Raw genomic sequence first — 72,089 nt, 5'->3', positions numbered from 1 at the left:
GTGATACAAATTTCCTTATAAAAACAGTAATCCCCCCCCCCACAGTTCACCATGAATTTCCCCTTTTCCAGAGGCAACCTCTTTTAACACCTTCATCTGATTATTTTGGTGTTCATCTCCATATATCCAAAAATAAAGCTTGTATTCTTCATTTCTCAGTTTTAGGCATTATATAGCTAAATCACATTTTTAGTGAGATCAGTCTTGGTTGTTTATGTATTGTGTCTTTGTAACACTGCTCATGGGTAAGTTATGCAGTAAGCTAAGGTTGCATTTGTTTTCTTGTACAGTTTTTCTTTTCCCTTGAGTTCATATTTTCTCTCTCTAATTTGTCTAATTTTCTATTAACATCTCATTAATCCCACCCAGAAAGCATCATTAGTGGTGTAATCTCTCAGGACATCTAGACACATTGGGACTGTTATCAGTTGAAACTTCCTGATGAAGCCTCTCCCAGAGCCCTCTGACTTGCTTTAATCTGGAACAGCTGCCCTTAAGGCTTGGGCACATCTGTCCCCTGGATCTCTCTTCCCTGTCCCTCTCAGGACTCCCTTCCTTTACCTTTTGTCTCTATCACTGCTCTTTTGCCCTGTGCTCCACTTCCTTGATCCATCCTCTTTTCTAGTGTGAAGCACATCCTGCTTTAGCGTCCTGAGAAAGAACTTACAAGAAGCACATTTCTGAGACTGACTTCTCTCAAAATATCTGTATTTCACCCTCACATATTATTGACATATCAGTTAGGTATAGAATTCTCTGTAGGAAACCATTTTCTTCAGAATTATAAAAATTGCATTCCTTTGACTTTCAGCTATTTGGTAGTGGCATTGAGAAGTCGGAAGGCATTCTGATTCTGGATCCTTTACATGGGACCTTTTTTTATTTCTCTCTTTCATTAGATTGTAGGATATTTTTTTTTTGTCCTGAACGTTCTGAAATTTCATAATGTGTGCCTCGGTGAAGTCTAGTTACACCTATTATGTTGCATGTTTGCTGTAATTTTTCAAACTAGGAACTGTGTCCTTCAGTTATGGGAAAATTTCTGGAATTATTTCGTTGGTCATTTCTTTATCTTTGTTCTTCCTTTTGGGGACTGCCATTATGTAAATATTGAACCTACTGGAGTGGTCATCTAATTCTGCTCTCCTATGTCAAAGTTCCTCATCATTTGGTTCTGCCTTCTCAAATTCTTTCTTGACTTGTATTCAGAACTTTCCATTGACTTGTGATCTCTACTGCTGTGGTTTTCATTCCTGGTAATTTGTTGTGCTGCTGTTGTGCCCTGAATGTTCCTTTCCATGACATCCTGCTCTTGGTTTATGGTTTCATTATAGTCTCTTACAGTTTGGTTGTTGTTTTGGCTTGCTTTGATTTTTGGTATTGTTTTCTCTTCCTGTAGAGTTCTACTTCCTCCAAGTTGTTCTTTCTTATTTGTAAGTATTGGTATCTCCCATGCTCAAATTTTCCCTCAGATGTATCTTAGCCTTTGGTTGTCTGCTCCTACTAAGTAGAGGGCACTGCAGAGCTAACTGGAAGCTCTAATCACGTAGGCAAAAGTTGTCTTCTGTGAGCTCCACCACTGGGTGAACTGGCTGCTTGGGTGGGAAATGTCCAATGCTAATATCTTTATGCCTTTCCTTCTGGATGGCCAAATAACCAAAGGAAGGATCTCCTAGTCTCCTGAGTGGAGGTGAGGCTCTTCCTTGTAGTTTCTGATGAGAACAGAGGGTTGAGCGAGGCTCTCAGCATCCAGGACGTCCACATGTACCTGACTGCTAAGCTCTCAGTAGGTACCCCTGTATTCAATGATGTTTGGTTTCTCCAATTCAGAGATCCTCTTTTTTATCCTTGTCAAAGAATAAATTTCCGGTCTTGGACCATGGAGGAGGCAGGTGAGAGGTGGTCACCTAAAATGGGAGAGGGGATCTTGATCTGGAGGTCTTATAGCTTCTTGAAGAAATTTCTAAATACCCTCCTTATTTTAGTCACTTCACTTTAACTTACTTCCAGAGATAGCCAGTGCCACAAATTATTAGGCCTTTTGAGGATTATGTGGTGTAAGTCAACTGAATTCTAAAATTTTCCCACTGCCAGATTAAAATTAAGTTTTCTAAGGTCTGCTAGGTCATTTTTCCTTTTCTGTGTTCTTTCCAACTTTCCACATTTGGTTGCTATTGTTTCCTCTCTCATTCTCTTTAGCCTGTGGGTTTATGCCTATTTTAAAAATCCCTTTGTTGTGATTTCAGTGCAGTTGCTGGAAGATATAAATACAGTTACATGTGTTCCATCTTCCATGTTTAACTGGAAGGCCAACCAACATTTCTGTGGTAAAGATTTTAGAAATCAATGTCATCAGAAATCACTTTCTTATGTCTACCTCAAATATCTCATGCTAATGTCTAACTCATTTTCTCTTGTCCCATTTTCCATGAAGATAAAAGGCAGCTAATCAATGTCTTCCTCACTTACATTGTCAAGTACTCTATTAAGCCACTATCAAACATAATCTGTTCCTTTCAATTAAGAATCATCTTAATCTTGGGGGCACCTGGGTGGTTCCGTTGGTTAAGCATCTGATTCTTGATTTTGACTCAGGTCATGGTCTCATGGTTCATGAGATCAAGATCATGAGAAAGAGCATCAGGCTGACAGTGCACAGAATCTCTTTGGGATTCTCTCTCTCTCTCACCCTCTCTCTCTACCTACCCCTCCCCAGCACTCTCTCTCACCCTCTAAATAAATAAATAAATAAATAAACATTAAAAAAGAATCAACTTAATTTTTAATTTGCACTTAAGTGCAGTTTATGATCCGTTGTGATGCTGTAGGTAGTTTTTGTTGTTCTTTTTATTACCTATATTTATTTTAGCTAGTCATTTCTTGAAAATAAAGCAAGGTATAAGTGAGTAAATAATTTACTCATTTATTCAGCAAGTGGAGTGGTTATTATTTTCCAGTCACTGTGTTAATTTTGGGATTGCAACAGAAAATAAGAAAAAGATACCTTGTCCCCAGGGACTTCACATCCCATTGCATAAATTCTAGTGGTCATTTTCTAAACCAATCACTGAAATTTTACATCCTAGTGTTCTCCTGACTGGCTATTTCTCAAATGTGTTTGTCATAACTTTGAATTCTCTTCTGAGGTTTTCTTCTTCAGTGTGACCATCCCAGTAACATCTCAAAAAATTCACAAAAAAAAAACTAAATAATCATTTTGTATGACATTTTGCAGGGGAGATGGGATCAGATTTCAGTTCCCTTCAACTTACAGTGGGGACCTCTCTGGTCTTCTTGGCAAGTTAGTTATCTGTTACGTGTAACATGGAAATGCCACCTCACAAATCATATTTTTTCCCCAGATCCTAATGGGGATGTAATGGAAAAATAACAGCTCTATTTCCTTCTATTCTTTTATGATACGTAACTTCAATTCTTTAACTTGAACATTTATATGTTAATATACTTAGATTTGCTTGCCATTACAATTATGCTAAAGTATTTATGTATTTATAAGAACCATGTTTGGGACATGGTTATTATTAAGGACATAAAATAAAAATTGAGAATATAGTGTATGAAACAAATCAATTGCAACTGCTATATTTTTGTATCAGGCTGGAAAACTGGCATAAAACTTACACCTAGTAAGAAAAAAGAGAACCATATTGAAACTTAGACGTACGCCTATGCAGGCTCTGTAGGTATATTTGGTTAAAAAATTACCTGAGCATTTCCTAGACACTCTCTGTACTCACTGTTGTACATGGCCAGGAATCCAAAAAAAAAGGTAATATTCTCTGAGGCAAGCAACACTGGGTACTCTCTTTTCTGCCTGAAACACTCTGAGTTCTTCAGAGAAACAAAACCAATAGGATATATATTGATGTATATAAGAGGGGATTTATTATAGGAATTGGCTCATACAGTTATGGAGGCTAAAAAGTCCCACCATCTGCCGTCTGCAAGCTGGGGAACCAGGAAAGCCAGTAGTATGATTCAGTGTGAGTCAAAAGAGCTCCTGAGAACCAGGAGCTCTAACGTCTGAGGCCAGGAAATATGGACATCCTAGTTCAGGAACAGAGAATTCACCCCTCTATCACTTGCTTTTCTATTTAGGCCATCAACAGATTGGATGATGCCTGCTATATTGATGAGGGCAGATTCTTTTACTCAGTCTACTGATTCAAATGCTAATTTCTTCCAGAAATACCCTAACAGACACACCCAGAAATAATGTTTTACCAGCTATCTGTGTATTCCTGAGCCAGTCAAGATAACAAAATTAACAATCACACATCCTTTTTCCAGTGAAGAATAGACTGTGCCCAAGGAAGGGCTAAAACAGAAGGCAGATGGCCCTGGGGGAATTGTGGAGGTGACATTGTCATGTCACATCACTCAGGTCACCTCTCCTATTCCAAAAAGCTGAGGGGAGGTGCTTATATATTAAAAATGACCAATCCTGATGACCAAGTTCAGTCTACGTGATATCAAAGCAACTGCTTGGCTTAATTTTTTTTTTCCCTACTGATTTATCCTGACATTTTCATGTTTGGTAGACCCTATGGAAGACTCAGAGAAACACAGTCTTAGAATGAAAGACCAATCAACAGTCCACCTTCTAGCACACTCCCAGGGGATTGTCTTCCCTAAATGGCTCCCTTTTAAGAATGACCTTCCACACCATTGTTTCATGGTTGTCACTCATAAATGAGGTTCATGTGTACATGTATGTGGCCATACGTGAGGCTCAACATAATATCACGGGCCATGTTTTCATACAAAGGGGTTTTAGCTCTTGGTCACAGTCAATTGATCTAGGGGAGGACACCACCTCTCACTGAAGGGCTGAAACTATTAGATGAGCTCAAGGTAGCCCCACATCCAACTCTGTGAGGGAAGTATATCTACAGAGTGAGGGAAGATTGAAACCAACATAGAGAATGAGGAGGGCTGCCCAGAGAGCCTAGCTGAGGCTCTGGCCACATTCCTTACTCAATATCCTTGTGACACACCCCTTTATTCCTGTAGCTCATATGGGTCAGGTGCTGGTTCAGAAAGGCCTCGTAACCAATACTCCCACAGCCCCGCAAGTGTCATTTGGTTTTCTTCAGAAGCAGGTGTTCCTCATTTCCTGTGGTTCTTCCTGCCTCTGGCACATGAAGCCAAAAATCTCGAGACACCCGTGTGCCTTTTCCATTGGTGTTGCTCCTTCCTCAAGCTCACTTAAAGCAGTGTTTCAAATTAAAGTGAAAAACGAGAGAAGAAAAGGAAATGAGAGTTTGCTGGGATCAAAGTGGCTTTGAAATGCACGGAGCACATCTCTCTGAGCAAGTAACGATGAGGAAATCCAACTGCCATGAGGGGTCACTCCACCATCAGAGGGGAAACTTCTTCCTCTGCTTGTAAGAAAATTTCTTTTTGAAGTATGGAGCCAATTGAGGGTGATTTGTCAAATTTCTTTCTTCACTGGTGTACTTGCTTACTTACTTGGCTACTGCAATATTTCAATAAGCCTCCTACTTAATGGCAGCTGCTTGGAGACAGGGAATGCCTCTTCTCCTTCTCCTCCTCCCCTCCTTCTTTAATTCCTAAGACATGTAGTAGAAGAGGTACACAGCAGACCCTTGTACACTAACAGATGATCAAGTATCTTCCTTCACCAAGGGTCTGATTGCCATGCAATAAGCCAAATGTTTTTCCTGATGCCCTGTAATATGAAAAATTTCTCATATGATTGTGTCTATGTCCCAAGAAACCAGAATTATTAGGTTTCAGTGTTTCGTATTAGTGGTTTCTCCTGCATCAAATCCCAAAACCAATTATATTACAACCGAAAACACACACACACACACACAAACACCTAACACACAGCTCAGAGGGCTGTGCCTGCAGTTTCACAAGGGTTAGGATTTTGGATTTTAGATTCACAAAGAAATGCTGTAAGTGTCAACAGGAGTGGGGTTAATAACAGTGAAATATATGCTTAGTTTTCTTTGTGTAAATATTTTCTCAAACTTGAGTGCCATCCTAAAATTAAATGTGGAAAACGAAACTTATGCACATAACTTAAGCAAAGAAAATTTAGCTGAAAGTAAATAGACATCCCACACAACCACTCTACCATAAGAATTCAAAACCCTTATGATTTCTTACAATATGTCGTCTAAATCTTATAATTACTTTTCTTCTTTTCAGAAACTAAATACTTTACTATGGAGGAGAGGAAGGGGGAACAAAATGAACTTTTTAAACCCATTTTTCTTAATTTTTGGTATATTTTGTGCCATCTATATATTTTGTGCCTTATTTCACCAGGCAGGAAGATTTTCTTTTATTTCATTAAGCCAAATTGTATTTTGGAGACTCAAAAGCTGTTAGCAATACTTTTCAGCATAGTAAACATAGGCAGATTAAGGGGTTTCCTAACAGTGAATAATTTTCCAAGCTATAGCTTTAAATATAAATATAAATATAAATATAAATATAAATATAAATATAAATATAAAGATATATATTAGGCTATTACAAGGTGGCATTAATCAACAGGACCATGGCAAACAAAATCTTATGATTTTTAGACCTAGAAGTAGTTCCAAGTAATATACACCCCTTTGACGTGCCAAGTCCTAATGTGGAACCCTGAATTTCCTCTTGGGCTGTGCAGCAATGGAGGCCTATGGGAAGCAGAGAGAGGGGAAAAGATAGCAAGGGAGGGTGGTTGCAAGGCAGTTAGCATTGTGGCCATACCACAGACCCGCGTGACTCTAATATGTTAGTGCAATATTTATAGAGTGACTGAGCCAGTTGGCTTGAATGACATGACACAATGCGAGTGTAAAAAATCATATCTCTTGTCATATTTTATCCTGACCTTTGTGTGTGATGCTTGAGGTGTGATATGCAGAGCACATCTCTCCAACATGAGCAGAGAGGCAAGGTCATGGACCCTGGTGTCAGGACATTAAATTGCGGTATATCACAGGAAGATGGACAGTTAGATTCCCCAAAAGAGAAACCTAACTTAATTTTGATGATGACAGTGACAACAGTGATGACGTTGATGGCGGTGGTGGTGACAAGCTGAGTATTATGCTGGAAGTAATAGTGGCATTTGCTGAAGACTTTTTGAACATCAGGCCTAGTACTGGACTTTTATAGGTATCACCTCAATTAATCTTTATAAAACCCTGTAAAATAGTTACTGTTATATCAAAGATGTTTTTCAGACTAGGGAACTAAATCCTAGGGAAAGAAACAACATGGCAGGCTGCCAGCTAGTCAATGGCAAGCTGGGATTGCCAACTGCGGTCTATGATGCAGAGCCCATGACCCTGGCCGAGACTGGATGGAATCCAGTACATTCCAACCCCACCTGATTGTGCTCATTGATTTGAGGCCAGGAGCTCAGGGAGAGCCGCCTGCCCACGCTCGATTTGCGATGACATAGCTGTGTCTGTTCCATAACTGACATATAGCACACTTCAACTGTCATCTTGCAAACGTCTGTCCCTCCTTCCAGATACCAAGTGCTGCTCCTGAAATGGTCACATTCAAGACATTAAAAATTAAATAATGATTTAACCTTCAAAAGTTCTTCTAATATATTGGATGTACCTTTAAAATTAATTAGTTTTAGAAGTTATTAACGAAAGTATAACATCAACTGGATTACTGGCCTATCACAAAGTCCTTGTATGAATTGGAAACGTTCAGGATACTTGGCCAACACGTTCCATGTGCTTAGTGGTAAGTTCGTGTTTACTCCTCCCAAAATCTAACACACTAATATCCTCTGTAAATCAAGAAACAGACAGTGCTTATCATGAGAGCCGCAGAGTTAGACTACTCAAAAATTATAGATTGACAATTAGCTATTTGTCCCTGGCTTACTCCTTCCTATGGGTCTCAGTGTCATCAACTGCGAAATGGGAATTGCAGTATCCTTTCCACTGTGTCAACTGATGTGAACTCTCCAAAAAAGAAAAAGAAAAAGAAACAGAAAAAGAAAAAGAAAAAGAAAAAGAAAAAGAAAAAGAAAAAGAAAAAAAAGCCTTATCCATAAAGAAGTCATTGGGTTTTATGGTTCTATTCACAAAATAAAACCAAAGAAATTTTAAAATCTCTTTCTCCTCTTCCTGTTGCTCTGTTATATCACCCTTTTTCATGCTCATTGGCCAGTTTATAACAGAAGATGCCACTGTGTTTATTATTCCCCACCGCTCCCAATTTACACACAGCAAACAGTTAGTGCACATTTGAGACGGAGGGTAATCCAGAGCTTTCTCATACCCACTCTGGCCCTGGGAGTGTATTAGCTTTCACTCCGAAGCTGAGGAAAGGAAGTCTCCCACTTAAGAAGGGGATGATTTTATATTAATGTTGCTTGTTGAAAGCTTTATGTAATACTTCTAGTGAAATAACACCCTGAGGCAGGTTCCTTGGGCAAATGACATGCTATGACCAAGTTATTAAAGAACATCAAAGTTATTTAGTAGAAACCAAGACCTTGGAGGAAGGGCTGACATCTGATTTCAGCAGAAATGAAGAACGATGATGCTCCTGCTCAGGCACCCAAGCCACAGAGGTGCTCACGGTGGGATAGAAGCTCTTGTTGGTGAGCTGCAGAACATTCAGCTCAGTGCTGTTTAAGTAAAAGGAGATTTTACTGGTTCAAGGGAACCAATAAGGGAAGGGCTGGGGTGGATATGTCATCAGGCATGAGAGACTCCAGCGTCCCAGCCCTTGCCTTCAGAGCCTGGTCTCTCGCCATGTCCCAGTATCAACTCAGCACCATGTAAAGTCTTCCGCCACCATGGAAAGATGGCTGCCAGAGGCACCAGTCCTCTTAGCTCCAAGGCCATGGAAGAAAGAGAATTTTCCCTCCAGACATGTTCCACAAAGTTCTGGGCTTCGTGTGCTGATTCCTATAACCATTCCCGTGGAGGGGAACTAAGTGACCTGACTGGTCACCTCTGGAACTGGAGCCTAGCCCCACTGGGACCACAGTGAGGTCCCAAGAGACTGGGGATCCCCAAAGTACAGTCTTCCATTACTGTTACCAGAAGAAAGGGCAATGGATACTCAGTGGTAACAAACAGCCAACGTTCACTACACATACCTGGAGAAAGAATAAGGACCTCGTGACCATGTCACTTCATGCCACCCCCTTGATTTCTGGAAATGAAGTCCAAATACTGCACTTTGTGGTTAAAACTCAGGCACCTTCCTGTCCCTAGGGAAGAGCCCATCTTATCAGCTCTGTCCTATCCATATTCCTAGTGTCCTCAAATGCCATCTCTTGAAAGCTGAAGGAAACTGCCAGTAAAAAGAACTTAAAAAAAATTTTTTTTTAGCTGTGAAGAGTATGTTTCCTCCACAGGATAGCATTTATATTATCATGACCCTGGTCTGAAGGGTTTGGATGGGAATTTGCATTAAGCCAGGGCCTGGAGCTACACTAAGTATTCGACCTGAACATGGTGGTCAAGTAGGCTTCCAGAAGTGACCCTTCTGAGAACAAAGAAAAAGCCTATACCACAGATTTGTTCCAACTTTTGAGTTCTGAGAAACAAAATTCTAGTTCTTTTCCTGATTCCAGTAATCAGTGGTCCATTGCACTTTGCTACCCAATCAAGAAAATGTGGCAGGGAGAATGCCTGGCATTTGTGTCTGGTTTTTAAAACTTCCTTTTAGTAGATGAGTGGCTAAAATTGAGGCCTCACTGCTTCAGTCTTCGACAAATGGTAACCCAAAGTCTGGGTTAGGTCTCTAAAATGAGGGCAGTGCTAAGAAAAAAAGAAAATAGAGCCAAGACACTCAGAGCTAGAAAGCATACAATCTAAACCATGTCACAGATGGGGAAACTGAGCATGAGTAGTGCAATTGCCTGGTCAAGGATCTGCAGCTAATTTGAGGAATCAACAAGATGCAGAAGGCAATCCGTGGCCTATCTGGGAAGGCACTGGGAGCACTCATATGTAGAAAGCACTCAGTCAGTGGAAACAGGGCTTGGAGTCAGGCACAACTGGCTTAAGTCTTGGCTCCTCTATATTCTAGCTGGTGACCTTGAGGAATGTAATTAATTGCTCTATGCCTCATTGAGATAATACTACCGATGTCATTGTTTTGCTGTGAGGATTAGGAGATAAATTATGCTAAATGCTTAACAGAATATTTGCCATCATTAGCACTCAAAATGTGTGAGTATTCCGTGATTTTATTTTTTAAAAAGGAAAAAGAGAAAGAGAGAGGGAATAAATATCCAGAAGCAGTCATTTTTGGAGATCAAGTAAACCGGGGAATTTTCTTCACATTCTTAGAGAGTAAGAAGAACAAAAGATAAAAGGTGGAGGAAGATAGCAAAATGAGATTAAAACAGACCTGGTAGGCCTAAATAAAAACTAAAGAGAAAAACACTAGTATTGCCGAAATTAAAAATGTTTTAGAAGCTGCGATGATCAGAATCAATCCTGTAGAAACCAACTTAACATTCACGACAGGAATGCAAAGTCACAGATAGCATCAAGGCAAGAGACAAAGCAACAAGAGAATGACAGAGAAAATGATTGCCCTGGACCCAACATAGGAGCCTCCCAGGTTCTGGGCTGCATGCATCAGGGCCACTTGAGAAGCCTCAGCTAGAGATGCTGCCCTCACCCAGAGCAGAGGGGCTGGATTAGGGACTGTAGCAACATTGGCAGCTCACCAGCCAACATGTACACTTGCTCCCAGGCCCAACTTCAGCCACTGCTCCCAAAACCACTGGGTCTGCATCTGCACGCAACCCCACAGGACCAGAGGCTCTGTGCCTCCCACTACTTCTAGGCTCAGGTCAAGCCTCACATGATGGGACAAAGCATACAGTTTCCCTGGCAGCTGCCTGGGGTCCTGGGGCCGCACAAACCAGGAGTATGGAGGCATGAGTGCCCTACTGGGCAAAATTAAATGAAAAGCAACAAGCAGACAAATTTGGTCAAAGTCTTGGTAGACAAATGATTTGCACCTCCACCTCCTCTCTGATGACCTGTTCCAAGACCCGGTGGCTCATGTCACCACAGATACCAGCCGTGTTTTCTCATGACTATATGGCCAGCTCATAGTACACAAACTTGCATTTGCTTTTCCTCCTTCTTTGCCTCACTTCCAGTTTGCTTTCGTCCTTGCTGTCCTGGGATTGCTCTCCAAACAAGGGGTCGCCCTGAAGTTTTGCCCATATTCTATGTCCTGGGGAATTCAGGCTAAGACAGTGATTGAAATGTGCTTGGGATTGGAGACGAGGTAGATATCAGGTTCTACAAGCCAGAGAATAAGCCAGTAGAATTAAACAGTATAAAAATGTAATAAAAGAGAGAGAGAGAGAGAGAGAGAGAGAGAGGACTTTCAAAGGAGCACCACAATCCAGAAAATTAATAGGGTAATAGATTAATAAATCTATTTATCCTGGTAACACTTCTGAACTTCGAAGAAACTAAAAGAATCTTACCAATATTCAGTAAGACGAAACAGATAACTTACCAGCAAAAAAAACCTAAAGACTGACTAGGACTTACCAACAACATAGGATTCGAGGAGAAAATGGAACAATAAATTTTCTGCAAAATCTTGACAGAAAAAAAAATGCTAACTTCAAAACGATATACCCAACAAACTGTTATTTACACAAGAAGTCAGCAGAAGGACATTCTCAATATGCAAAGAGGATTGAAATACCTTTATGAAAATACACTTGAGGATATAATCTAACTCAGCAAGAAACGAGGTCCTGTATCAAAGATTTAAATAACCCTTAAAACCTTTTATTATCTTGGAATGGGAACATTTTCTTTCCTGTGACCCAGTGGCCAAAAACTATGAAGGAGAAAAATGAAAGATATCTGCAAGCTAAAAAGAGAGAAAACAAAAATGTAATTACGAAATATGACAAAAATGCTTAATATCCTGTTACCTAAGGAAGTTTTAACACCAGGAAGAAGCAAAGTCCAACTGAAAATGGGCCAAGTACATGAAAAGGCAATTCATAAAAGAATCCCAAAGGCATGTGCCTCTGTTTAGTGTAGAGACAGACAGACAGACAGACAGAAGGATACATAAACGTATCCTCACCAGTAATGGAAACTGAAAAGTGTAAGTCTAATTAATGTAACGTTGCTCTTTGCCTGCCTTATTGGCAAAATTGAAGAACGACAATGTCCAGTGTTCCTACAAAGATGTAAGTGTGCTGAAGGGCAATTTATCAATACATGTGGAAATTTCAAACGTGTGTATATCTCTTGACCAGCTTTCCTGATTCTAGCAATTTATCATTCTGAAGCAATTGGCCAAATGTATACAAGTATATAGTGTAGCATTTTTCCCCATTAGCACAATATTGAATGATCTAAATATCCTTTAATAGGAGATGAGGTGGTTTAGCTAATTGTGATATATGCACACAATTGAATACTATAGAGACATTAAACATAATGGTAAATTTTATCATTCACAGACATGGAAAGCTCTCCATGCGCACTACGGAATTGGAAACACAGATGTCAGAATGGGAATTGTGTGACCACGTTTATAGAAAAATGTGTGTGTGCGTGTGTGTGTGTGTGTGTGTGCACGCGCACGTGTGGGTGTGTTCCCATCCACATCACAGAGGCATCTGAATATGTTGAGTGGTTACCTATGGTGGTGAGATTAGGATTATATTTTTAGCTTCTTTGTCCTTTTTTCTAAATTCTCTAAGTGTCTGATTTTTTTAATTTATAGTAAGACAAATTAAAATGTCTTTACTTAAAAGAAACGTTTTTAAAAGCTTATGCCAACAGATTTTCACTTTTAACTAATGATGCAGAATTCCTATGAGGCTTTTCTTGATGCTTTCCACCTTGACTGCGTCAGCGTTGTAGAAAGGAATAGACCGCCCAAATGAGAACAAACAGCCTATGCCTTCAGGGCTTGTTATACAGCAAGGGAGTCAGCCACCATCATTTGCATTTGGCAGAGACTCAGGGGGAGGCCCAGGAGCAGGGAAGCTTTAGAGTGGGGACAGGGAAGGCTTAGCAGTGCCCTAATTGGAAGCTGTTGGCCTGGGGTGACTGGAAGTGGACTGACTAAAAGTGGGGCATCCTATGTGATTGGTTTGGGAGCGTATTTGGCTTTCTCTGTTGGCTTTGATTTGGAAGTGTGGAGAACATTTTTAAAAACTGGAGGTTGTTGACCAAGTCCTGATTGTTCTGGGCCAGCTGCTGCAGAGGTTGGCTTCCTGGGCTGGTTGCTTCAAAGTTTGCATTGTCATACATGGTCTGGCCATTGTTGTCTACATAGTCAGTTGTCTGCCTAACCAACTGAAACACCCAGGTGCCCCTTGGCCACACCATTTCTGAAGCACATAGAAAACTTTCCTTGGACTCAGTCATACCAGCATCCATATTAGCTTCGCAATATATTTGGACAATATCCAATCTACATTTCCATCATCAAAAAACAATAGTTGCTTTCAATTCTTTACCAACTTCATTTGTAAGGTGTGTTATACACCCAATTTTCTATGCAGTGTTAAACTAGGGTGTTCATCCTGCTGCAGATGGCCGCCATTTATGGACCATTCACAAGACTGAGCAATGTTTTAGGTGTATAACATGCATTATTTCACTTATCTTTTACTACAACTCTATTGTGATATCACTACGGGTTCCAATTTACAGATGAGGAAGCTGAGGTTTGAAGAAGTCCAGGATCCTGTCCGCAGTCACAGAGATTATTAAGTGCAATGCTGTCTGAGCTCACATATGCCTAAATCCGAAGTTTGTGCTTATAAATCTTGAGCAGCATCAGACCCCTTGAAGCTGACTTGGCCACACACTTGTGGGTTACCAAAGCCCAGAGGAGCATGGAGAGAGTACACAATGCACCAATTCTGAGCTGCAGCCCTTGTTTATTAAAGGCTATATAAAAAACAACCCATAATTCTTTTACGTACCTGGAGTGTTTTCATCATAGAGGTAGTAAGCAGGATTCCAGCTAAAGTCATCCTTTGGCAGTGACTATAATTCAGTTTGATAATTACTATCCTGTTTGCCCAAGGATGTGAGAAGTCCCATCACGAACAGAAGGACAAGAGCTACAAACCTCCTGTAAGCTCTCTTCTCCAGTAAAATTTATAACATTCCTACTGTTGTGGATGGAAATACACTGTCTCTCAGTCATTTATAGAAAGGTTACTTTATATTGTTGTGTCCGTGTTTACCAAGTACACAGGCAGCTCTTTTGTAATTTCAGAAGTTTCTACTTGAACTGGGTCCAGCCATTTTCTAATTGCTTCTTGGTTCTCTCCCGTGGGAACACATTTCCCCAGGGGAAACATATCTTAGAAATTTCAGATATATCTTCATTTTCATTCACTGGGTCCTTTTTCCTTTGTTATTTACTTACTCTCCTCAGTGCCCTTCCTGTACTCCAACTGAAGCCAGTTTTTCTTAACCAGTCTGTGCCATTCAAAAATGCCTGAAATCTCCTAAGACATTACGTCTTTCTTCAGTCTAATGGTCAGATGCGGAGGTAGGCAAGTATTCCATCTTTGGAGGAAGGCCATGTAGGTTTGCAACTTGGCTCTACTCCCACAAGTTGTGTGACCTTGGGCAAATTACTTAGCCTTGCTGCACTTAATGCCTTGTCTGTATAGTGGGGTTAATAAAAGCACCTACATTAGAGGTATTTTGCTGTATTTTTGAGATTGTTATGGAAATTGAATGGGTTCATACATACAAACTCTTCAGCCAATGTTTGGCATGCAGAAAGACTCCAATAATGTAATTCTTGCTATGTGTTTAAGACTTAAATGAATCTAAGTCTTTGCTCCAAGGTCATTCCAGAGGACACAGGAGTGTAGGTCAGCTACATGAAGGGAGAAGAAGCTTGGCTGAAGTGCATAAACTTGTGAATAAAGCACCTCACAGACTCTTTCTTCCAGACATCACCTACATACAGTCGGTCACATTTAATATGACTCCTATTCCTTCTTAGGGCTCGAGTCTAGAGACAGGTGGTTATTTCCCATAGCCAGAGTAGTCACCCATAACTTGTGTGGTGGACATACTCTAGAGTGGTCTCATGATCCCCACCTCATGGTGTTCACACTTTTGTGTAAACCCATCCCCATGAATGTAGACAAGACCTGTGGCTTACTTTTATCCAGTAGAATACAGCAAAGGTGACAGGATGTCAATTTCTTGATGCTGTTACATAAAATTGCAATGTGAATTTTCTGGAAGATTCACCCCCTGTCTGGCTTTGATGAAACTGGAAGCCATGGTGGGCAGCCTACATGGCAAAGAATTGATGGCAATTTCTAAGAACTGAGGGTGGTCTTTCTCCAACAGCCAGCAAGAGTCTGAGGTACTCAGGCCTTTAGCCAAAAAGAAGTGAATTCTGCCAACCATTATAGAAGCATAGAAGTGAACCTTGAGACTTGACAATAACTCTGGGTGGCACTTGGATTGCAGTCTTGTAAGGCCCTGAATAGGGGATCCAGTTAAGGTGTATCTGCACTCCTGACCCCCCTCAGAACATAACAAATGTGTGTTGTGTTCAGTAACTAGGTTTCTGGTAATTTGTTATGTAGCAGTAGAAAACTAATACGCTTTATTAGTCAGTGTTCTCCAGGGAAACATAACCTAGTAGGGTGCATACAGAGAATGAAAGAGAGAGACAGAGACAGAGACAGAGAATGATTATAAGAGATTATTATAAGCAACTGGTTCATTCAATTATGAAGACTGAAAAGTCTGGACTCAGGAGAGGCAATGGTAAAGTCCCAGACTGAGTCTAAATGTCTGAGAAGCAGGAGAGCCCATGGTATAAGTTCTAGTCTCATCTGAGTCCGAGAGCAGAAGACTTGACGTCCCAGCTCAAAGACAGTGAGGCAAAGAGAGAGAATTGTTTCTTACTCAGTTTTATAATCTTTCAGGGTCTCAACGGTGTAGATGAAACCCACCTACCTTGGGGAGGGCAATCTGTTTTACTTAGTCTGGGGATTCAAATGCTAATGTCATCCAGAAACAAGCTCACAGACACTCCCAGAAATAAAGTATAGCCAAGTTAAGAGGCACCCCATAGCCCAGTCAAGTTGACACATAAAATAATAATGACATATACCTTCTCTGATTTCTTTTTTCTTTTCATTCCATTCTTCGCCTGACATTATACTCTGGGCAATGCAAACCTGCCATAATTACCAGATATTTGACCTTGATCCTCCATGAAAAAGAAAACTGGATTAGTCTAAGCTTCAGTTTTCTTGTCTATATATGGGAATAACGACATCCCAGTGTCTTCCCACAGGGCCATGGAGAGTGTAAATGGGACAGTATGTGGAAAGCACTTGGCACAAAGCCTCAAACCTGGTGAGTGGGAGTTTGTTTATTACTGTGGAGGAATCTGTTTGTAACCACACATTGAGTCCAACTTAGTAAAGATGTCTTTAGGTTTGATTCTTTGCAAGTTTACTTCAGCTAGAGCTTTAACAGTTGATAGGCAGAGGTCAGCCAGGAAGGTGTCAGCCAAAAGGCCCACACTCAGTTTCAACACCACACCATGGAAAGTGGAGCTCAGGAACAGAAGGCCCAGCAGCAGGACAATGCCTGCAGGACCTGGTGTGGGTCTTTGTTATCCCATGGAGAGGCGTCTTGCACCTGTGTGGCTGGATCCACCACAGTTTGTGCTCCAGGAGAGAGATCCTGCCAGCTGTCTCACTTTTTATAGGGCAAGCAGGAGAATGGATTTGTTATCCAGGGAGAAACAGACTGACCCAGAGTGTCAGCTGTTCAGGAAAGCTTCAGACCCCAGATGGGGAGAGTTGAAAGTGTGCACAGCACTCATGAAAAGGAGGAGACACAAACCACACAGTTAATCCCAGGCAGCTCAGAGTTGCTGCCAGGCCACCCAGAAGACAATCTTTCTTCCACAGAGAGGAAGTAAGGTGAGAATTTTCCATTGACAATGAAACCCACCTTTACTCTTAACATGTGAGTCCACATGAATATTAGCAGAGAGAAATGAGTCCAGAGGGAAGGAACAGAAAGGAGCCACCTGGAGGTTTCTTTTTTGCCTGTTATTGTCTGACAGGCCCAAAAGAGTTGAGAACATTGAGTGTAGAAATGTGACTTTGAGGGATGCCTGGGTGGCTCAGACGGTTAAGCATCCAACTCTTGATTTTGGCTGAAATCACAATCTCATGGTTGGTGAGATCGAGTCCCAAGTCAGGCTCTGCACTGACAGTGCAGAGCTTTCTTGGGCTTCACTCTTTCCCTCTCTCTCTGCCCTCCCGAGCTCATGCACTCTCTCTGTCTCTCTCCCTCTCTGTGTCTCTCCCTCTCTGTGTCTCTCCCTCTCTCTCAAAATAAATAAATAAACATGAAAAAAATGTGACGTTGAGTCAAGTTGCTGTGTTCTGGGTCTTACTCTATGTGAGAACTGAAATCCAATTGTTTTTGTATTTCCGTTCCCTAAAATATTGCTTCTTCCTGGGAATGCTCAAAAGTGAATGAGGCTAAGTGTTTGGAGTGGAAATTTTGTAGCAGACATCATTGTTTGGTTTTTAATGTTTCTGCATTAGAAATAAATTGCCAGGAGAAAGGGAATGAGATGAGCATCCTAAAATTCATGTGTGTGAGTTGCAATCTTAATTCTTGTATTTCTTTGCATGGGTTTTCTACCCACAGATTCACATACTCATGCATCCTTCTTCCAAAATTCGGGGTGCTTCTATGGAAATCTCAATAAACGTTTTTAAGAACAAGATGATCCTCATCCTTGCAAGAGGAATCCAGTGGAGTTTCACCTTCAAGACAAGTTTTAGTTGCTGGATGAGAATCTGATCTCTCATCCAGATTCTTTCAGTACCTTGGAGAGTGACAGCTCTCCCTTCCCAGGGTCCTTACCCAACCACAGGCTCCAACTGACAGCGTAATTATTTCCCAGGGTAGAATTGTGAAACAGGCAGGGAAAGAAGGGAATCCTAGTTCCCAAGGTCAATCACAGAAAGAATTGCGGCTGCTAGTATGGAGACCTACTAGGTATGTATTTGTTTCTGACTCTTACAAATTAATGAAGGCTAAAAGATATATTTGATAATGTCATTTCTCTGCTCAAAACTCTTGAGGGGCTTCCCATGTCATTCAGAGGAAAAGCAAAAGTTCTGACAAGACCCTGCATAAATCCCCTACTTAGCTGGTTCCATCCTTTTCACCCTCGCCCTGATCACTCCACTGGAGAAATCTTGGAATTCTTACTAATCATTCTCAGCAACTTCTCTGACAGCAGTATCTGAAATTACATCCACATTCCTACCCCTCCACACTCCTTCTCCCTGTTTCTTGTTGTTTCTCCTTATCATTTATCACCATCTAACATCTATAATCTTGTTTTTTTCCAACTCCCCTCTAACCCCAATGAAATATCAATAAGAGCAGGAATTTGGTCTGTTTTCTTAATGATTTCATTCCCGTTGCCTAGAATACTCTCTCTGGATATACTAGGTGCTCAAAAAATATTTGTCAAGTGAATGAATCGGCAAATTAATGAGCAAATGAACAATCCCACAAGGTCAGTCATACTAACCCTATTTCATAGCTGATGAAACTTGGGCTCAGAAAGATTCTAGAAGCTTGAGCAAGGTCATGAAACTGAGCAAAGAGTGACACTGAGATCCAAGCAGGTCCATGTGGCCCAGGGGTCTGTGGCCTCCTGCTTGCCCAGTCCTGCTCTGTATGCACTTTCTCCACCCCAGAATTCTCCCCTCAGGTGCCCATGGCCCTCATGGTTTCTTTTCCTTCTCTTTTAGAAAAATCTCTCCAGATAAGACATGAAACTTAACAGGTTGAGGTATGGTTGATCAAAATTAACTCCTCACATTATTCCTCCCTTGGGATATTTGCATTCTGAGGGCTTCCAAAGCCTTGCCTAAGGCAGCTGGCTCTAAAGGTGAAATTCAGTCCTCCTCCAACAATCCCCTCCCCCACCAGGACGTGGGAAAGGGCAAAGGGTCATTAGCATCTGGTAATCAGCTCCTCACCACCTATCACCCCAGGCCTTTCTCCATGCTGCAGCCTTGAGAGCAAGTGGGCTCAGGGCTCTGCAGAAACTGATACCAGTTACTGAATACAGTCCACTTGGCCACTTGGCTCCTACACTGGCTTCGGGTTCACTTTCCCAAAGGTTTACATGGTTAGCCTTTGGTCACCTCTCTAATGACACTATCCAAATACGACTTGGAGGTATTTTTCATCTTAAACACTTTATTCCTAACATCTTACCAAAAGGTACAATTTCTTCTTAGAAGGTAAATTTCCCTGCTGCCAGCTTTTCCTCTGCTATAGTTTTTAGAGTGCAAATACTTTTTCATAGGCCTTTTTCCCCCTGAGGTTACAATGATATTTTAGATCCAGAAGTGGGAAAAGAATTTTTCCAATTATGTTTTTAGTGTTTTATTACTCCAACCAATCCATATAAATGCAAATAGGAAATAAGGAAGGTTCCTTGCAACAACAATGTCTTCCCTACATAAGATGCCCAATCGACACCACCAGTGCCATGAGCATATTAGCGCAGGAACCATTTTTCAACTTCGAAGCAGTAAATAACACCTATTGAGTTAGTTAATTAGCCTCCCTGCCAATAATGCTAGGCAGATTTAAAAAAAAATACTAGTGTCTTTGACAATCTGCTGCCAGATTTTCCAGTTTATTGGAAGTACTCTGCATCTCACCCATTAGGCCTTATGGTGCCGCAGTGCTTGTGAGCAGACAGGACATTACTAATAGATAAATTCTTTTGCTGCATTCCAGATGCCCTGAAAGAAGTTTGGTCATGGAGTGCAGGGAGGGCTGAGCCGTTGCTAGCCAGCAGGTTAGATTTCTAAAGCTGTCCCCATGGGAACAAAGGCCAGGACCACAGGGATAGGAAGCAAAAGGATATGAGGGTCCCTAGTCCATTTTAAAGTGCATGAGGACTTTTTCACCTCATCTGTGTCTATACACATAGAGTGAGGTGGAAAACATAATGATTTTCTTGGTCAGAATGCCCTTAGTGTACTGCAGAATCAAATAGGCATGTACACATTTATTAAAGTTGGGCCTCTGAAGAAATAACACGCAAACCAATGTTACATTATCCTTTTAAAACGAGTAATGTCGGGAGTTACAGTGGAAGGAGGGTCCAGGTCTTTCCTGGAAAGGAAAGGAGTGGGGTGTTAATCGGCACAATTTGGAGGAACCGATTCACAAAGGACCCCCTCCCCCCACACACCACAGGGCAACTAGCAGTTCCTGTATTGTCATTATTGTTACTGGCACTATTTCTGTGTTTTAAGATAAAGGGAAACGACAAACTTCCAAGACAAAACAACAATCCACGTCCAAGTATATTTGATGGAAAGAACAGCAAGGGTTACACCCAGAGGGCACAGCTGACGTTTATTTCTGGTATCAGTGAATTGATGGAAGAAAACACAGTGGTAGCATGAATCTCAACTTTGGGTGATCTCACAAGACTCTCTGAGAAACTGAAATCACACATCCCAGAAGAATTGGTTCTTCTGAGTCATTTCAGAAAGCCGTATTTAAAAGAAAAAAAAATCAGTATTCTGATATACAGTATTACAGGCAGGAAAAAAATCATTACCATTGTCATTACAGTAAAACTGCTCGTACTTTCTGGCCAATTTAAGATCAAAGCAAATGTGCCCATCCTTAGTCAGGGAAGTTGCTAACTGATCACATAAATAGTTTATTCTCTTGCTGTGGAAGTTTGGGGCAGGTTTACCTGTTTTTCAAACTCAATTTACTCTGTACCAGCTCAGAGAAAAATGATATTTAAGAATTGAGAGCACACCAACACTTAATGATAAAGATATAACTGACTTTTAGCACATCAGTCACACTCTACAAAGTTTGAAATTAATTCCCAGAGTCCTTTGCACACTTATTCATGATTTTGCTCTTTGAAAGGAAGTTTTTTTCATCCCTGTTCCAACTCCATTGCGAAAGGACCTTTTCATGAATGTCTTCTCCAAAATTGGCTTTAGAAAATCTAGTCCCTCACTCCTGTCCATCCTGGTTGGGCAGCTGTTCAGCAGGATGAGAAAGTAATCAGATTTTCCAGGCACCTGGCAATTCAGATGGGGGAGGAGGGAGAGAACACAGCTTTAGGGTTAAAAGTTTATTTCAATAGTAAGAATTTTCAAAACATGAAGGCAGTAAATCCAATGACTCCAACATTTCTGAGGGAAATTTTGCCAGAACACAATAGACAATTTATCTAGATACAAAATATTATTCAGAGCTCTTGTCTAATTTTTATACCCTTATGTAATTGCTGTTACCCAGTCCTTGCATCATACACCATATGTAGTTATCTGGTTGCTATTACTTTATAAAGAATCTTTCACTTGGCACTAATGAGTCCTGGGAAGTTTTTTAAATTCACTAAGAAAAACGACACATGATAACCAAACTTCGGGGTTCAGTGGGAAACACTTCCTTTCTGTGCTTTGTCCTGGGCCATTTGCCAAGATTCTCCATCAGGATATCTTGCTACTTGAACAATGGGATCTTCATCTTTTGACTTTGGCTCAGCTCCTCATAAGTGGCTCAAAGACCTGGATAGTGTAAGGGGCACTTTGTCTCAAAAGAAATATACACGTGGAATCTTAGAGCTCACATTGGCCATTGAGAATCTGCAGTTCAACCTCACACTTTCTAGATGAAGAAACCAAGTAAAGAGCAAAGGGCACGTCCCAAGAAACAGGGCTGGGCAGTTCCAGGAAGTGGGCCTGACCCAGGGATCGAGTAAGAATTTTCAACACTTGTCAATCACAAAAGAGGGATTTCAGAGGACGTACAATGTTGATGAGGCACCACTGCAAATCCCATCAATAAATGGAGCAAAGATTCATTCGTGATCTTCTTTGTGGTAAATGTTTTATGTGCTTCATTTCATTTTATCCCCTCAGAAAGCTCTATGTGTGAAGTAGGTATTATTATTGCTAAGTTTTACATGAGGAGATTAAATGCCTCGTAGGTGAAGCAGGGATTTGAGTGGAAGCATCTGACTCCAAGTCCATGTTTCTCAACCACACGAGAACAATAAGAGGAAAAGGGGCTGGGCCACCTGGGTGGCTCAGTCAGTTGAGCATCTGACTCTTGATACTGACTCAGGTCATGATCTCATGGTTCGTGGGATCAAGCCCTACATCAGGCTGTGTGCTAGCACATAGCTTGCTTGGGATTCTCTTTCTCTCCCTCTCTTTCTGTCCTTCCCCTGCTTGCTCTCTCTCTCTCTCTCTCTCTCTCTCTGCCCCTCTCCCAATTGTGCTCTTTCTCTCTCTCTCTCTCTGTAAAAATAAACATTTTTTTTAAAAGAGGAAAGAGTGGCTGAATGGTCTTATTATAAAGAAAGAAACATACTACAAAGTGAAAATTACACATTATCCTTTTCTGGTGCAGTAAACCAAGTGTGGTTTCAGGTAACTTTAGAAGTTGAAATGGGGACAGAGTGGGGGAAAAGAATGCTCTCTGGGATCTTCATCTATGACTTGGTGGTTTACTGAAAGTTCCAGCAGTCTGCTCCCAGGCAAACCATTCCCATTGGCTTCTGAAAAAAAGACTTTTTTTTTCTTTTTTGGACCCAGCGATAGTCTGACAGGGTTTCAGAAATATTGGTCATGAGAAAACCAATCGAAAACTCTTATTTGAATGCTCACTATGTGTTTTCCCCTGTGTTAATGGAAGAAATCTAAGCACAATATAATGTCATCTATTTTAAATCCCCAGCAAGGAGGGGCCTATGAATCATTTCAGAAAAGGAAGCATTCCAGTTCTTTACAGAAATATTCATGATGCCACCTTTATATTGAAAAAGAAATGCATCTGTTCTGGTTATGGGATCCTGAAAACATCCCTTAAAAAGATACCGATATACTTTGCTGATCATTGAAGGGAGTCCTTGCCAGAGCTGACTTATTAACAGAATAATATGGTATACTTGCTTAGTTGATGGACTCTATGAAGTTCACAACAAATATTACAAAAGCCTATATATCATTTCTCTGCATGATTACTCACTTTAAACAGTCAAATTGGTACCATTGCTACACGATGGAGTTATAATGAGAACAGAATTGTCACATGCAAAAACAGAAATATGGAAAATACTGAAAGAAGAAACATTTCATTTATGGACAAGCAGATTTGTAAGTACATTAGAAGAAAGTACATTCTTAATTTAAAAAAAAAAATCCACACACAAATGCCTCTTGTTCAACAGAAATGTCATGAACAAACCTTGGGGAAAAGAATAAAAAGTAATTAGGAAGACACTTGAGAAAATATACCAATTTATGGGTTGTGACTCATCAACCTGATCAATATGGTTGGTGTCTTATAGAATCAATGACTCAATTAGTGTTGAATGCTCATAGGACTAAATCAGGAAAAAAGAAGCTGGCTTAAGTAAACAAGAAATAGAAAAATGACAGATGCAAAGATTAGTGAGAAGACCAATAATATAAACAGCTAGAGCATTATGTTTGGACATTTATCTATTATTTAGGATTTATGTAGCATCTCATTATCCTAAAAATAGTTTCATGAATTACATTGATTCAGTAATTACAGTATGCCAGGTTAAGTTTCAATGAACACAAAACGTATTAGGCAACAAAATAATGTTTGAAATTTTAAACAATGTATTGACATTAAAACAACTGAAATATCATGTCGAAATACTATTCAAAATGCCAAAGAAAGATGTTCATTTTCTCAAGGTTTTGAACAGTTCAATGATTAAAGTTGGAAGCTCAGTCAATATTCTTGAATAAATATATGAATTAATATATCATATGATATTTCATTGATTTCTGATGTATTATCTATGCTCTATATCTGAAAAAGTTACCATTTTTATAAAATTAGTAAATTCACTCTTTAAAACAAATGACCCATTGTATTTGTAATGCAGTTCCAGTGGTTAAATGTTCACTTTGATCCTCGGTGAACACATGTGGAATAGATAAATTGTTGTGGGCAAAACTATGTACATTTTAAATTGAAATGAATGCTTTTCTATGCAGGAGCCCAAACAAATTTGAATAAGTCTAGCATTATTTATTGTCACATAAATGCTTTTTTTTTACTAATTTCATGACTCTACTTGTATTTTTTTCATTGAAAACTCTACTAATGAGAAATTACTATTCTGTCACATATTCCTTAAGATTATTTTCGAATTTAAACACTTATAAGCCACCTAGTCAAGCATCAAAATAGAGGCAAACTCTTACCTTAGAAGGTAGAACGGGATAAGACCAGAACACATGCATTGTAGAAATCAACAGAAGTAGAATAAGACTGAATTTTAATGAGCTGTAGGATAAGAGGAAACAAACCTTAAGATTAGTTTCATTTAGGCAAGTACAAATGTAAAAAAGCATATACAAATTCAACATTTTTATTTCTGGAAAAAAGCAGTCTTTTACCTAATCATTTTGGGTTTTCGGAAATCTCTGCAGATCGGTGGTTTTATTGCCAAATTCCTCACACTTACTGTCAGATCTTCCTTGGGTGACCCTTTTATACCAGAAAAGTTCAGGAGTAAAAATGTCATCACATCCCATCATATGTGACTAACTGGTTCTTTTTTTGTTCTTGTTAAGTCAGAAAAGGACAATAACACACAGGCATTGTCACGGAGCTACCAAGGATTGACTTCATTTAAAGTTTGCCATTAAAAATGTCCTTCAAAAGCATTGTCTTCTGAACTGCGTCATTGTGACACGGACGGCTAGAGGTCTCAGAAGAAACCACAAGTTTGTTTAACTTAAAGTTCAACACTTCAGAAGGATGGTGTTATTTCTTTGAATGTCCCAGGCATCTTGTTTCAGAGACTAATGCAAAATCCTTACAAGAATACAGAGCACCTACCCTCACAAAGCACACGGTTTATTTATTTTTTCCACAATGGATTTCCTTCCTTTGGGACTTCTGAGGTGAAAACAGGGAAGCAAGTATCACCTCCTTTTGCCACTAGTCACTCAATGAAAGGAAGGACCTTGTATCTACCCCCTTTCTATGCATATACCCAGAGCTCCAGGCATTGAGCTCTGGAAGAGCTGCCTGCCATGGCCTCCTTCTTCTCTCCAGGGCTTAGAATTTCTCCAAGAAGCCTTTGCTATCCCTGCACACCAATGGGAATCCACATTAATAAATTGATAAATTCAGGAGTGCTAAGTGTGAACAGAGGTTGCTGAGGCTTACAATGGAGAAGGACATCAAGGGAGGTGTTCTGCTTGGATAACTAGTCTTTCTGAGATGAAGCCAACATTTTTTTAATACAAAGCAACCGAGGGAAATCCTTGCTTCCTCAAGATCAGCACCTTTTGGAGGACAAAGCCGCCCTGTGTCTGGGACATTTGTTACCTATTTGTCAGTGCTACATCCCCTTCTTTAGGGAACTGCCAACCAGTATGATTCTCATGTATTGTTGATCATACAGTCGCTTTTTGCCTCCCACAAGGAAAAGCAGGTGACCCAGATCCTCAAGAGCACAAAGATCACAGGGATTAGTGCCAAGTTTGGAGGGGCATATGATCCAACATATTTATCATAGTCTTTTTGGGGGATATCATATGGAGGTTGGGAGCTAAATAGCTTTAAGAACACCAAAAACTAAACACACACATTTCCTTTCGGTATCTCTTTAAACCCAGCTAAAATAAACACATAAGAACAAAAGGAATGGGAGAGAAGATGATGGCAGTAGTGTTTTGCTGAGTGATGCGCAATTGACTAAGACTGAGAAAAGTTCTTATGAAAATAGTTGAGTAACAGACCCTCCAAAGACTCAAGTGTTCATGGAGCCAGTTGTTTGGATGTGGTGAAGGCAGCACGAAAACAAAAAGGATCGGCTTGAAGTTTAAGAATCAGTTCAATCTCACATCTCTCCACTTCCCATGTCCAGACAACTTCTGCTCCGGCAGAGGAATATAGGTCTATTCTAAGGAAATGGTAAAGCAGAGTGCCTCCTGAATGAGGAAATCAGGTGTAGTGGTGTTAGGGGGTACTCTTCTGAAAACAGAGGTTGAACAAGTGTTACGGTCAGGGTCTCTTCTTGGCACAACTCCTGCACATGGTTAGATGTGTCTTTACTCTCAAGACAAGTGAATGGAATGCAGAATCTGCCCAGCTCAAGACGAAAAACCTAGAGGTACAGACATCAGCATTCCTTCCTAAAAGCAGTCCAGCCCAGTGAAATTCACTAACGTCTAAGGCTGACAGTACCCAATAACACACGCATTTATGGATGTTTTAACCCGTCAATCTTAACACAAACAGACAACTCAGAGATGAAACTGAAATGAGTACAGGACACTTATAAAGGCAGAACTGGTAAGAACAAAGAAAATGGGAGAGAAGTCTGTAGCAACAGTGTTTTACCTTGAAAGATGGAAACCAACAAACAGGAAGTAAAAGTAACTTGAAGGAAACAGAGAGAAAACAAGAGAAGAAAACTTAAAAACAAATAAATGAATAAAACTAATATTATTCCAAAGAGAAGAGGAGATATTGTATCTATAAAATAAAAACATAATGCTATATAAAGCAAATCATTTGCAGGACAAAAAGGAGCTCATGAAAATTAAAACTATTAAAAAAACCTCAGTAGAAGGATTGAAAGATAGGGTTGCATAAATCTCCAAGACTTCACAGAAAAAAAAAAACAAGGAGAAAAATTAAGATAATTAAGGAAGAGTGCCCACCCAGCAGTTCTAACATATAAATAATAGAAATTCTAGAAAAGAAAACAGGGAAAAAAATGAGAGGAGAGGGAATCATCAATAAAGAAATTCAAGAGCATTTCCCCTAACAAAAGATATTGACTTTCAGGATGGAAGGACTCATCAAGTGTCTGGCACTATGGATAAATTCGAACCATACCAAGATACATCATCATAAAATTTCAACAATTTGCATCCTATAAGCTTTCAAATTACCTACAAAGATTCAGATGCTGGAAATACTTTGGAAATCTCAAAAATAACATTGAGACCTAAGAAGAGAATAGAGCAATGCCTTCAAAATTCTGGAGAAAAATGATAGCCAATCTAGAATTAATTCCCAACGAAACTATCCCTTCAGTGAAAGACTAAAACAAACATTTTCAAGATCTCCAAATTACACTTCCCTCATTCCCTTTGTCAGGAAGCACTGCAGGATACCTCCACCAAAAAATAAGCATATGCACCTATAAAGAAGAAAATGTGAGCGACACATGTAACAGGAGATCAATACAGGAGACAAAGGAAGAAAATTCCCAGGATGATGGTAAGAACAGATCCCCAGTGAGACCTGCACACCAGGCTTGAAGGGCACAAAGTCCATATTGGTGTGTGCTAGAAGATTCTGGGATATATTTCTTAAGATGAAAGCCGAAGAATATCTGTATGTCTTGAGAGAAGAACTAGGCAACAGAGGAATTTGGGGTTGACTTAGTGACAAATCTGAAGAAAAGTAAAGAAAAAGGAAAATAAATCGAAAGTACAGAAAAAGATATTCGTTCCAATGAAAACAAAGATATGTAGGAAACAAAAGTAGTCACAGTTAACTACTTGACTCAATGGAAAGTATCACTTGCATAGTCACAATAATGTAATTATTGAATAATGGTCTAACCAAGGGGTAGTTTACCTAAATTGGGAGCTAGGTGTTAGAAATGATATATTTCTGTCGTGTGGTGAATTGCCTAACTTGTATAGAGAGAATTCAAGCTATAATGCTCAAAAATAAAAAATCAAAATCAGTCATATTATTGAGAGATAAATAGAAAGACAATCAGCCAGAAAGTTTGAAAGCGATGACTCAGACAGGCAATGGAATAAGAGGTACAAAATGCTGTTTTCACAGAATTTCACCTTATAACTATTCCATCCTTGGGGCTCCTGAGTCACTCAGTTGGTTGAGCACCCGACTTTGGCTCAGGTCACGATCTCATGGTTTGTGAGTTCAAGTCCCACATCGGGCTCTCTGCTGTTAGCACAGAGACTGCTTCTCTCTCTCTCTCTCTCTCTCTCTCTCTCTCTTTCTCTCTCTCTCTCTCTGTCTCTCAAAAATAAATAAACATTAATAAAAAGAACTATTTCATCCTTGAAATTTGTGTGCATGTGATAAAACTGTGATAAAAGTAAAACTTTTAAAAATGCTATCACTATGTACTAGATATACATGGATGTAACAGAGAACACCTTTACTATTATGTATAGAAAATGTGCCTGATAAGGAGGCCCAGAAGTCAGAGAAGATGAAGGGGGGGGGGCGGTTAGGAGAGAAGGAGAGAGACAGACAGACAGACAGAGGTAGAGGTAGAGAGAGAGAAAGAGAGACAAAGACAGAGACCTGATGGTATTGTTAACCCTCTGGATCCATGCTTGAAATTAATTTCTCTCCTCTGATACCCCATTCACATAAGCCAAAACCCCTTTTTACACATACTAGTCATTTAACAAGAAAGTTTAACTACCATACCCTGTATTTATTTACTGAGTGCTTACTATGCACGACCTCTTTCTATGGGTCAGTTCAGTAAGTCTGTATCCAGATTCTAAGAAGGCACTATTATGTTCCACCCTCAGCGGAAGAGACCGACTGTCATGGAGGTTAAACAACCTGCCCAATATCACACTGCTTGTGAAGGTCAGAACCAGGTTTTGATCCCAGTTCTGTGTGACTTCAGAGACCACACTTCAAGTAGTGCGCTATAGTCCACACTCAAAGACCTAGAATGTTGTTCATCTACTCAGCTCTGGAGGAAACAGCACTTATGACATTCAAGCCTCCTCTCCCTGAGGATACACACACACACACACACACACACACACACACACACTTGAAATGTAATCCTCTGGGTCTTTGAAGCAAGATGTTAATGTGAATCTCTTGGTAACATTTCCCCATGCCATCACTTGACAATTCTTAGATGCCATCGTTCCCAGCCCCAACCCCAGCTTATGACCTTGTCCTTCCTCTAGACATGGCAACGAATTAGCTGGTGGTCTCTTACTCTCCTACTTTTCCAGGGTGGAGTGGCCCTCTGTAATTTTAAGGTTCATATTCCTCTTTGTATCCTCAGATATCCTGCAAGACAACTGTCTGAGATGTATTTTGCACTCACCTCGAGGGCATCATTTGGATACTTAACCATATACTGCCTTAAATGGCTTTACAACGTTTCTCCTCTTTTCCAGTGAGTGTTTGCTTTGTCTCCTTGGGACTTCTTGGGAGCTTCACTTTTCCAAATATATTGCTACGTTTATTGACAGTGCCTTTTTTGTTTGTTGAAATAAATCCATATCACTTGGAAACATTTCAGTGTAGGAGATCCAGAGAGGTTGTCAGATCTGAAAACCCTGGAGGTCTAATTGTCAGAATAGATGCCCAAGAATTTGATGTCAACATGCTTTCCAGAAGTTCTTCTTGATAACTCAAGCCTGTCCCAACTTCTCTGGATCTTCCAGGTGGAAGCATTTAGATCAGATGCTCTTGGTTAGACCTCCATGAAATCCCAAGGAGATCCACAGGTGGGCTTCAGAGCCCTTGGATCCTCTAAAGTTGAATGTTGATAATTGTGCTTCTTTGTAGATGGACATTTATCTGAGAAGAGGAAGCAGAAATTTGCATCACATTCTCAGATTTCCTGAGATCCATAACCTATCTCCCTCCCCTACAGATAGGAATTACTGACTTAGACATAAATCTATAACAGGCCCAAATAATCTCACCACAGACAAAATCAAACAGATGGTGGTTCTTCTTTCCGTTGCCATCTACCCTCATGGCACTCATTTACTCATCTGTTTGGAAAGCCGGACTAGTAAAGTGTACTAAGACTTAATAGTGAATGAGGCTGATAGGATTTTCCTGGTACAGGCTTGATATGGCAGGTGAGATCCTTGTTCAGACATACTTACTCCCTCCTTTCTCTTCTCTCCATGGACAGAGTGTACTTCCTTATTCCTTGACTTTGTAACTGGCTATGAAACTAGTTTTGGCAGATGGATCTTAGAAGACATATTGCCACAGAAGCGTGAAAAGCTGTTGCGTGGCTGGCCTTGTCTTCCTGCACTTCTGTCATTGCCCTGAGAGCGTGTTGGCCTGTGACTCTGAGAGCAAGGTGAGAGACTCGTGTCGCAGAGCTGCCCGGACATACCTAGCCTCTGGCCTCTGGCCAGTAGTCAAATGCAGACATATGAGAAGGCCTAGCTAAGGTCAATAGAGGTGTCCATCACAGTTAGGTTTGATTAGCCACCCTAGCCTGTAGAAGTGTGAGCAATATTAAATAATTATTTATTTATTTATTTATTTGATATGAAATTTATTGTCAAATTGGTTTCCATACAACACCCAGTGCTCATCCCAACAGGTGCCCTCCTCAATGCCCATCGCCAACTTTCCCCTCCCTCTCACCACCCATCAACCCTCAGTTTATTCTCAGTTTTTAAGAGTCTCTTATGGTTTGGCTTCCTCCCTCTCTAACTTTTTTTTCCCCTTCCCCTCCCCCATGGTCTTCTGTTAAGTTTCTCAGGATCCACATACGAGTGAAAACATATGGTTTTAAATCAGTGCATTTTGGGGTATTTTGTTATACAGCAAACCAGTGCATTAGTAGTTCAGTGAACATTCACTAAAGTGAATAAATAACAAAAAGCCTTGAATGCTGTGTGAAGGAACCAAGATTCCGGCTTAAATCTAGCCTTGTAATTGCTGCTGACATTTTGACCTTCCCTCCCCAACCAGAAAGATCCTCTGACAATACTCCCTGGAACCATGACTGGGAGCAGGGAAGTCTCCTCCCACACTGGCAACTGACCAAAGAGCAGTCACCTCTCATACGTGGTAATCAAAATTATAGACTTGTAAGACTGTAAAATCAATTGTTCAACCCCTGTGTATATCCACAGGAAAGACTTCTGCCTTCAGAAGGAACTTTCACTGCGTGAATCAATTTGACCAAACAATGTTTAGCTTAAGAGGTGTTCAGTCTTCCACTTGTTCACTGGATACCTAATTTTTGGTCATCTGCTCTGTTCTGGGCCCAGGGTACACAAGAGTGAACAAGACAACTCCATCTCTTGTCTTCACTGAGCTCTTGGCTAACGTTCTGTTAGCGAGATTTATATTTGCATTTTGAGCCTTTTTTTTTTTTTGGTTTATGTATTTATTTTGGGTGTGAGAGAGAAAGAGTGTGTGTGCACATGTGCATGAGCTGGGAGGGGAAGAGAGAGTGGGAGAGAAAATCCCAAGCAGGCTCCATTCTGTCAGCATGGAAGCCGACTTGAACTCGAACTCACAAACCATGAGATCATGACCTGAGCCGAAATTGAGTGGGATGCTTAACCGACTGAGCCACTCAGGCGCCTCCGTTTCGAGCTTATTAAACACAGGCCCCAGGCAGCAGGTGGGTAGACCCTGTGAGAGGGCAGTGCTGGGGCTCAGATCATATAAAATTGGCCCTGACTTTTAAGGCAGAGCCAAAGCTCCACCATCTCACCTTCCTTTCCAAACTATAGACCAAGGCCTGACTTTCTATGAACCAAAGCAGAGCCTTTTGCTGCTTATTTAGAGTCTAGGATCAAAATGCATGAGTCCACAGCATTATCACCAAATGAAATCCATCCTAATCTATAAATGTCTAGTACCTAGGGCTTTTCTTTCAACTAGGTTTTGAGATACAATGCCAAGCACTGGGTAGCTGAATAGAGGTGATAGCTTCTGGGCACATAATGGAAGGAAAAGAGAACTAGGGCCCAGAGCTCTACTTAGCACTGGTTCATGAGGGTTTTTCCTGGGGCTGGACCATCTCTTGGTGACAGGGCCTGAAGTGTGACAATACTTATTGTGCAGTTAGAACACGCAAAGACCCATTGTCAACACCTAAAGGATTAGTTCACGCTCGACTCAGCCTTGGAATTTAATGGGCTTCTCATTGAAAGTTTACCTCTTATTTGTCACAAGGTAACTGTCTTAGGGACACCCACGCCCTTTTCATAAATGTCCTCATGACATCAGCATGAAAGCCAGAGGGAGAAGGAACAAACCCTTTTTGACTTTTGCTTTTCCTTGATCACCCCTCAAGTTGGGTAACACTCTCTGAATCATGCTTCAGAAGTTCAAGTACATCAAGTCAGACAGCTCTTGGACTGAAAAGATCAAAGAAGGCCTCTTCTTTTATAATTTCCAGAGCTTTCTGTTACAATACTCGAAAACTTCCCACAAACACCAACTTTGCTGCTGCTGGGTTTAGCTCCTTGCTAAGCCCAGGATGTGGAACTGTGTTCAAATGACGTTAAGGAGATGAGTCACAAGTTGGAAAAGGTTATCAGCTCAGTGTAATTTAGGGTTTGGGCGCCTTTAAAGAAATTCTACAATTGATTCCATGTTCACACATTATGACACGCATTAACTCCCGCATCTTTTGGCATATATGGAAAAATCAATTTAATTTTACTGCTTCTTAATTCATATAACTATTATATCCTCTGAAAGTATAATTAAAATGCAGAATGTGGCTGAGTGTATTTTCTGGTTTTATATTAGAATAAGAGAAATAAAGGCTTGTGCAAGGCTTAGGTTAATTTATTGAAATAAATCCTTGCTCCAATTCATGGCTGCTCCTAAAATGCTTTTGTTACAGTTTTCATGTAGGTACTCAGAATGGGCCCAGGGCTTAAGATCAATGTTCTATGGAAATGAGAAGCAAAGAAAATCCAGAAGGCGATGGTGGAATATAAGCAGTGCAAGAAACTCTCCTTGTTTGTTTAGAGCCTTGCTTCACAGCATTGGCACGACTGACATTTGGGGCTGACGATCTTGGTTATTGGAAGCTGTCTTGTGCATTGCAGGATGTTTAGCAGCATCTGTAGCCTCTACTCAGTAGATATCAGTGGCACCAACACCCTACCTGTGACCACCAAAAATGTCTCTAGACACTACCAAAAATCCCTGGGAGAGGGGAATTAAATCACCCCCAGTTGAGAACCACTGTTAAGAGATAAATAAGCTCTATGTGCTTTCTTTCTCCTGCTGGAGGCAGACATTTGGGGCAGCTATACATTTTACGAGTACGGTATCATCGTTAATTGGCAGCATATTTTTCTTTCTTGATGATGCGTGAAATAGTGGTGCATCTTCTAATTGACAGGGTCTCAGATTCAATGAGATACAGTTATTTTAAGAAAACCTCAAAAACAGCATTTGAGATAAATAACATGTTTTACATGTTGATTTAAATAATTAGTAATAAAATACGCTACGAGTATTTTTCACTGACATATGTTCTTCGTCACAAACTTCTGCACATGGCTCTAGTTTTCTTACCTTTTGATTGTATTTTAATGAAACTCTGAAGTTTGTAAGAAGGCAGATGTTATGTTAGACATAGTCTCATCATATCATGACTGGCATTTTGTTTAATAAACCCATTAATCATTGATGTGCTATATACAGCATACTACTTGGGTACCCAATAGAGAGTGGCTGGAAATGGCCTAAGGAATGACTGAGAGAAGGGAAAATCCTGTTACAAAGCACCCTGCTCTGCCAGGGACTGGGCAGCTTTCTGAAACCATTCTAGGGAACGTTCTCTGCAGCAGGTCAACATTTCGTTTATGGATTTCATTTAAGAATCAGTAGGGTGCACTATATGCCAGGGGCCATGTGAGGTTCTGGGGTGCAGTGATAAGAAAACACCACAAAGGAGTCAATGAAGAGAGAAATGGGAACTCCAAGGTCAGGATGGGGGTGGAAATGGCATCTAAAAGAACCCAGCCTTGACTGTGAGGAAGGGACAGAACAGCATGTGCTCCGGCCAGGACAGGGAAGGAGCCACAGTCACCGGAGGACCTACTGGTGGCTCAGTCTGGCTGCTGCAGAGACCCATTTCGGAATGTAGAGCAGAGTCTCCATTGTGTAGGGCATGCATGACCTGGACCTGATCCCAAGCCCTTACAGATGCCATCAAAGACCTTTAAGCAGGAGTGATGGCCCACTCAGATCTGTGTTTTAGAAGAATGGTCTGGCTGCCAGAAGCAGGCAGAAATGGAGGGTCAGTGACTGGAGCAGACAGGCTCCTCCATGGGCTGTGGTTAGGGTCCAGAAGAGAAGACTGGCCTATGAACCCAGGGGGTGGTGACCAAGGTAGAGACATTTTGGAAACAGAAATTAACTGGCCCAGTTCCTAGATGGATGGGTGGGGTGGTGAGATATCAGGAGTGATCTTTTCACCAGCTCCTCCAGAATGCCATTCCCCACAAGCCCAGCCACTGCCTCCCACCTTCCCCCTACCCTCTACCCAGAGAGCCTTCAACTGCATGAGGCTTCCAGTCTGTCATCTCCCTCTCAGGTCCTCTGCTCCATCAGCCAGCTCAGAGCCCACAATCCATCTTCAAATGTATGCCCCTGAAAGTGCTTCTCCCTCCCTCTAACAAACATGACTGGAAAGACTCCAACCATGAACAAACCCAAGTGAGACCATCTGTGAGCCCTGCTCATGTTATGACCACAGGAAAACCCCACAATAATGTGTCCTGGTGTCATGCAAAAAGTCATGACCACAAATCCCCTGGGACCACAATTTTGCCCGATGAGCACAAAGTACCTGGTAAGTAGACCCATCCTCTCAGTGTATAAAAGGGGGGGGTGGTTTGTACCCTCTCCTCTAACCCTCCTATGGCCCCATTATGCTCCCTCCCCCAACCCTCATATGCAAACCTGAGCTCATGACTTTGCCTCTTATGTTATCAAGAAAGCTGAAGCAGTGAGTCAGAAGCTGTTTTATCTTGTCACCATGGAACCCACCAACCCACTCATGACGGTTGCCATATACAGTCCCTGCCTGCTTGCTATGGGTGAAAGTCCCTGCTCCCATCAGGGGCCAAGCCCCCCAGTTCCTCAAGGACTTTGTGGCTACAGTTATCTCCATTCTCCCTTGTGTTCTCTCTGTCTCTCTGTCTCTGTCTCTCATAGATTACTACCCTCAGCTTACAAACACATTGTCATAGTTTATATCAGGAAAAAAAAATCTGGATATTCTTTTAAAAATATCCCACAAAATAAGTCCCTCAACCTATTCCAGGCTGGCCCCTCCACCATGGGTTTTTCTGCTAAGGTCACCAAAGATCTTTTCAAACATGTGGTCGCTGCTCTGTTCCCATGTCACCTGATCTCTCACCAGCCTGGGACACACATTACCAACCTCTTTCCTTTTTGAAACACTTTCTCCTCTCACCCTCCACGACACCACATTCTCCTGGTTTTCCCCTCCCTCGCTGACTATTCCTTTCCTACCTCTTTATGGCTCTTCCTCCTCTTACCAAACTTTGTGGGTTTTTTTTGTTTTTTTTTTTTAACGTTTATTTATTTTTGAGACAGAGAGAGACAGAGCATGAACGGGGGAGGGGCAGAGAGAGGGAGACACAGAAACGGAAACAGGCTCCAGGCTCCAAGCCATCAGCCCAGAGCCCGACGTGGGGCACGAACCCACAGACCGCGAGATCGTGACCTGAGCTGAAGTCGGACGCCCCACCGACTGAGCCACCCAGGCGCCCCCTCCAACTTTGAATGTGGCAAGTGACCAGGCACCATCCTGGACCCCATTCTCATGTCTCTGCACAATCTCCTTCAACAACCTTGTAGAGTCCTAAGGTTTACCCCGCCCCCCGCTTTTGTGTTCTCGTACACTCCCTAGTGTGCTGTATGCACATGGCCGACATGCCTGAAACAGCCTGCAAAGAGCTCTTGCCTGGCACCACTGCCGTTATTTACTTTCTAAAGTCTTTGACACACAATAGCCAGAGTGATCTGTAACAATCTTTAAAAATGTAGATTGTACGCTGTCATTGCCATGTCTTCCATTGCACTGAGAATGAAGTCCAAGCTGTTGTCCCTAGCCTAAAAGCCCTACTCAGAAGGTGCTGGCCTCCTGTGGGGGCTGGAGATGAAGAAGTGCGTACTTCTCGTTGTCCCAATTACTCACAAGTGCTATTTGCACTTGGTGCTCAAAACCCAGATGCAGTCCCACACAGTGAAGAGCTGACTTGGCCAAAATGCCAACCATGTCTTGCCGAGAGAAACAAGGCACATGATTGGGACTCGGCCCACAGTTCTATGCCTGTGATGTGATCCCCTGAGTCTGCATGCTTGGCTCTACCTGCCTTAGACTTGGTCTAAATGTCCCTTCTGCAGCGAGGACTTCCCTGAGCCCCCATGAAACCACAAGGGAACCTTCCATCACATCACTATCCGATGCCTTCATTTCTTTTGTTTGTTTTGGGTACCCTGCCCCAATCCCGCCAGGAGCAGGGAGGTAACCCTCTTGTTCCCTGTGTCATTAGCCACACAAAGAACAGTAAGGACTCAATAATTATTTGTTGAATCAATGAACAAGTGACTGAATGAAGAAATAAAGAAAATGGGCGAACTCAACCGCAAAAGGACTACGGCAAAGTCTTGTTTTGTAAGGAGAAGAACCGCTCAGTGTTATTCTGGAAAAAGGATGTGTTTATTCAAAAAATACTTTACGAGCTCCTCTCTGGGACACGTTCTGTTCTCATCAATCACAAGGTGGCCTGTGTGGGAAACATAAACTATGAGTGGGTCAGGGGTTACTTTCTCCCTGCTTTTCCTGCCTCGTGTACCGCCAGTCACCCTTCCCCACACTTTCCCAGCCTCGAGGGTGGGGGCGGGGCCAGCAGATGCAGGATCAATGGCCAAACAGTAGTAAAAGCTTGGGTGATGCGCCAACATGTGACAGACCCAGTCTCCCAGGAAGAAACATACTCCCAGGAAACAGCATACTGTTTCCTGCAAAGGGAGGATGCTGAGAGCTGCACCAAGGGCGCCAAGAGTGCCTGCATTCCTTTCCTTGGGAACAAGCAATGGGCGTTCGAGGCTCTTGACAGGCGGGCCTAGGGTATCCATGAGGATGGTCCTGGGATGGCTGACCAGACATCACAGTGCAGGGTGTCATGGCCAAGTGGGGCTGGGAGAGGATGATTGATTAAGGGTAGCAGTGGGTGTGATGAAAAGGAAGACAGCACGATAGGGAAACGCAGAAGTGAGGAGGAGACAGAAGGAGGCAGAGGACCAAGGACAGGTGAAGAGGCAGAGGAGGAAACCGAACCCACCTTGTCGGCTGGCTGTGGCAACCCTGGAGAATCCAAGTGGAGAGGAAAGTCTGGAAGCTGAGAAGGGGGTAGTAGACGGCCATGTCTTCTGTCTGACTCTGTCTCTGTCCCACCCCTTCCCAGAGGAGGCTAGCCCAAAGTGGTCTCGGGGAAAGAGAAGGTGTCGCAGGCATCGCGTTAAGCATTCACCCGCACCATCTCATTTTACCCTCAGTGCCATCCTCATTAACAGATGTGGCCCGAGAGACACCATCTGGGCTCTGGCATGGACATCTTGGGTCCCTCTCCTGATGCTCCAGCCAGGAGCCTCTTTCTCCCTTGTTCCCTCCTTCACCGGGCAGAGACCATTTCCCAGACCATCTCTCGGAGTATCATTAAGAGGAAGGCAGACGTGAGGAAAAAGAGACCGGGGCAGGGGCTCACCCCCCCACCCCCCGCCACAGAACTTTGCCTGGACTCCCCAGTTTGAAGGCTGAAAGGGGAAAAAAAAATCCCCAGGCCCTCCGGGCTCTGAGGGCAGAATATGCCAGATTTGCCGAATAAAGGCTCTACCCTGTAGGCAACCCGCCAGGACCCAGTCATTCCCATAAATCCCATCTCTCGGATGATCCCGGTGAATATGTTCTTGCTCTTAACCTTTGTCTGCATCTTCCCCCCCCCCCCCCCAAGGTTCAGACCCCTCATCGACAGATTCTACCATCTAGTTTTTATGGGAGTCGTAGTTATTTTCCAACTATGTACCCATTTAAACTTTACAGCCTTTTATTAGGGTTGTATTCACGGGCAAATAAATACAAGACACTTGGAAGTTTATCTACTGGAAGCTTCCACCTTGGCCTACGAAATGATGCTGATCTCCCAGCTAAACTGATTTCGTATCGTTATCTCCAAAAGCGGGAGCCTTCTCCACTTCAAATGTCTAAACAGGACGAAGATAGATTTCTGGCTAACCCAAACGCTTATTGTTTTGTGGATTTTTTTACCATTAAAAAAAAGTATTTTATTTAGAATTCTGAAGCTATCAGTGAATATTAGGTGTGCTTAAATTCTCTGCAAAAGGGAACATACCCTGGTTGTAACTACGAAATCCACATGACATGTAGTTTGGGTTTGGGGTTTGCCTCTTAAGGCTCATTATTTACCTACATTTGCCTGTGAACGTTTCAAACGCATCCAACTGATATTCCAGTCGTACAATTAGTGACAGGTAACAACAATTCTCTCCCGAACTAATGGAAAGTTCTGAGTTTCCTGAAAGCATCTGCCCATCCCTCCGTATCTTGTCAGGGGTTTCGTTGAGAAACTACAGGTCAGATGCTGGCCAGAGGGAAAAATTAAATACCCGAGAAGCATGGATGTGTGGGAGGAAGGAAGCGAGAAGGAGGGTCAGGCAAGGAGCTGCTGCATCAGAAAATCTGATCGAGCGGGACGGCCAGGCTGGAGCACTCCTCTGTCCCCCGGAGCACAGGAGAGGCGCCTCGGCTCCGTGGGCACCAGCGGAAAGTTTGCACGGCTAGGACGGGGCACTGGGTGCTGTTCGTCTTTATTCCCCGCCTCACTCCTTCCTTCTGCTGGCTGAGGATCTGTCACTGTGATCCGCACGTTCTCCACGGAACCTCCCTTCCCTGAGAGAAGGTGGGAAGGTCAGTGATGGATGGCTGTCACCTGCTTTCTTCTTTATGTCACAAGGAGAGCAGGACGATGCCTGGAGAGACTGCTTGTGGAGCTCCGGCGGGAAAGGCACTAACAAAACCCTGTGTTCAGTCTTGTGTTTGGGCTCACTTTTCCAAAAGTCCCGTGAAGCATTTCACCCTTAGAGCCACTTTGTAGATATAGGAGTGCTTATTTTTATGTTACAGATGGGGCAGCCGAGGCACAGAGCGGTGAGTGAGTGAGAACCACTGTGTCCTATTTTCTGTATCTGGTAGTTTCTGTGTCTTCGGGATCCATACCAGGATTCAGGGGCGGTGGTGGGGTGGGGTGTTTGTCTGGAAATGTGTTAAACTTGCCCTTTAAGCATAACTCAGCTGCTCCATAAGGACCTTCTATTTAAAGGTCGGCTGGGAGCGTTGGGGGAAGGACTCCATCGCTGGGATTTCTCTTGCTGTCTCCTGCCCTGTTCCAGAGGCATCTGGCTAGAGTGGCAGCTGGCAGGGAAGGGACCCCTGCTTATGGGCTGGTCCCTCCCGGAGTGGAGGTGGCCTGTGGACATCTGAGACCAGTCCTCTCTCTCCAGCCTGGCCTGAGCTCTCCAACCACCCTGGCTTGCTCACCCCACAGCCTCGCTATGGGGCCACGATAGGACAGCAGCTACCTCCAGACCCTCCTCTGGAGCCGCGGGATCCTTCTGGATCCCTCCCTCTCCATTCCTTGTCTGAGGGAGACTTGGAGGAATTATATCCAGCTCTCTTTCTGGCTTAGAAAACACAGCGGCACTTTCTGTGCTCCGTGGCCATCCAGCACGAAGTCCTACCAGGGACTAAGCCGACAGACCAGACCCCTCTGCTTAGGTTTTCTGTTCTTTCCCCAAGCCTTTGCACCTGCCCCATCCACACCCAGTTTCCACAGTGGACAGAGGGAGGGGAGGGCAGGGAGGGCGCTGGCGTCTTACTCTTGCCTCCTTCCTTTCCTGGAGGAACAGGAAAGGTTTTCTTTTACCTGCACCTCCTGAATGGCAAGGAGCTCCCCGGATGAGACCATGTTGCTTCCCAAACTGGCAGACATGCTCCCCTCTCCCAGCGGAAGGGTGCAAAGGAAGCCTGATTGACAGGCTGTACAGGTTACGGTTCTTGTTCCCCTTAGTTCACATCCTCAAAATAAATGCCAGTGGAACTAGGTTAGAAAGGCCGGGGGATGCCTCCTAACTGGGGGACCTGACAGCACTTCCCGTGCATGGGAAGAAGGAGTGAGCACAGCAAAGGGCCCCAAATTGGGGTCGCGATGCCCGCGTTCTTTAACACGCCTGCTTCCGCGGCTGGCGCACGTCATTTAGATGCAAAGAACATATGAGGGAGGGGTAAGGCTCTTTGCTGCTGGTGATGATACATTCTGGAACTTCATCTTGATCAAGCTGGCCTCAACGATTGGAAGATAAAAAGAAAGCTCCTGACGGTCACAGAGGCTTTGGTTGGGAGTCACCGACCGTGGCCGTGAGCGTCTTCGGGCAGCCGCGCCACCCATCCACAGCGCTGGCCGAGCTTTCTGGATTTCCCCGAGGGACTCGGAGCCAACTCATGGCAGAGCCACCTCTGAGCCAACACTGGCCCTTCAATAATGTGGGTAAGAACAGAGCCTGCTCTGTCTCCTGGACCTGCTCCCCAGGCCTCTGCTGGACTCTGCCGCCTGCCTGTTCCTGGGGCCACAGCCCCCCCCCCCAGCTCGCTGGGGCCCCATTCCTGTTCCTGCCGGAGGCCCCATTCCTGCTGGAGGCCCCTGCCCTTCTTCAAGGGGGCATTGGGCTCTCCCGGCCTACCACTCGGTTCCACTCACTCAAGAAATTGGGCACACAATCAGTCGTGGGGGATTTTGCCAACGAGAAAGGCAAGATTCAAGCCCAGAGGATCCCACTGGCCTGCAGGACAGCCCATCCTCCCGTGGAGGGTCCGCACTCTGACCTTAGCCCCGGCCACTGGCCCTGCGCCCCGCCTCCCAGGACTCCCCTTAGGTTTTAGGGAGTTTCTCTGGCTTCTCGGCTCTGGTTATCCTTCCTGACTGTTGTCCTGCCCAGCAAATTCATCTGCCCTCAAATCCTTTTAGTATTTGCCTATTTCATCTTCCTTTAAATACAGATTTCTGGGTAAGTCCTCAAGAGCAGGCAGGGTGGAGAAGGGGCGGACTACGCTGTGGGGGCGTTTAACTCGGACACTGAGCACCCGACGTGGCGAGGCCAGCCTGCGGCACTCCCGGAGCCCGGACCCTGCTGTGCTGTGCTCCCTGGGCCCCGACCCTGCTGTGCTGTGCTCCCCAGCCCTGGGCCCTGCCTCCACGGGGCAGCGGGAGCTGGGAGGACCTTCCCGCAGCCGACTCCAGCCCCAGACTTGAACGGCGAACATAATCTGGTTTTGAAAGCTTTGCGAGGACTTACGACTTGTACTTCTTTTGGAATTATTTTACTTATTCTCGGCGTAAGCCTGTTAGAGCCTTGCCCGATGCAGCCTAGAGCATCCACGCGTCTCCAGGGCAGATCGTTTCCTTGACATTCCTATTCGAGGCTCGGGAGGAGGGCAGGGGCTTACAGGCAGCAAACGGGACATTCGTGCGATGTTTTGAATGCGACACACGAGGCTCAGGCTGCACACGAGGCCAACCTCTCCTTGGCAGCAGCTGCAGGAGCGGGGGGAGGGTGGTGGGGGGGGGCTGTCTCTCTCTGCCAACAGGGCGCCATTCATAAGCTGCTCCCAGAGACTCTAGAGGGAGTCGCGGCTTGAGAAAGATGTCAGCATTCCGAAAAAGACACCTGTCAAAGATGAAGACTCATTTGGCTCTGGAATAAAGAGTTCCTCCGGATTCTCCACTGAGCGTGTGATAAACACATAATGTCTCCTTGCAGCCGCGAGAATGAATTCCCCATAATACTCTGAAGAAGACAAGTTGCAAGAACACAAAGAACATATTCCCCCCTCTTCCAGCTCGAATGGCAAAGACCGCCCTTCTCGGAATACCTACTGTGTGTCAGGTCTGTGCCAGGCAGGAAGCAGGAAGCAGGAAGCAAGCATGGCTGGTACCAGGACCCAGTGTGGCGGGCATGTCACCATGCCATAGAGGGGCCCCTGAGGTCCTGTACCTTGCGGTTCTGTGGTTGTCAGACACAGATGGGGGGCCCAGGCTAATTCAGAGCCAGAGGAAGGTGCACGAAATTTCTCTGGGAATTCAGAGTTGGGGGCAGGGAGCCATTGCACCAGAACCATCCGGAAAGGGAGCCGGGCCCTTCCCCAGAGGTGGAACAGAGTGCTGCTACCACAGGAAGCCCAGGAATGTCTGGCCCCCGAGGGCACGGAGACAGACTCAGGGAGAGCAAGTTCCCGCCTGGTCAGCAGCAGTGGAGCGTAGGGCCATGACAATAGATGGAGCTAGACAGCCTGGATGGAGCTAGACAGCCTGGATGGATTTCAGTGTTATGACCTTAGACAAGTGGCTTAACCTCTCTGTGCCTCAGTTTCCTCACCTGTAAAATGGAGCCAATAATAAATCCCGGTACCTGCCTCATAGGCGTGGGGCGAGCCGTGTTCGTGTGAGAAGAGGGTCAGAACAGGGCCTGGTTGTTCCATAGGGTTTGCTGTCGTTCCCACTATCTTGCCCATGACCCAGGACCCGCTACGTAGTGGCAGAGCCCAGAGCGAAATGAAAATACGGGGCTCCTTGTTCAAAATGTAATAGGACGGGACGCCCGGGTGGCTCGGTGGGTTAAGTGTTTGTTGATTTGGGCTCAGGTTTGATCCCAAGGTGGTGGAATCGAGCCTGAACTTGGGCTCTGTGCCAAACATGGAGATTGCTTGAGCTGCCCTCTCTCGCTCTCTCTCCCTCTGCCCATTCAAGCTGCCTCTCTAAAAGAAAGAGAAAAGAAAGAAAAGTGATAAAAGTGTCCAGACAACAGCAGAGCAGTGCACCGAGCGAGGACCCTCTGGAGCGAGGGACCCCGTGAGACTGCAGAGATGCACACGAGTGGGGCCGTCCCGCCTGGATGGCACAGCTGGCCACGCTGGGATTCCAACGGCAGACCGTCCCCCCCCCCCCCCCCACCCCACGTCGCCTCTCTGTAAGGTTTACCTTCTCGTCCTAACCCACGGCGTCTGCGAAATAGCTGGGTTCTCTTGGGAGCTCAGGAATTAGCAGACGTCAGGGAGGCTGACAACATCTTCCCACGCTCTGGAAGGAGGTGAGCAACACAGAACAGACAACGGTGAGGGCCCAGTAGCCGAAATCGGCCGCCTTGAAATCTCCCAGGCCTGCGGCTCCGGGGAGAACAAAACCGTTGCGGCCGGAGTCGGACATCAGGCAATGGAAAGAACGCCCGGTGCAGAGAGGCCACAAGGAGCTCAGCCCCATGCCATCTCAGGGTGGCATGCTTTATTAAGAAGCGGCTTCCAAGGACACTGTAAACGTCAGGGGGGACCCGGGGGTTGCTGCCTCTCCCCCTCGGCAAAAGGTCCCTCCGAGAGAGAGCAGCGGGCCCGTGTGACGAGCCTTGTCTGGGTCTGAGCCCCCGGCCCAATTCCACGCGTGTGCAGACGCTTGTTCGGGGACTAGACACTGAGGAGAGACGGTGCTTCCCACCTCAGCCCCCTTTGGGCCAAATGTGAGACGGTCCTGCTTGGCGGGCGTCTTCCTCCTGCCCCTGGGGGGGCCTGGCCACGTTTGCCCACGCTAGTGATTTGGGACGACGTGCGGAAGGCAGGGGAGAACCGGCACATGTCTTCCCGTCTCCCACAGCCCTGAATTCACCGTTTTTCAAGGAAGAAAAACCGAAGCGACCCCTTTCTGAAGTCCTGGTCCTCATGGCCTGAGCTCCCTGCTGACCACAGCCCCCCGACTCTTTTCCCTGTCGTCTTCCCCTATCTCCGCCTAACTTCTTGATGCTTCTCTTTCTTTCAGTTGCCAACAAGGAGTCAGTTCTCTGCTCAGCAGCTCTCCTGCCCCAGTTTGCTGATTCTACACCCCAATGCCTCCAATGAGCTTTCCGTGGCCAGCACCCCAGGAGCAGAGGGCCAAGTGCCAGGAGCTGACACACTCCAGTCACTAACCGGGACCTGCTCCCGCACACGAGGGCAGGCCTGGCTGTCTTGTGCCCAGGTGGGCAGCCCTGAGACGTCACTTAAGAGGGTCAGCCTGAAGCAGGGCCATATGATGCCTTTCTCGGGCCAGAGGCACTTTTGCTGTCATAGATCCCTTCCTCCCAAAAAGAAATACAATAATTCCTTTTAAAGAAATGCTAGAAGTTATGTTTTATGACTGCACTTGTGTAGAGGCGAATATAATCCAGACTGGTTTACGTCCTTCTGATTTTTTTTAAATTTTTTAAATATTTATTTATTTTTGAGAGAGAAAAAGAGAGAGAACATGAGCAGGGCAGGAACGGAGGGAGGGGGAGACACAGAATCCGAAGCAGGCTCCAGGATCCGAGCTGTCGGCACAGAGCCCGAAACGGGGCTCGAACTCACGAATCGCGAGATCGTGACCCGAGCCGAAGTCGGACGCTCTACTGACTGAGCCACCCAGGCACCCCACATCCTCCTGATTTTAAAAGAAATTAAAACATTTTCGTGGCACTGAACCTCTGGTGGGCCCCAGCCACTGCCCTTGCTGGGCCTCTTGGATAACCTGCTTGGTTGTGGATCCATGGGAGGTTGACCAGCTCTCCTCCCTTGCTGGCCCTTCCTCCTTGCCCTAGTGCTGCTTCCCACAGCCAGCGGGGCTCTTGGGAGCTGTCCTAGCCCATGCTCACTGCCACTGCTGAGATGCCCCATTCGTATGCTCCACGTTGCTTGTCCATACATGCACCTGTCTTCCCAACAGTCTAAGACCGACAGCCACTGCTCATCCAACAGCATGTGTCCCAATATCTAGCCCTGTTGGACCAGTAATGAAGGATACATAACAAACACTGAGTGCTTGTTGATTTCATCCATTCATTCATCCCCAAATACTCCTTGGTGATAAATTAAAGTCCGCAGGCATGTTTTTAACCCAAAAACTATTACCTGGAAAAAAAAAAACAACTAACTAAACCTTAATTCCAAGTTTAAAAGGATAAGAAAAACTATCTCCTTGCATTTCCTTGCTGTTCTCCACCATTTAGCCTTGGATGGTGATTTTCAAAGAGAGGAAAGAGTCGTTCTGAACCAGGGCTGTGAATTCAATAGGGGATCACACCAAGCACGACTATTAGGGTAAAAAATGAAGCATAGCTGGGAAGCCACAGGAACGATTTTCTAGAGTTTCAAATAACGTGGCTCCGAACGACAGATCAAACAATTGTTTGAGCAATCACAGAAGCCCTGGAAAACATGAGTAGACTCAAAAAGTGACGATTTGGGGGAGGGACGGCACGCTCTTGAACACATCCGTTTAGGGCGACACTAAAAATCTCACTCTCATCCTATTGTAATCACGCCTGATTACATCTCCGAAACATGGCGTGTGTTGATGATCCGATATTTCTTTGAAAATGTGAGGTACTTTTCAGAGTTAACTGAATCAACAGAATTACAGTTTATTCAAACACTACAGTAATCACCCATAAAGACCTGAGACCTCTCGGACTTATTTCTGTAGTCAAGTGGAAATTGGATCACGCGCATGCACACACACACGTGCACACACTTCAGTATCACAAGCGTCAATTCCACAAGTGGAAATTTTTCAGCTGATACGGTACACAGGCCATTTTTGACGCCATGTTTCAGAGATGTAATCAGGCGTGATTACAATAGGATGAGAGTGAGATTTTTAGTGTCGCCCTAAACAGATGCGTTCAAGAGCGTGTCGTCCCTCCCCCAAATCGTCACTTTTTGAGTTTGCTCGTGTTTTCCAGACTGTCTTTGTTCCAACCAGGCAGGTGATCACAACTATGAACCTTTACTCTTTCCTCCATTGTAGCTATTTGACATTATAAGTCTTATTTCCACATTGGAGTGCTAATGTGTGATTTCATATAACTGCTGTATTGTTTTTTCTTCTCGTAACACATCTCTGCTCACAGGACCCCATTTTCCAAGGATCTTCCTGAGGGTTGGTCCCTGAATTATGGCCAACCTGGCAGTCCTGCCCATCACTGGCTCCCCTCCTCCAGGAAGCGTGGCCACCTGTGGACACCCTGGTTCCTGCACCAACTCCCTTTCCCCAAAACAACAGCAACTTGAAACAGGAAGCAGCTTCAACAGAAAGATGAAAAGCACCTCTCATACATCTGACTCGGCCCTCTCCTGGCGAGGCGGATTCTCCTGCGGCCCTCTCGTCTGACACAGGTGAACACTGAGAAAATAGTGAGGGCGGCTGTCTTCTCGGGGGGACCCTGTGCCTGATAAGGACACCAGCCGCCTGTTGCTTCTGTGAGCCTCCTCTGCTCTACCCAGAGGACACGCGAGCATTGGCGCGTTCTGTTGTTCGCTCGGTGGGACAGCGTCTCTCACGCCTGGATCCTGGTTTGTGCATTCGTTTCTTTCCTTTTCCTGAGGAATGTTCTGCACCACCAACCAGCGCTTTTAGGTGTTTGCGTTGTGCTGCCGAGTTGGAAAGAGGTGGGACAGGCCCAAGGAGCAGTTGTGGAGAGGTGTGTAAGGGGAAGGATGCTGGGGGCCTGGAGCAGGTGAGGCAAGCAATAGAAGGAGGGAGGCGTTGGAGAAATGTCCCCATGCACTGTACATCACTACTCACAGGAGTGAAAACTACCAGCAAAGAATCTGGGTGAGTTTGAAATGACTTTCTGGTGGCCGAGCTGATGCTTGATCCTCCGAAATCAGGCTCTGAGGGTTACAGCTTCAACACTGAACCATTTCAACGCTCAGACGTCTTTAACTCCTTGGGTACTAACCCCATGCCCTGCTGAGCCCAGATTCTGTGGAATCTCTGAACCTGTCTCGGCCTCATTGTCTTCGTCGACACCGCCACCCTTCCCGTGTCCATCATCTTCCATCTGGACAGGGAGAGGGGACTTCTTTTTTTTTAATTAAAAAAAATTTTTTAATGTTTATTTATTTTTGACAGAGAGAGAAAGAGAGAGAGAGAGAGAGAAAGCATGAGCGGGGAGGGGCAGAGAGAGAGCGGGAGACACAGAATCCGAAGCAGATTCCAGGCCCTGAGCTGTCAGCACAGAGCCCGACCCGGGGCTCGAACTCACGAAATGTGAGATCATGACCTGAGCCCAAGTCCGACCCTTAACCGACTGAGCCACCCAGGCTCCCCAGGGAGAGTGGCCTTCTGTTGTGCTGCTCTTCTACTCTGCCTTCCTTGATGTACCTGCTCCAGACCTGCCAAGGTCACCTTCCAAAATCACTGGTGTGAGCCGCTCATTTCCATGTTTTAAGACTGTTGGCTCCTCGTTGCCTAGGGGTCATGTGAAAACTCCTCCCCATGGCCAATGAATTCCTTCACCCTGGGCTCGCCAGGCTTTCCAGCCTCATCCTAGTGGCCCCCCTGCACACCCTCATCCCCTTCCAGCCACCTCTTTCTCCAGGTGTCTTGATGCCATGCTTTCCAGTCCCGAGAGAGGAACAAGCTATCCCTAACTGGAAATTGTAGCCTTGTCGTTGTTTCCAAGACTCCATGTTGTCTAAATTTCCCTCTCTTTCTCTGTCACCTCTGCTGGCTCCACATTCCTGCATATCTTCAAGATGTGAGTGTTTCTCTGGCTGGGATCCGGTCTTTCTTTATTCCATCTGTACCTCCTCCCTAGGGGACCATGTGCATTCCCATAGCTGGACCTGGGACCCACATACTGATAGTCTCAAAAGTGCCTCGAAAGCCCAAGCTCCCCTCTGAGTTACAGGCTCATATTTCAAACTATCTACTTGGCATGTTTACAAGAATATCTCTGGGACATCTTAATTTAATGTGTTCAGAACTGAACTTTGGCTTTCTTCCCACTTTGTCATCTCTCTCTCTCTCTCTCTCTCTCTCTCTCATTATAAATAAACCACCTAGTTGTTCATGCCTAAAATCTGAAAGTTATTTTCTTCTCCCCAACTCAATTCGTTTACAAGTTTTGGTCATTTAACTCTTAAGAGGGCTGCTGGCAGCCCTGGGGTCCAAGCCCCACTGCTACTTAGCTGGATCCCTGTAACATCCTCGGACCTGGAGTGTCTGTAGTGTTCAGTATGGTCCTATCTCTGCCTCTGTCTGTTTCTCAAAAGCCCTCACTCCTTTCCACTTCTGAGCTTTTACACATGCCATTCTCTCTGCCAGGAACACTTTTGCCTCCCTCTCCATGGGTCTGGTTTTTCCCATCCTTTAGGAAAGCATAAATACTATTTCTTTGAAAATGTCTTCTCTGAATTCCCCATCTAAAGTGCTTCCAGCCCCCCCTTTGATTCTTACTTGATCCCACAACCTCTGGTAATTTTGTTCATTGACAGGAGTTTCATCTGAACGCCCCCACATAATTCACAAGACCATGATGGCATGAATTAATGTTTCCTTATATGCCCAGGTGTCCCCAGAACCAATCAAAATAATACTCAACAAACATTGTTAGACAAATGCATTTGGATACCATTCACATTTAGAAAATGATGTGTGTATTCATCAGCTTAGGCAAGGCTGCAGTAACAAATAGACCCAAATATGTACTTTGAATTAAATACAACAGACCTTGATCATACAATCATCCATAGGGTGCTCCTGGTCAGTAGGTGGCTCTCCTCCACCTGGTGATGAAGGGACCAAATGTCCTTCTGTCCCAGGACTCCAAAATCATCTAGGGCCTTGTCATTGTATTCTGCTGGCAGAAGAGGACAAAGGCCCCAGGATAATTCATAAGTTCACTGCCCATCAAAAGGCCCAGAACACTTTGCCTTGAGAGACAATGTCTGTGCTCTAAGAAACCATGGCCAATGTTTGGTATGCTTCAGAACCATCCAGAAGGGCTTGGGGACATGCTTCTCTAAAGTTGGCCTTTTGACTGTTGTCATGAAATTCCTCTCTCTGATTGTCCTTAAAAAACAAAGCAAAACAAAAACTGTGGTTGAAATGCTTCATGAGTAGCATTAATTTTAAAGTTATTCTTTGCTCCTAGATACTTAAGTTCTTGCTATCTATTGCTTCCCCTGATTTTTATACTCGTATAACCATTCCCAGTTGGAATTTTAAATATAGGTAATTGAAACTGCATCTTGTAGCTGGGAAGTGAGTGGAAGGCTATCCATCTGTTGGCAAAGAAGGTCGGTACTATTTACCTGCCCATTGAATGTGCCTCTTATAATTTGGGTTGCAGATGGCACCATTTGTTTCCAAAGTCCACTTATCTATAGTTGAACAAGAGGGTAATAGCCTTCCTGGGCTGGATTCAATCCACTCCACACTCTGCCCAGCCACCATCCTCTCTGTCCCGTCTGCGAGAAAGGTGGAGAGACAGCTGGGATTCCAGGCCAGCCCAGCCAGAACAGCCCCATGTTCCTCCCACAAAGAGGATGTGTCCTGCTCCTGACAAAACCCACAAGTCCAGGGAGGAAACAGGCTGAGGGAGCACCCTGAACTTGGTGAGCTTGAAGACATTTCTGTTGCCAGGGAAACCGCTCCCTTTGTGTCCTGGGATCAGCAAAGACATATTCTATAAAAATCCTTCTCAATGATATTCTCATCTCGCTGATGTGCAGCATATTGAGAAAACCCTGACATTTGATAAAACTTGGACGGCAATCCACTAAATCTGATTAACCCTTTTTAGCATGAACTGTCACTTCCTGACACCCACAGCAATGCTAAAAGCTTTAAGCATGAGGACGACTCATTTCAAGAGATAATACAACAACATCTTGGTTATAGGCCTGTCCCTTGCACTTTCCCGCTTGTATTGGGTTGGGGGGTGGGCGTGGCGGGAATAGGGTTTACACCATCTGGTGTATTCTTAGTAAACCAGAAAGAACTCTGAGACAAGACAGCTGGTTAGTAGTCACGCCAAAGAAAGATTTGGGGTGGGGGGCGGCGGGAATTAAACTCCATCGATTCATTTAGCTGAGTCATCTGTGAATGATGGTTAAATATGGAAGGATCATTAAGAAGAGAATTTCTTCATTGAAATTTGTATGATAGTCGATTCATTCTTAACTGCAACATGGTTAAGAAGTTGGGATCATTATTTCAGCTAAATCCAGAATCACAATTGCCATTTTATCAGCCTCCTGTTCCACACACTCAATTCAAAAGTATGTAATAAAAAACTCCATTAGTATGTACATAAATTTTCAGCGGTTGTTTTCCCCCAAATTGCTAACTACCAATGCCTCTACCCGATTTAGAGACGTTATCCCAGAAAATTAACCTGTTCACAACTACTTCAATGCCAGAATTAGAATAATGGCTATTTGTGCTTGTCTTAAGCCCTAAGAAGAGAGGCTTCTAACTCGTGGAGGGCAGAATAAAAAGAGCCAAAGAAGGATGGAGAAAAATCAGCAGCAGGATGATCAAGGCAGGTCCACTTATGTGCCAGGGGATCTCTGAAAGGAAGGGAGGAGTGACACCAGACAAGGCTTCTCTCCTAGGGGCTTAATAACATATGGTAAGAAATTTGGGAGCTACTTAAGTGAGTATTTCAGTGTTCTGAGAGCGAGAAAATATGTATCTATAAAGCCACACTATATGCCAAACACTATACCTGGTGCCGGGACTCAAAGAAGTCTGCGTCCTGGTTTCTGTCCTCAAAAGATTGATAATATAGCTGGAGAGAGGCACACACGAAGAATAAGGGTGGTTCAAACTGCGTACAAACCCCGGCAAAATGGCATAGGAATGGGGAAGTCATGATGTCACTGCTCCCATCCCTTGTACCCCCGCAGGCATCACTAATCGATCACAGTACTCTTTTTGTCTGAACTGAGATGTAGCCTCGGAATTGTTCCCAGCATGGACCTCCAGGAAACCACTGATCAGTTACAGTTGTTACGTACAAGGACACCCATTTGCTCCCCCTGGTGCAGGCGGTCTATGCTTGGGAGGAGAAAGAGATGCCTCCATGGGTTCATATCTGCTGATATTCCAGAAGCCAGTCTGCCCACCTTTCCAGAGATGCACCAGAAGTGACAGAGAATGGTTAAGGTCCTTAGGAGCAAAATGCTTGAGTAAGGAAATGTTACCATGACCCCTGTGGACAAGCTCCGATTCTGCAGTAAGCTGGGGAGGTCCAAGCTGTGGTTCCCTCTTGATGAAAGATGAGGCCACCTGTTCTAAGCCATTTAATAGGGGGTAGGGTGAGGGGGTCTTGCCTGAGTCCCCATAAACAATTCCAAAGATGGGCAGAGTGCAGTCTTGCCTGGAAGGGGCATTTTCATTGCCATGTCAAGCATCCCAGTCCTCCTGCTTGGCTGAGATAAAGCATGTTCCTTGGGACAGAAATAAAACCTGCAAGAGAAGGCTGAGATGGGGGTGCTCCACCTGGAAAAACAGATAACACAGCAGGAGTAAGTTACTCATATGTTGCAGAGACCAGAAGCCAAGAATTGCCATAGTGAAAAGGTAATAAGTCCTTGAGATAGATGGATGGCTATCTTCTAGAGCAGAGATTTGAAGAGAGGCAACAATTCATTCATGCATATATTTAACAAATATCTTCCGTGTGTCTGTCACAGACAGACCACAATAGCAAGCCAAATTGACCTGGGTTCACTCGTGGGGTCTACGGTGCACCCGAGAGAGAGACAGCATTCTTCTCCCATCCCCACCAGTGGTGGCATAGTCCTGGGTAATATCTTCATCTATTACTGTGCTAGTTTCTCATTTCTGCTGTAACAAATCACCATAACAGTAGTGGCTTAAAAGAATTCAAATTTATTGTCTTTAAGTTCTGGAGGCCAGATTTCCAAAATGAGTCTTACTGGGCTAAGATTACGATGTCAGCAGGACGAGAAAGAACTTGCCATTTGCCACGGTTTGGACGGATCTTGACAGCATGATACTAAGTGAAATAAGTCAAAAACAAATACTTCATGACATCACTTCTACGTGGGGTCTAAAAAAGCCAAACTCATCAAGGCAGAGAGTAGAATAGTACCAAGGGGTGGGGGGTGGGGCGGGGGGTGTGATGTTGTTTAAAGGTACAGATTTGCAACTGGTAGATAAATAACTCCTGGGAAGCAAGTGCACAACATAGTGATTATATCAGCAATACCGTATTATACACTTGAAAGTTCCTAAGAGATTAGTCTTAATTGTTCTCACCACAGAAAAGAAATTATATTTCTGTGAGGTGATGCTGGTGGATGCTAACGTTACAGTAGAAATCATGTTACCGTAAATAAATGTACCAGATCGATGCGTTGCACACCTTACACTTACACAATGCTATATGCCAATTATATCACAATAAAGAAACAAACACATAAATGATAAATTAAGACACATTTAATTTTTTTTTAATTTTTTTTTCAATGTTTATTTATTTTTGGGACAGAGAGAGACAGAGCATGAACAGGGGAGGGGCAGAGAGAGAGGGAGACACAGAATCAGAAACAAGCTCCAGGCTCTGAGCCATCAGCCCAGAGCCTGACGCGGGGCTCGAACTCACGGACCGCGAGATCGTGACCTGGCTGAAGTCGGACGCTTAACCGACTGCGCCACCCAGGCGCCCCTAATTTTTTTTTGAAAAAAGGGCCGCGATCCTTCTGGAAGCTTCTGGAGAGGATCTAGTCCCTCACCTTTCACAGCTTCCAGAAGAGCCTGAATTCCTCGGTTCCTGGCCTTTTCTTCCATCTGTAAGCCTCAGCACTCCAACTATTGTTTCTGTTGTCACATCTCCTTTTCCTGGTTCTGACCCTCCTGTCCCTCCTTTACAAGGACCCTTGGGATTACATTGGGTCCACCCAGATAGTCCAAGATAATCTTTCCACCTCAAGATACCTAGCTTAATTACATCTGCAGAGTCCCTTTTGCCATCCAAGGTGATATCCCTGATTGCAGAGATTAGGATGTGCTCATCCTCAGGTGGCCATTGTTCAGTCTACAATAATTATGACCTGTTTTTCTTTTGAATTGCTTTCTTTCCTTCCCTCCCCTCCAACATTCCAGCATCAAGAAGGACTTTCTCTATGAACTCCCTTTCCCCAGAGCAGCCACAAGATGATGATCTCGAACGCTACGGTGTTCAGTTGCAAGGGCCAGGCTCTTGGGAGAGAAAAGCTGATTTGAATTCTAAAATCCTCCATTTGGAAAATCAAAAGCTGAAGCCTGAAAGATGAGGGCATAGAGTTAATCCATATATAATAGATTAGAAAAAGAACTCACTTGTTTGTCTGAAAGGGGAGAAAGCTTTGCCCAGCTGGTCACAGGAGAGACACCAGAGGCTACTGGTGTGAATTTGGGGACCGTGGGTCCCTGCCATGTCTGCAGCCCTGACTCACTGCTGAGATGGAAACTCCAGTGGAAGGGCAGGTGGCATGACCTTTGGGTCTCCAGGGTGCTGTGGAGCTGCCCTCAGGTTCCCCGGGGCCTCAGGGGGAAGACTCTCCCACCTCTCCTGTCCTCTCAGGCTCTACAGATCTGTGAACCCCACAGCGGGGCAGGAAGGCCCTTGAGACATTTTTGTTTCCCTCCAGATAGGAGCAGAAGGCCCTGAAAAGGAACCGATGGGCCCCAAGTTTAGGGACAAGAGGAGCGTGAGTCTTCAGGAGCAGCCATTGATGCACAAAGACAGGACCAGAGCAAGGTCGAAGGCAGCCTAGGCCCCGGGTGCCACCCACCCTTGGTTCCAGATGACACAGGGGTTCCTCCATCCTGATGGCATGTGGGCTGCAAGCTGAGAGTGGGACATGGATAAGATAGGAGAGACCCCGAGTTGCTCAAGCATAAGCCAAGCAAGAGGCAACCAGGTTACCTTTACTGGGACTAAGAGGAAATAGGATAGGTGGTTTCAGTTATAGACAACACCTACATCACAAATGATAAAACCAGAATCCTTGCAAATAGTGCTGAGTGTTCAGGGGAGATCCCAGGCTACACGGGTCCACAGAGGGTCACCCATGGGGAGTGACATGGAGCAGACACCTGCAGTTTTCTGTGTAATTTTGTAATCAAAATTTGGTCTTTGGTCCCTGTAATACCTTCTGATGGTGTCAACTGAGTGTCTTGTCTATCCTCGGGGGAGGGCAAGAGCCACGACCACTAACATCTCTGGAGAGTTTGCTGTGGGACAGTCGCTGGGCTGAGCACTCTGCATGCATCATCGAGGACTCACCCCCTCAGTCCTATAGGCTGGTGTCCTTCACTGTGTCTTTCTACAGGTGAGGAAGCTGAGGCTCAAGGTCTCCCAGTGAGGATCTCTTGACCTGGCCAGAGTTTGTGCATGGGTCATTATCAAAACAGATCTGTCTTCACACAGCTCTGAAGAGAGAAGCTGGCCAAGACCACACTGGGGAGCCCAGAGGGAGGGGGATGGACCCAGAGTTGGGGCTTCAAGCCTTAATTTCCCTTGGTCCTGGTGATGCGGAGCCCCAACTGGATCTCAACAATTTTCCACCTGTTCCTTGTTTCTGACATCACCACACCAGCCATGGGGCAAGGGCATGGGTCTTAAAGTTTCCAACAACATTCCACATCATCCTCAGGGCAGTCTTTCCTTAAGATTTGGTAGAAAACAGTTAAGTGTTTAATTACAAAGTAATTTCAGTGTCTTCTTAGGAATCATATCAAGCATGCAGAAAGTTTGAGCAAAATCAATTAATGGAAAAGCTGAAATGTCCAAATAAATGCCCACCATCTAAATAAACAATCGCCAGTGGGTACCTGTCCAGATAGGGGTTATTGTTGTTGAACCATCAAAAAAGTATGCTTCCTGATGCTTTATTATTAAATGGTTCCACTTGTATCTCTTGAAAATATAAACACTGAAAATATGAATCTCCATCACAGCTGAGAGTATGATGGATAATTTCCTAATCTTGTCCAATGTCCAGTTCATATTCTTATTTAATCCATGGTCCCCAAATGCCTTTTATAGCTGGTCTGTTTTTCTAACCTGATCCCATCAAGTTTCATGTACTACATGCAATTGTTACGTCTCTAAAAGTCTGCCACTTATTTTTAATGATGTTGGCTCTTTGAAAAGACAAGCCCAATTGTCTTGAAGAATGTCTCATGTTCTACATTTGTTTGATTGTTTTCTTGAAGTGTGGCTTAATTTGTTCCTTATCCATGGATTACCAAGCTTTCACAATTCATATTTTTAAAAATGTGCGTATTTTAAATTTTTACACAATTTATATCGGATTACAATAAGAAGGATAAGATTTTACATGGAGCTATATAATTGCACTAAGTGCGTTACCTGCATCGTCTTAAGGAATCCTCACCTCAACTTATAACAAAGACATCATATTGCAAATGAAGACACTGGCTTTCGAAGTGCTTCGTCATTTTCTCAGAGCTGCAGATAGGTGTTTGCACCCGGATTTTAACTCCTTCTGTCTCCAAAGCCCAAGCAAGCCCTAAACCTGACACCAGCACCCCTTGCCAGAACACAGGCTCTTTGAGGATGGGGTCAGGTTTTAAGCTCTCTGGACTCCTAGCACATGGCATGAGACTTCTGCCTCAGGGCCGACTCAGAAACATGCACACTGAGTGAGGATGGCCCTTTTCTACAGCTTCTAAGAAGGACTGGCCCATAGGAAACATATTTGTTGAATGAATGAATGACTGAATGAATGAGCATCTTTTGGGTCATTAACACAGCCTTTGAAATTCCTTAAAACACTAGATTCGAGACCAGTTTTAATACCTGGTGGGTCCAGGTTGTCCTTCAAGAGGACTTGTCGAGCCACGAATGGCAGCACGGAGTTTGCTATAATCTCGTAAGCCTTTTGCAAACATCGTAAGATTTTCAAACATCGTATCACAAAGGAGGGAGTAGCTTTGATGCTTAAAACCTGTCACAGATTCCCATTTACTAAAACATTTTCTCTAAAGTAAGACTTTCCTTCCACTGTCCCTTACAATCTCGGCACCTTAGAAGCTGACTTGGAAAAAAGAGGGAGAGTCAATCATTTATGTGGCTAGAGCATTTGTAAAAGAAGGGTTGATGAGAAAAAAAAACTCCCATAACTCTCAGGAGGACAGAGGTAGACGGCACCCACACCGCAATCATGAATCCGGCCTTCCTGATCGGACGCCGGAAAGTGGGTGCTTTGGAATTCAGCAGGGTGGACGCTCTAAGCTCACTGTGACTTAAAGCAATGACCACACGGCTCAGAATTAGAGATGTATAGAGGCAACAAACAGTGTGCATTTTCAGGACATATTAAAATATTTCCTGTGCTGATTTCCTCCTGAGGATACCAGAAAGGAAAGAAATGCAAAAATGCTCTCAAGCTTCCTTGATCACTAGTTCTCCACCAGGATTCTGGGAGGAAAAAAGTTGATGTGTGATTTATCGTTGTTTCCCAGCAAAGACACAAGTTGTCTGCCCGGCACAGGTGTTCAGGGGTTTGATAAAGCCACATTGAATAAGTGAAGGTTCTCGGGAGAAACTGAGATGTAAAAGAACGATTTAGCAAGGACTCAAATAGACCACTCGATTTCATCCACCCTGTTTGATTTTTCAGAGGAGAAATCTAGATCCATGCTCTTTTTTGTTTGTTTGTTTTATCCTGATAGGCAATCCCTCCATGAGTAACTAAGCAAGCCCTGTTAACATTCAGATAATCATTTCGAGCTGTGAAACTTATTTAAAAAGGCTCTAGTGTCTGGTCTTCTCTCTTAGACATTCTGATTCAGCAGATCTGGGATTTTGTTCAGAAATCTCCACTTTTAAATACCTTTTGGGATGATTATGAGCAGGCTTGTTTTGGAAACCACAGATTTATAATTATTCAAAGCCAGCAGCAAGGGCAGCATACTCTGAAGGAGGATTAATTCATTGCAAGATAAAAGTTAGATCATCTCAGATGGGAGCCAAGCAGTTAAAGCATCTTGGTCCTGGCTATACATTCAAGTCACTTGGGAGAGTTTATTAAAAACATGATGCTTTGCTTTCTTTCAAGACCACTTAAGTTGGAATCCCAGTGGTGGAGTGTCAGCACTGTTACTTTTGTAGAGCTTCCCCAGAAGATTCTAGAGCAGCCAAGGTTGATGATGCTGGAGTGAAATAAAACCCTGTTCAAATTTCATGTCAGTTTGTCCCACTTGCCTGTCAGTTACCTTAATAATGGTATATCCTTTACCAAGTACACAGTCACAGTCTGAATTAGGTAGGGCTGATCTTACCAGCGCCATTTTGCAGATAATGGAAGTGGCGCTCAGAAAAGTAGTGCGCAAGTCAGTCCTGTTGCCAGTTACGGGGCTAGCCTGCAGGCTTACAGCCTCCAGTGCGGGGGTCTTGCCGTGGCATCACATGGTCTGCACATTTTTCAAAAGTTTACTGCTGAATTTGATCTCCCTCAAGTTAGAGGTGATTTGATTGTTGTCTTTTAAAGACCCACATGAGTCTGTAAGCTTGACTTTGAGTGGCAGTAGATGTCCGGGGCAGGGGTGAGGATCAACATAAGCACATACTCTCACAGAGGACAGACAGCCAAGGATGGGCCGATTTTCTGTGCTGCTCAAAATTTACATCTTATTAAAATATGATTAAAAAAAGAAAGAAAAAAATCTTCAAAGACAAGCAGTTAAGTGAATCAAAAGTTTGCAACGAAAAGACTAAATGACTCAGGGAAAGAGAGAACGAAAACAAGATAATATATATATTTAGGATCAGGCTTTCTAATTTACTGCAATCTGTAGTACTCTGAATCTGACTACATTGGGTATAATTATTTCTGTCTAAATAATTTTGCAGACTTGCAGCATAATAACTCAGGATCACAAATAAGAATCAACTCTGCTGTGCTCACAACACAGCAATAATTATGTTCTTGAGTTGGTACAGCTTCTTACAGCTTGGTGCAAAGTAATTATATTTTTTCTTGGTGCAAAGCGTATTAACCTGTGGAAATTACAAACCATGAAGTGTAAGAAAGGTCTGTGTTTCTAATGGGAAAATACCAAATTTGGCCTACTAAAAATTCCACTCTAAGTGAATTAGCTGGTGCCGTGAGGCCTCCCGGAAGGAAACTGCCGGTCAGTTCATCAGCTTCCCTCGCGGCTGGAGAGCACTTTTGTTGGGTGAAATATGAACACAGCTGCTTCCTTGCCCAACAAAGATAGGAAGGTGCATTTGATCGTGGAAATAGCACCAAGTACTCGAGATCTATCCAGGTTGATGCCATGGTTCGCTCATTCATTTGCATGGCTGCATAGTCTACTCTACGAATACAGAATAATTTAGCAATCAGTGGCTGCCTCTGGGGAGTGGTGGACATTGGTGTGGGTTGAGTGCCACCTGCTTGAAGGGGAACACCCGGCGGGTTTCTACTGTATTTGTGATGCTTTCCTCCTTAACCTGGAGGGTGATCATATAATATTATATGATCTGCATGTTTTTGCATATTTTTGCATATTTTTATATTATTCTGCATATTTTTGTTCACCTGAAATAATTTATAATTTCCGTGATGGCTAATTTAATGTGTCGGTTTGACTGGGCTAAGGGATGCCCGGCTCGCTGGTAAAACACAGTTTACTGGTGTTTGTACAAGAGATTAGCATTTGAATTGGTGAACTGAGTACAGCAGATGGCTCCCCCCCCACCCCATGAGGGTGGACACCAACTTACCTGTTGAGGGCCCAAATAGAACAAAAAGCTAGCGGAAGGGTGAGTGCACTGCTCTCTGCCTGAGATGAGACATCCACCTTCTCCTGTCCTTGATGGTTCTAGCTCTCAGGTTTTCAGGCTGAGACTGAGACTGAGACCAGCAGCCTCCTGATTCTCGGGTCCTCAGACTTAGATGGAATCCCACTGCCAGCCTTCCTGGGCTTCCAGTTTGCAGAGGGCAGATGGTGGGACTTAGCCTCCATAACCATGTGAGCGAATTTCTATAATGCACCTCTTCATATATGTATGTATTAAGTGTGTGTGTGTGTGTGTGTGTGTGTGTAGGATATATATATATATGTGTGTGTGTGTGTGTGTATAATCTCCTATTGGTTCTGTTTCTCTGAAGAACCCTAATACTATTTCTTTTTTATTATTATTATTTCTTAATTTTTAACATTTATTTATCATTGAGAGACAGAGAGAGACAGAGCATGAGCATGGGAGGGGCAGAGAGAGGGAGACCCAGAATCTGAAGCAGGCTCCAGGCTCTGAGCTGTCAGCACAGAGCCTGATGCAGGGCTCGAACCCACAAACCGTGAGATCATGACCTGAGCCGAAGACAGACGCTCAACTGCCTGAGCCACCCAGGTGCCCCAGGAACTAAAAGATATTTTTAAAACAACACAGGACACCAAAGAACAACTATAAATCAGAATTAGGAAAACTCAGAATGAGGTAACTGAACTCAAAAATAATTGGAAATCAGAATTTTAAAATATTGTTGGAAAGGAGGATTAAACCAGAAGTGAGAAATGTATAAACAGGTATAAATAATGTCTTAATAAAAATAGTAGGTGTAAATAAAGAAGATAGGAAAAAAATTTAAGATTCAAGAGAGTATGACAAGTATTGAAAATAGGCAAAGAAGATCCAACATGCACATAGCAGTAGCTGAAGGAAAATACTAAGCGAAGAATGAAGAATAAATAATACCAACTCTAAGGCAAGGAAACATTCTTGAAATAAAGAAAAATACAGGAAACTCTACATTGAAAGCAGATAATATGAAAACAGAACAACCAATAAGATATGTCATAGTAAAATTACTAGATTTATTAAAAGAAAAAGGAAAAAAATCCTTTGGCAGAAAGAAAATGTGATTCATAAGGAAGATAAAATTGCATTATTATCAGAGGATTTTTCCAGCACTATTTTTATGCCAACAAGTGAGGTAGCATATTTAAGATATTTAAGGAAACAACGTGAGCCAGGATTTTGTATCCAGCAAAGTTGATCTTCGAGTATCAAGAGCACAAATGCTTATCAAGATGAAAGAACTCAGGAAGAGTGTTCACGTGAGATCTTCCTAAGGAATCTAGTGGAGAACAAGCTTCAGACAATCAAAATGATCAGAGAATCATGAGCACGAAGCCTGGCAGTGAGCATCAAAGCACATAGTTATTTGTAGAGCTAAGAGGAAATACGAGCTAAAAGGGAAATACGCAATTGACACATGACCTGAAAATATAGCCAGAGTACAAGCATAATGAAATAACTAAAATGTTTGCAATAATCATAGCTGTCGGTGGCAGCATGTTAGAATTACCCTCAAGAGATGCTGGTGTGTATAAGTGAGCTGAACAAATCAGTAATTATGGAGTATTCGATTTCTATCATCCACCGTGTCCTTCCCAACCAAGATTTTTAGTGTAAAACAAAAGAGATTTGGATGTAATATAGTTGAGGTCAAGGTAAAATTCCTCAGCCTTGAATATAATTTGGAAATACCAGTATGAAGTCACATGTCGTGGCACCTTTATTTTCAGAAAGAAATACGTGTATCTCCTAACTCTGTCCACTGTGACACCCAGTAGCAATGATCATTCCAAGCACACAGACCGTGGCCTTGAAATGTTTCTTAGTGAAAGAGACCACAGCTTAGAGAAATGATCGGTTTCAGGTCTGGAACAGAAGATGTACAAGACGGATCTGGGGCATGTTGTAAAACCAGATAGCAAGCTCCTATGACCTGATCAGATACGGGACAATTAGAGTGAGTTTCAATAAGAATAAGAATTTCAGTGGACTGAACTCTGACAGACATGTTTAAATCCAGGAACCAAGGACAGGAACGAATTCATTATCTTGGAAGCTGGAGGAAATAGATAAAAGAATTGAGCATTTCCTCCTCTTTTGCTATAAGAATTATGCGCTGCATGACCAAATAGCAGGTAAAAGAAGCATTTTGTTATAAAATTATTCCAGAGAAGGCATGAAAATGAAAAGGTAGAGTCAGGACAACCTCCCCTGAATTAATAGATCAATGCATTGAGAATCATGGCTACTGACATCTGAAAAGAACACAAACCAGACCCTCTGTTCCTCCTGATGAAAGAATACAACCTGCGGTCTTGTGAAAGGGGTCCAGCTTTAATCTGAACGAACCTTGGGATCCAGATGTCAAATTCCAGGGAATACAGAGACCCGGGATGTTGAGGCACCCAGCAAAGCCCAGTCTATGGGAAACTATAGGGCAAATGACCACAACACACGTTATAAGGAAAAGAAAAGGACGCAGATTATACAAAACTTTTAAAAACTATGTTGTTTCAAAATATGGGCAAGATTAAACTATAATGTCTAAACAACACCTGGATGACAAAAACACAGAGACATCCAAGGACGTGGCTGCTCTACAAGTAACTTTGGCAGTGAATTAGGGTCTATGATCGGAATGCGGCACACAGAGGCATTTCTAAGGTGGCCGGCCAAGTTTTATTTCCTGACTGAGGCAATGGCTGCAAGATTATTTGCATTAAAAGAATTCACTTAGCTATTCAATCAATCAATAAATGGTAAGAAGAAAGAAAGAATACGAGGTTTGTGATGAAAACCCTCAGGATCAAAATCACATCTCCCGCCCTGGTTAGCTATTTCGCTTGGGTAAGTCACTTAGCTTTGCTGAGATTTAGTTTTTCTCATCATCAAAGTGGGGTTGAACTTGCAGGGTAGCAGTAAAAAAAAAAAAAAAAAGCTCCTACCTCCATATTTTTGTCAAGATAGAATAAAATATGATAACATAAGTAAATTTCACTGAGCCTCGCTGACTAGCACTGAATAAGATCTTGGGAAATGATCTCGGAATATGAATATGGATCCTAAACATCTAGAGGCAGCTTTGCTTTGGAAATAGGTCTGGATTTGCCAGTCATTCCCTTAGGGAGGTGGCGGAGTGGGGAAGGGGGGGGGAATCACTTGTAAAATGCAAAAAATAATACCTGCATCCGGGTGACTGTGACAGCTGAGAGGGAGGGGAGAATGGGGGTGGACACCTCAACTGTCACATCCTCCACAGAAAGCCGCGGCCCAATGTGTGTCCCAATGGCCACTCAGTCTATGCAACATTTTTAAATTCATGTTTTTGTTTAACCCAACAGGAAGCCTTATTGAGTGATTGCTATGATTCAGGTAGCAATGCTAGGGCATTTTCATGGATTAGAGCATAAGCAACCACACCATCATCCCCACCTGTCAACACCGAGAGGTTCAGTCACAAGCTCGAGATGAGAGGAAGGTAGAAGCAGGAATTCGCACCCAGGTTGGCTGGCCACAGGACTCAGCTACTCCAAGGCCTCACTGAGGGGGTGTGGGTGAAAAAGAAAAGCATCGAAATCCTCATCCCGCTGGCCCAAACCCTCCCTCAAGCCACCCCTGCCCCCAGTTCTGAGCACACCTCTCTCAAGAAGACCTTGCTCAGGGAACCCCCAGCCACAGCTGGACCCCTCGACCCCGCAACTCCCTGCCATGGATCGCTTTGGAACCATGGCCTTTTCTCGACTCTCCGGGGCCTCTGCTCTCATTTGTCTCAGTGTCTGGCTCCCCAGTGGCAGGGCCACTGTGCCATCTTTCTGTTTGTCCGTTCGTTTGTCTGTTTGTTTGTTTTAAGTTTATTTTTTTATTTTGAGAGAGAGAGCTAGAGAGCTTGAACAGGGGAGAAGCAGAGAGAGAGAGAGGGAGACAGAATCTTAAGTAGGCTCCACACTGCCAGCGCAGAGCCCGAAGCGGGGCTCAAACCCATGAGGTCATGACCTGAGCTGAAATCAAGAGTTGGACACAACCTACTGAGCCACCCAGGCGCCTCTGTCATCTCCTCTGATGGCACCTTCTTCTCTGACGGTCTGCCAGGCTGCTGCCATGGAAGCACAGATGGGCCCTACACGTCATTGTTATTGGGAAAGTGTCACTCATGTCTACCATTTCCCTTTAAAAGTGGGAGGAAATAGCCCAGAGGACAAAGGTTTATAGTCGGGGGTTAAATTAACCAAGGTTGAAATCCTGTCTCCACCCAACACTAACTAGGCTGGCCTTGGACATTCTCCCTAGCCTCTCCGTGTGCCTCAATTCCCTCGCTGTCAAAAAGGGAATAATATGGACTACTTAAGGAGCATTTGGAAGGATGAAAATAAGGTGCTGAACACATCAGCAGGTTCACAATAAGTGGTCAATAATAAAAGGCAGCTATTATCGTTATTATTTTGCTATTGCAACAAGGCAGAAGTATGACCTTCCCTGCCTTTCAAACACCCCTCGAAAGGGGTGCAAAGAAAGGTGTGTTCCTTAGCACATGAGTCTCATATTTTATGTTCAAAATTCATACAATTAAAAAAAAATCATCTTTATCCTGACTTTATTGGAAACGTTTCTCATGTTTTCCCCACTAGCTAGATACTAGCTTTTAGTCTTACATTGTAGAAAGACTTCTATCGTTTCCTAAGTTCATTAAGGTGATTTGATATTGTCAAGATTTAATGCTAAGTTTCTAATGAAGGTCATCTGATCATTCTCCTTTGATTCATTAATATCTTGGATTATATGAACCGATTTCCCAATGTCAAATCATCCAGGCATCCCTGGGGGGAAATCATTTGATAAGAGTAGATTTCGGTTTTTGTAGCATGTTGTTGCAACCTGTTGCCAATATTTTATTTTTAATTTGCTGCATCGGTATTCATACCTGAGATTGCCTCAAGTCTTTATTGTTATGCTTGTATTTGTCGAGTTCTATTTTCTATGTTGTTCTGGTTTCAATAAAATAATGCGGATTAGGTGTACTTTGAAGTTTTGACAGAATTTGTCTCTGAAACTTACTTGACAATTCTGTTTCTCTTGTGGCAATCTATCTACTTTGATGTTCTGTGTCTCTGTATCTGTTTCTTATTGCTGCTATAACAAATTATCACAAATGTAGCATCTTAAAACAATATCCATTTATAATCTTCCAGTTCTGTAGGCCAAAATTCCAAGCAGGCAGGACCCAGTCTTCTGCTAGGTCTGCACAAAGCTGAAACCAAGGTGACCACCGGCCCGGAAGCTGGAAGCTATGGGGAAGAATCTGCTTCAAAGAATATTCAGGTTGTCAGAAGAATTCAGCCCCTTGTGGTTGTAGGCTCGCCGCCCACATTTTCTTACCAGCTGTCAATGGAGGTCCACTCTCTTTCTGGAGGCCACCTGCATTTCTTTCCCGTGGTCCCTCTATCTCCAATCCAGCAACAGCACATGGGGTCCTTCTCACACTTCAAGTTTTTCTGACTTTGTCTTCTACCACCAGCCGGAGAAAGGTTTCTGGTGTTTTTTTTTTTTAAGTTTATTTATTTATTTTGCGAGAGAGATAGACCACTCGAGCGTGAGCTGGGGAGAGGCAGAGAGAGAGAGAGAGAGAGAGAGAGGTAGAGAGAGAATCCTAGGCAGGTTCCATGCTGTCAGCACAGAACCCCACACAGGGCTCAATCCCATGAACCATGTGATCACGACATGACCTGAAATTAAGAGTCAGATGCTTAACCGACTGAGCCACCCAAGTCCCCCACTGAGGGACCATTTTAGATATTTTACCACAGTCTTCTAGGGATTAATTATTAAGTTTTGGTAATTAATGTTTTCCAATAAGCCATTCATTCCACCCAGGTATTTGTGCATGGTGGTAATGAAGTATTTTCTTACCATAACAATTATTTTAATTATATTTATTCACCCTAATTTTTCAATCTCTTGTCTGATTTTTTTATATTTATGCTTCTGTCCTTTTCTCTTAATTACATTACCTACAGTTTATCTCCCCTACTGCAAAGAACCATCTCTTGAAGTAATTTATTACTCTGATTGCTTTTCTGTTTCTAATGCATTAATTTCTACATTTACCTTTACTGCATTCTAATTTCCTTTTGTCTTGCTGTTTTTACACTTCACTATTTAAATAATAATTATTCTCAGCCTTTTTTGTTTGTGGCACACGTATTTAGAGTTATAAATTTGTTCATCCTGCAGCTACTTATAAGTTTTGATATATCGTTCTTTACCTAGCATAATTTCCCAGGTCTTTTTGGTTTAATTTTCCCTTCAACTTGTGTTTAAGAGAGAGTTTTGAACTATCCAGGTGATAACTGTTTCTTTGTTAATGCTTAGTTTTATTTCATTTCCATCAGGGTATGCATTCTGTATCATTTCCACTTGTTTGGAAGTTTAGTTAGTTATGTTGCTGGTTAACTCTTTTAGGAGTCATCTCAACATATCTAAACCTTCACTTGAAGCATCTTTTGAGAAATGAAGAGTCCATATGCATTTACACCTCTAAGTATCTGTCTTTAGGTTGTTCTACGTTTCAAGATTTGCAGTATTTCCTCTGTTCTGTAAACGTAATTATCACATTGACATGGACTCAATGCTCACCACCAAACCGTCACCACAATTTTTAAATCTTGCTGGATTTTGTTATCGTGCCACATTTTACATTTTTAAATTTTTAAAAATGTTTATTTTTGATAGAAAGAGAGAGAGTGGGGGAGGGACAGAGAGAGGTGGGGACAGAGGATCCAAAGCGGGTTCTGCCCTGGTGGCAGTGAGCCTGATGTGGGGCTTAAACCCACGAACCACCAGATCATGACCTGAGTCAAAGTCGGACACACAAATGACTGAGCCACCCCGGAGCCCGTGTTACCGTGTCATGTTTTAAAGAAAGGCTCCAATATTCCCTTCGTTCTTGTTGTGAGCTTGATTGTCATTCCCTTGTGTGTGATACCCATACAATTTACTCTTTATCATTAAGTTTCTGGCCCTGCCTCTCAAGTTTTCATTCCACACCAGCTCTTCTTATCAGTCTTTCCAGGCTTGTTGTAGGAATGCAAGCCTCACGGGGAGGTTTTCTTCTGTTATATCTTTGGATATATTTTCAGTTCCATTTTATTTTTTCTCTTCTCCAAGGACACCCCTTTGGCAGTGTTCAACTTCCACTTGTGACATTTTCTCTGCGACTCTTTAAACTCTGTTCTTTTCTGTTTTATTTCCTCGAGCTTCTCCTTCAAGCCAATCTCAATCACCTCTCTACTCATTCTAATTTGGCATTGATTTCTGTAATTACTTGGCTTTTCCTCTCTGTTTCTTTCCTAAGTTCTTCTGTTCTCTTATCATCTGCTTTTTATATGAGTTTTATAGCTCATTTGGGTATGCTTGTTTCAGAGTGACATAATGTCTTTGATTTGTTTGCCATCACAGGGAAGGGCTGGTCCACAAATATCTGTCATCCCGTGGCATGATTCTTCTTCAATTGTATATTTGGGTGTTCTTTAACTTTTAACTTTTTAAATTTTTAAATTTTGTTTTGTTTTTTCAGTTGTGTATTTTGGACCTACACTTGGTTTCGTATGCTCTTTGTGTCATTTTATTTTGCACTTTCATTTCTGAGATCCATGTATGTTCCTTTTGGTTGCTACTCATCTTTAAATGAGTCCTTTTATAGCCAGCCACTTGCTCAAATACAGCATGGAAGGTGGGCCAGGAGAGAGCTGGGACAGGAACTGAAGAACACTGTGCTATCCACTAGGCAATGTACCCTCAAGACACATGCCTTGGGCAAGCAGGAACTTGTGTTTGAGAGAACTTTGCGAGTATACGGCATGTCCTTCTGGTGGTGACTTAATGGTTATGTCTTTTCTGCTGACTGAAATCAACAGCTGCAGAGCTGATCGCCACCCACTGTCTTTCTTAATACCTTACACCTGACACTCAAACAGTCTTCTTGCAGAGAGGCTGTGTCTGCATGAGTCCTGCTTCAGCACTGCCTCCACTGGAAAGCTACAATGTCACAACATGCTCAGGGATGCTCCACCAGAACCCATGATTCCACGGTTTGGCCACACGGTCCTGCAGAACCCAGTTAACTGTGTAACATCTGCAGAGCCTGTGCTCTTTCTTGGCACACAGACTGCATTCTCCTGCTGCTCAGCTAGCAAGCACATGGGTGTGTGTCCTCCATAAGCAGTGTTTGCATCCTGGCAAAAAGAAAGCACTCTCACTGGAATTCCACTCATTTTACAATGAACCAAGGCAACATTTCCAAAAACATTGCTTTGAAGCCCAGAATTAACAGGTGAGGCTCTAAGTACTGAAACACAAAACGTCATCTGGACGTTTGCCGATGTTTGTCATTGGCGATAAATTAGGTAGGAGTATTAGCACTTTATGTTCTTTCTGAGTTCCCACTTCTATTATTTTCTGTGAGCCAAGGAAATTGGGCCATACTATCTAATGAAAACTCTGCTGTCTGTGTGTCTTCCCATGCAGTTACATTGAAACAAGAGAGACCTGATAAGACAACTCAGCTGTGATGACAATATGTCTGATTTCAACTCTCCCAATGTTAATTGGGGAACTTTCCTGACACGTAGCATAATGAAGGTGGAAGTGATGGATGCAGTAAATGATTACATGTCAGAGGCATTATCGGGAATGCGTAATGTCTAGATCTATTTCCAACTAATGACCAAGATGGTCTTAGGAAATTAGCGAGAGCTAGACACTGGGTCAGGCTACTGCAGTGATGAAATTGATGTAGTGTGGAAATAAAAAAAAAAAAAAACATCTATCGGCAAAAATTAAAAAGTGTGACTCCAGTAGACAGGAAGGATGCTGGCGGAACGCATACGAGTCAGAAGAGTTCAGATCCTGTGAGCCACTTTCATCGACAGAAATAGAACAAACAGAGAAGAAATGGCTTCTCAGAGAGGCTGTGATTTATTTACTGAAAGAGCAATACAAACACAGTCATATGAAATCAAGGGCTCATTACAGAGAGGATTTTGCAAAAATCAAACAAATACGGATCAACGTTAAGAAATGGTTGTCTTCAGTCTGCGGTGGAACTGGGCTTCAACTCTGGAATTTGATTGAGGTAGATTGGAGTATTGACCCCACTCTTCCACTCTGTTACGGGCTTATACACATCACAGCCAGAGCCATTTCAGCCATATTCTGGCTGTTGGAAGAATATCTTACCCTGTCCGTTACTTTGGCCTTGGCCATGTGTCTGGGACTCATGGAGCCAATGGAATGTTGGTTGGTACGACAGGAGCAGAAGCCACAACTGTGCCACACAGTTGGCCGTGGTCCATGGTTTCCTGACATTTGCCGTGAGAAGTCACGCCCCAGGTACCTGCTGGTTGGAGGAGAGACCTGCAGAAGTGACCCACAGCCTGGAGCCACGGCCAGTCAACCCGTCGGTGATTGAGCTGTGCAGCCATGTGTATCTTCATCCCACTGCTTATTTCAAAGGTTGGTTTTTAAAGGAAACTAAATAAAACTCAAATCTCTGTCACCTCATCTAGTGTGGTTTGCCTTTTCCAATGGCTTTGCAGTTTGTAAAAATCCAACATCCCAATTTTATGAAAAATGTTAGAACTTTTAATGAGTTATATCCGTATTCACATCACTTTCCTTAAATTGTGGCAAAATACGCATCACACAAAATTTACCATTTTAATCGTTTTTAAGTGTGCAGTTCAGTGACATGGAGCATAGTCACATTGTTGTGCATTCACCACCGACCGTCTCCAGACCTCTTTTCATTTGGCCAAACAGAAACCCTATATCCATGAAACAACAACTCCACGTTTTCCCCTCCCCCAGCTCCTGACGACCACCATTCTGCTTGCTGTCTCTATGAATCCGACTGGTACAAATACCCCCTATAAGTAGAATCCTGTGGTATTTTTTAATGACTGGCTTGTTTCCCAGTCATTATGTTTCCCGTAATGTCCCCAAGGTTCATCCATGTTGCAGCAGGTGTCAGAACCTCCCTCCTTTTCAAGGCTGAATGAGATTCCAGTGTGTGGCCCCATTTTGTGTATCCCTTCATCTGCAGATGGACATTTGGGTTGCTTCTGCCTTTGGCCATTGTGAATAATGCTGCTGTGAACATGGCTGTACAAATATGTCTTCAAGACCCTACTTTTTGTTTATTTACTCTTAATTCCTTCGGGTATGTACCAAGAAGTGAAATTGCGGGATCGTATGCTAATCCCACTTGAATACATCGAATTATTTCCATATTTCATATTTTTTTCCGTATTTCAAAAACTTTTACCCTATTTCAAAAACTTTTAAAACAATTGACTTTTGGAGGCTGAAATGCCCAGGAGGAACACGGGCCAGCCTCCACATAATTTCAATGAGGAAACTCAGTCTTCAGAGGGTACTTGCGCAAGTTCACCCAACAAGGATCCGTATTCCAGGTAGGTGGCTTTGTTAATTCCAGTTTTTATAGCAATTTGAAACGTTCAGCTCAACAGATGCTCCTCTGATTCCCCCAAAGGGAACTGCCTGCCTCAGTGCTGTGGCCCCACGGTACCCTGTGTGCTGTTCTCTCTTTGTTTCGATGTCTGTCTCTCCTGACTGTAAGCCCTTGGGAACTGGCAGTGATTTGCATAATTCCTAAGTGCTTACTTGATACTCACTGGAGACTCATGCACCATGTCACCAGAATGCCTCTCCCTGCTCCCCAGCCCTCAGTCCACCAGCATTTGGACCCTGACACAGGCTGAAACAGTGGTCCCCATAGCCTCCCATGAGCCCAACTTCCTGACCTCCCCCACCCCCAAAACACAGGACAGGGCTGACCCCTTCCTCCTCGGAAGTCTCCCTGCAAAGACTCTCGTCCTCTGTCTCTGTCCTGTTTCTCCGGTCAGCGTTCTCCTTTCTGGGAGGCCTTCGGAACTCTGTGTCATTCTCCATCAACTTTGCTTGCTAGTCTACAGTCACTGAGAGTCACATGCCCACCCCCTCGTTTCAACGGTGACCTCTGTCCCTTCCTCTGGCATCCACATGTCCTGTCCCTGATGTGTCTTCTGAGCTCGAGGACCACTTTTCTGGTGGCCTAACACAGGCTCCCACAGGGAAAGCCTTCTGTCCTACTCCTCCCCTCATCCTAAGCTACTAATTTTGGTAATGGCCTTGCCTCGTCAAACCACCTGCCTCTGTAATATCTGCTGGCACACTGGAGGTGTCCCCCAGTGGCTCTCGAGGCTGCCCGCTCCCTCCCCCTGAGACTGCCCTGCATGTGCTCCCGAATTTGCTGTCTTCCTGTCTCTGATTTGTCCTGCACACGGCTCCCGGGTGAAACTCAGGAAGAGCATGTGGATTATGCCGAACCCCTGCTTTGATGGTGTTTGAGCCTTTGGCACAGGCCAACACCAGAGTAAGGTCCCTTTACCCTCCTTTCATGGTCAGCCCTCTGCCAGGTGCTAGAAGGAATGTGAAGGAGTCCTCCTGTCAGCCCTCACTTAGAATGCCATCGAGGGGCGAGCACACAGATCCCGAAATCCGTCTCCTGTCTTAAAAACGTGTTCATATTTTCTGGTCTACAAAAGAGAGATCTCAGGGTGCCTGGGTGGCTCAGACTGTTGACCATCCGATTTTTCACTTAGGTCGTGATCTCGTGGTTCATGAGTTCGAGCCCCCTATTGGGCTCTGTGCTGTCAGCACAGAGCCCGCTTCAGATCCTCTGTCTCCCTCTTTCTCTGCCCCTCCCCTGCTCATGCTTTCTCTCAAAAATAAAATAAACATTAAAAAGAGAGAGAGAGAGAGATCTCAGAACGCCTTCCACCTCTGCTCAGACTCCTGCCTTCATTTCTTCACCTGCAGAGTCCTATGGAGAACGCCTCCCACGTCCCCCTGGCAAGCTGCTTCCGTCCTGCTTTGGGCACCAAACTTCATCCCAGGAGTGATGAGACGGCAACCCCACCCCCGCCCCCGAGTCCCCCTTTTCACTGCTGCAGATGCTTCGCTTACATCTGCGGTGCGGACCCCGGCCAGGTCAGGGCTCCTCGTGGTGGGTGCCTGTCCCCTTGACCGCTGCACCGGCTGCCAAAAGCGTTTTGGCGGCCGCTGTGCCCCGCGGGGTACCACGGCAGGGTCATATGATGAGCCGCCACGGATGAGCAAAGAGACAGATGGTCTCCTCTCTGGAAACTTTGTATCAGGGCTCAGCAAGCGTGAAGAGGTGAAATCTGGGCTCGGCCGCGTCTACTCTGCACTCTGGACCAGCTGCCCGCGGTCCTCCCAGCAGAAGCCCGCAGGAGACGCCTGGAAAGTTCGTTAAAGCTACTTGACCGTGCAGTGTGCACGGAGAAACTGAGCCACTTGCTGAACCTCCGGCGGCCCACAGATGCTGCGGGTCTGCGAGGCTAACGAGCCTCTCCGAGCAGACAAGATTAATTTTCGAGAGGAAAAGCCCACTGGGGAAAGGAGGACGTATTCCAGAGATGGCGGCTCTCCGCAGAGCTGATCGGTTACAGGACACCCATCTTGGTAAGTGCGGAGACCATCCCAGGGTCCCAAATCTGGACCCCCAGGCCCGGAGCCACAGCAGAACGGAGTTAAACCCCAACAGCTGGGACTCGGCTGGCTAAGAGGGGAACCCCATCCAGCCATGGCCCTGCTGTCCTTCCAGAATAAACTCAGCCCCAGCCACTTACTTCCTGGCACCATGAGAAAAACAATTAAACCCCTCTATTCTGCTCCAAAGAGCAGGAGAGGGTGTATGTCTGTCACACGCCCAGAACGACCGGGTCAGCGTGGAGAGCCGGACTAACGTCCCGAGTCTCTGAAGTGGGCTCTCAGCACAGCAGTGACGGCGCATATAGAATCAGCTGTTTTGATTCTACGGAGGAGACACCGACAGACTGTTCCTTGTGGCAGGCTCCCGCGGCAGGAAATGAGCCCAGGGGACACAACCGGGGACAAGAGCCCAGAAAGTGTCCGTCCATTACAAGAAGCAGATGCTACTCACTCACGGAGGAGCCCGACGGAGCTTTGCCACGGCCACGGGTGCAAGTGCGGGCGAGGCCCAGACAGGGATCGACGGCAACAGGCCGGCAGGCCAAGCCAGGGAGAGCGAGCCACCCAAAGGACAAAGGTGGGGACTGCAGAGCTGCCCGCGGGGGCAAAAGTAATCAAGATGATGCCGGGGAAGGAGACTGAGCCTCAGAACCGGGGTGTAACGTGCCAGGACCAGAGAAGGACTGAGACAAAGGAAGGAACCGTCGTGTCCTGAAGGACCAAAGACCCTAGATGGTCCTTCGCTACAAGACTAAGACCAAACAAATAGGGACGCTCGTCCCTGGGATCCTAAAAAGGGTGGCCCAGGCCCAGGACCTTTAGGGCAGTGAAAGCAGCCCGTGTGATACTGTAACGGTGGGTGCACGACATATGCGTTTG

The 72,089-nt window shown here is 44.0% G+C and overlaps 1 protein-coding gene across 1 annotated transcript; it reads right to left on the bottom strand.

Annotated features, from left to right (window-relative positions):
• Nucleotides 1-20,971: 20,971 nt before the first annotated feature.
• NPS (neuropeptide S) lies at nucleotides 20,972-37,299 on the bottom strand. Its single transcript, XM_047824688.1, has 3 exons — nucleotides 37,217-37,299; nucleotides 24,326-24,407; nucleotides 20,972-21,151 (listed from the first exon to the last, which is right to left on the bottom strand). The coding sequence occupies exons 1-3, from the start codon at nucleotides 37,297-37,299 to the stop codon at nucleotides 20,972-20,974; spliced, it is 345 nt and encodes a 114-aa protein (XP_047680644.1).
• Nucleotides 37,300-72,089: the final 34,790 nt, after the last annotated feature.

Source organism: Prionailurus viverrinus, chromosome D2 (assembly GCF_022837055.1).
Source record: "Prionailurus viverrinus isolate Anna chromosome D2, UM_Priviv_1.0, whole genome shotgun sequence".
Classification (NCBI taxonomy): domain Eukaryota; kingdom Metazoa; phylum Chordata; class Mammalia; order Carnivora; family Felidae; genus Prionailurus; species Prionailurus viverrinus.
Note: the sequence above shows the minus strand (reverse complement) of the source record. Positions and strands in the feature narration are given on the sequence as shown.

Coding starts and splice junctions, on each gene's coding strand:
- NPS (XM_047824688.1), bottom strand. CDS start 37,299: ATGGCCGTCTACTACCCCCTTCTCAGCTTCCAGACTTTCCTCTCCACT. Junction 24,408..37,216: donor TGCCACAGCCAGCCGACAAG/GTGGGTTCGGTT, acceptor CTTATCCTACAG/CTCATTAAAATTCAGTCTTA. Junction 21,152..24,325: donor ATCCCGTTCTACCTTCTAAG/GTAAGAGTTTGC, acceptor CTGAATTGCCAG/GTGCCTGGAAAATCTGATTA.